This window comes from Podarcis bocagei (assembly GCF_964188305.1).
Source record: "Podarcis bocagei genome assembly, chromosome: 9".
Lineage (NCBI taxonomy): Eukaryota > Metazoa > Chordata > Lepidosauria > Squamata > Lacertidae > Podarcis > Podarcis bocagei.
In genome coordinates this window covers 15,891,847-15,963,935 of record NC_138134.1, presented here as the reverse complement: position 1 = coordinate 15,963,935, position 72,089 = coordinate 15,891,847, and positions in this window count along the sequence as shown.

The window sequence follows — 72,089 nt, the reverse complement described above, 5'->3', positions numbered from 1 at the left end:
GCTGAACTAAAATCATCCTGTGTAAATATAATTACGTAGTAAATTTAATAAATACTGCTGGGGTTCTCAAATCAGCACTTGTTGATTTGCAAATTATATGATGCAAACGCTGCATACATACCAAGCGGCAGATTTCAACACATGCAGAGCTGGGACAATTAATGGCTAAGTTAATGCTCATAACTCCCTTCCCCCTCAAATGTGGCACACCATTTCATGCCTTAATTGGGTGTTTGCTGTATACGATTTTCCTGTGGTTGAGCTTTGGCCAAAGGAGAATATTCCGATTCTTCAGTCATCCTTGAGAGACAAACACTTAGAATGCTCTCATGAGTTACAAGCAAGGGATTTGACTAGGGGAATTAGTATATATTTTGTTACACTTCAGTTGTAGTGCTCAAAATAAGTGTTTAATTATCAAATAAAACAATTATTGCTACTTGAGCTGTAATAATTGCCAATAATTGCTTTATAGAATTAAACAGTTGCCATAAACAGAAGGCAGCAATGAAAATCAAATTAAACAATGTTTCTAAACTTTTAATCATTTCTCCTGAAATTATTTGCAGCCCACCACATTGCTTTCATGCTGCGATTTTCCAGCTAGGGATAGACTGAGCTGTTAATTGCAGTCCATTGCAGCCTTGCTAGCAGGGCCAGATTTAAGGCACGCTGAGGCTCAAAGATGTGTTTAAGAACCCACATTGCAGTACCAAAAGGAGTAAAAATAATAATAATGTGCATTGCTCTAACAGACAGGATGATGAAAACAGAAATAATAAACTTTTGTAATTGCATATCTACAGTTACATAAGCGAGGATGCAACTAAAAGCTTGGCATGTAACTGTAATATATGCATTGCAATAAGGCTTTAAAGGAAAATACTTTAGGATTGCCTACTTAACATTTATTTATTTATTCATTTCATAAAATATCTATACCTATAAAAACAACACTTCAGAGTGGTTTGTCAAAACAATAAAACTACTGTTAAAAAATGTTAAAAACAACTGAATATGAAAATGTTTAATGACTGTTCTAGTGTCTATTTTTCTAGTTTCCTTAATTTTTAATCAGTGGTATAAATCATGAATTTTAGTCTTTTTTGTTATTACATTGGGAGCCCTTAAACTTTAGTTTACTTAGCTTGTGTGAAGACTTGGCTCAACCCACTAGAACTTATCTATTCCATTCTGTTTTATGAAAGAGTCCACACCCTCCCCCACACAAAATACGTCTATGTTTAAAATTTAGTAAACACTTTTTTATGTCAGATAACTTGTAACATGTAAAAAAAAACTACTTTTCAGTGGATTCATCTGTAAATTTTTGAACATTTTTTTGCAATGCTTATGCACTGAAACTACGTAGCAAAATCCACAGACGTGCACAATCTGAGTTTAGTTTTGATCCATGAAAAGGTTTAGGAGTGTTGGCTTGGGCTGGTCCACTGTAAAAAGTGGACCAAATGAATTCCCTCCTCCTACCTCCAAAATCTTCAGAATGTCATCCATTATTGGCTTCACAGTAATCAATGTGGGGTAGGTCAATGGGAGAAATAAGTTATTATCCCAAGGCCATTTGGTGAACTTCATGGCTCTGGAAATTTTAAGCTTGGTCTACCTAATTTATTCCTTCCATGCTATCTGCTATATTCTAGTACATCTGCTACATTTTCATGAAGTCAAATTGTTCCAAGTTTCCATATTTGCATTGGAAACCTCCATGCTGATGGAGTTTGTATTGTTAAAAATTTATCCCCCCCCCCAAGGTTTCTGCAGTACTTAGGAGGTGTGAAATTCCTCAGCTAAACCAGGTTCACAGGATGCACAACATTAATGAGATATCACAGAATGGATACTGAGGAACTGATTAAAGTGGAAGTATTTATGCTTTAAGAGTGTATAATACCTTAATTAAGAGTGTCAGCTTGAATCAGCTTGACCTTTGCAATGAAAAGTTGGTAGCCTTATTCAAAGAGTTTTTGCCTTTCCTAAACTGTTGCTTCAAATTCCAGTTTAGGGATTCTTCTTTTGGCGAACTTTGCACTTAATCCAACACCAAAAACTTGACATATTAGAAATTCAACACAAAATAGATCTCAAAAGCCTGAGGTCTTTCCTCCAGGCACCTCCATAGTGTCTCTCAGCTGAGGCAGACTTTGCCCTAGATTTCCAAATGCTTCTAGTTAAACAGTGTAGGGTAAGCAATGATCCTGGGTGCCCTCTGGAAGTGCTTCAACCCAAATGGTGGTTTCTTCCCATGTTCCTTTGCTGTAGTTCCTCTACTGTGATTGGTCCACTTCTGTCCCCACCCTTGATTGTCACCTAGCAGTTGGGCATTGCGCATAAAATATATACAATTACAAAAGGCAGAGGAAATGCAGTTGGCTGCTTGGTTAGGGCTTTATCGTCAAACTCAAAACATCACACACACACAACTTTATTACACACTCACAATTATATACCTAGTATATCTTTTTGAATGTAATCTCAGCTTCTCTGCTCTCTGGCTGACCCTGAAGCTCAGAAGCCTCTTAATGTCCTAAATGGGCCTGGATTGGAACTGAGAAAGAGGGGTCTGCAACTAGTAATGGCATATCTACAAGGTGCCTTGAGAGGGTTCAGGGGAAGCCATGCCCCATTCTACCTCCCCCTTCCAGCCACTAGCACCTATGGCAGTGAGGGAGAACCTCTGACCTTCAGACCAAATCAAGCCTGGCAAGGGTCTTAATTTTACCCATGTGGTCACTTCTCCCAAATAAAGGCATGGCTGCAAAGAAACAATTGGTGGCTGCTGCAAACCTTGCTTCCTTTGTGTGTATTATTTGAAACAAACCACATGGGCAATGGGACATGTTGTGTCATATTGATGTAAGGTGATTGGCAGGTGTCATGCTTCACTCATGTTTCAAAGTGGCCTGCTGGGGACTGCGGAGGTCTTGAGCCACTCTGCTGGCTGGATCCAGTACTCCAGCCCTCTCTGACGTCAACCAGTCATCTACTTGGCCAACTGTTTCCTTATGACAACTGATAATTAGCTAATCTTGCTACAACCATTTACTTCTCAAAGAAACTGCTTTGGCCACTTTAGCTGTCCCTTTTGTTTTTGCACACATTGCATTATGCATACATTACCAAATCTAAACAATATAATCCCATGCATTGTCCCAATGGAAATGTGCATGTATGCTATGGAACAGCTGTGATTCACCTGTGGTTTAGGGTGTATTATGTATGTATTTTTTTGCATGTATAATTCCTGGCCTTTGTTTGTTTGTTTAAAGAAATGAGCATGGATGTGTGGCTCAAATGGAAGCAGATGCTCAATACAAGACTTGACCCAATGTAAGACAAAATTCAAGCTCATTGTTTACTTCAAAATCTCCATTGCAGTTTCATTTAAACCAGATTCCTAGTCCACCCCTCTTTGGCCACTGATCTTTCAAATTCTCTGCATTAGACTCCAAATCAGTCTCAGGCAAACTCTCATGCCATTCCTAGGTATCATACACCCCTAGCTCTGAGTAGTCAATTATTAAGTCATGAATTAAGTGGAACGTATGAATCGGCCCTACCTTTGTCAGAACAGCACAGAGTTTGCATGGCAATGGCTTGACAAGATAAGCCACGGCAGAATTTTGTATTCTGCATTCGTATAATATTCACCCCTTTCAAAGTGTTTTCTTTCTTTTGCAGTTCTTTGCAAGGAGCATTCAAGTGCTCATTGGAAAATTAGCTCTGGGAGTTTTTAAAGCGCAATACATAATGACTTCCCATAAGACATGTCCAGCAGTGAAAGAGGTCACTTTTTAATATTATCCCAGTACAGTTTTTAAAATATGCCTTTAGTGCTATGCTGACTTGTTTATTAGCTTGCGCTGTTAATTAGACAAAAGTAGAAGTCTCCAAGCAACCAAAGCATGGTCACTTCTAAGTTTGCTCATTAGTGGTTGTAAAACATTTCTTCCTTCAGTCCACGAGGCTTTATCAGGGCTAATGTACCATTCTTTCTTTTCAGTCTATTGCACTAATTAACTTCTTCAGCTTGCAGTTTCTGCAGGTAATTCTGCGAGTCCGTTACCACTGTAGTTACGTTTACTGTGATGCTCTGCTATTATGAAACACAATCCCACCTGCAAAGTACTTGGATCTAAGGGCAGGATCGCGCTAACATGGGTCACACAGACAATCAGCAGGCAATTGACAGACAAGCAGGCAGCAGTCAGGCTGAAAACAGATGGGAAACCTTGTCATCTCTCTCAGGGACATATTATCCAGGCTGAGGGAATAGAAATAGATCTGGGATTCTTTATTTGAGAATAGCATGGCAGTGGAAGACAGGAGTGCCAGGCGTGCTCTGGTCCATGGGATCAAGAAGAGTCGGACATGACTAAACAACCAAGTCCTTGCATGTGCCTTGAATTCCCTGGAAATTTGCATGTCCCAGATTGAACTTCCTGCATTTTCTTCCTGATGGACCCCTGCACTGAGCATGGCTACTACTACTTCCATCACCAAACCACATCAACTTCAGTGAGAAAGACTAAAGTACTTGTTTACCTTTCTCCACTGCAAGCAATATGATTTACACAAGCTGTCCTGCTTTCTGATTTGATCCCAGAATGTCCTACTTTTCCTTAGAAATGTTGGAGGTTATGGTAGGACATCTCTATTTTCATCAGAGAAATGTTGGAGGTTATGGAGTTATGTGACCCCCCTGAGCCATAGCTGTCAACTCTTCCCTTTTCTTGCGAGGAATCCTATTCAGAATAAGGGAATTTCCCTTTTAAAAAGGGAAACATTGACAGCTATGCCCTGAGCCAAGGAGATAAGTAACCTTATTTCCTGAAGGCAGCACTGGATAGGGAAGTTTTTTTAATGTTGGGTGTTTTATTATGTTTTTATATATGTTGGAAGTTGGCCAGAGTAGCTGGAGCAATCCAGTCAGATGGGCAGGGCATAAATAATAGAGTTGTTGTTGTTGTTAATAGTAGTAGTCACAGTAATCATAGTAGTAGTAGTCAGTGCTTTTATTTTTAATGTTTTGGGGTACTCTGATTTTGACTCAAGAAAATCACCATTTTATTGCTCAAATTGGGAAAAATAAATACAGTAAATGGGCAAAAGTACAAAGATTCACAAAATGTTTAGGGGTATGCGTACCCCTGTGTCCACCCAGGAATAAAGCACTGGTAGTAGTAGTAGTAGTAAATAGGTTCCAGTTCCAGTTATACACACACTTTTGTACACATTTTACTTTGGTTGGAGAAGCGCATCACAAAAAGTATGAATTCCAAAGGATAACTGAGTTTCAGTTCTTGTATTGTTCTGCGGGGTATGAATGGCATAGTGTTTCATTATAATGGATATAAAAGTGAGTTTCTACCCCCTCCCTGTTCCTGATTCAAGCCTGGACTACCTATGAAGCAAAGTGAAGCAATCGCCTCAGGCGGCAGGACCCACAGGGGCAGATCCAGTATCCAAGCATTGCCTGCTGCTGCTACCACAATGACAGCTGTGGCGTGTTCTTTGAATTTTCAACCTCGTCAGAAGCAGCCCCATGCCACCTTTATACCGACTTCTTGGCAAATAGCAGGTGCTGCTCATCTCCTTACACCCTTGTTCCCCATGTAGATCTTCACTCACCACTTCTTTCTTGGCCCAGGGGTTGGGGAGCTATTTTGTGGTTCTCCCGATGTTCCAAAATGTATTGGGCCAGCCCTGAGTACAGTGGTACCTCAGGTTACAGATGCTTCAGGTTACGCATTTTCGGGTTATGCACTGCGCCAAACCTGGAAGTATCGGAATGGATTGCTCCATTTCGGCACTCGCACAGAAGTGTTAAATCGCACTTTATGCATGCGCAGAAGTGCCACATCGCAACCCATGCATGTGCAGACGGGTTGAGAATGCTGCAGATCACGTTCGCAACCCGAGGTTCCACTGTATATTATTGCAGCCCCAGTCTCTTACATTACAATCTTATATACATGTCTACTCAGAAGCAATCCCCACTGAATTCAGTGAAACTTACTTATGGGTGTCTCTCTTTTGCTATTTGGAGATATTTGGAGGGTGGTTTTTCATAATTCTTCTGGTGTGTGTTGCCACCCTGCAGCTTTCATGTCCCCCTCCCTACAAGCAATTTGTGTTATCCTTTCCAGTTACCAAAAAATAGGAGCAGTAGAGAGTCAATCAAGACAATACTGGGGTTGTGAAGAGGCTACTCAGTCTTCCTCCCCCCCATTAAATAAAATCACTGACAAACTTCAATTAGTAAGTTATCTTAGCACTTTGTAAACATACTATATCAAAAGATTAGAGAAATGTAGGTGCAACAGCAGTGCAATGCATCACTGTCGCGATGAAGCTCAGGAAACATCACCCGGCAGATGTTATTGTTCCACAAACTGCTGTTGACAAATGTGCTACTAATAGCAATGGCAAATTATTTGTCATTTCCAGAGGTTCTTGGATACCATTTGGAGACCTATGCCATATTTCATATTGATTAAAGGCTGTCACGAACAACATTTATAAAGTTCACATGTATCAAAATTGTTCCTGTCCAGTTCTGATGTTCTTCAGCTTATCGCACCCCCGTTCTTCCCAAAGGCAATTTCCTAGCACATTTCAGTTTGTTAGGCAATCCATACCACAAAGGAATGCAAACTAAGTGAATTAATCTTGCGGATGCTGTTATTTAGATTTGGATGCAGAGGCCACTCTGGTTTTTATTTTATCTTTCTTTCCTCAGAATTTACATTATGGTTTTAGAGACATTGTTGCTGTTCAGCTCTCATTAGCAGAGAACAATAGTACACACTCAGCAATCTTCATACTCATGCTTCTGTTCAAAGTGCATAGTGGGGATGAAGTAGGAAATCACAGGGGGAAATCATAGGCAAGAAAACGTTTCTCTGAAGTTTTTGGGGCGCAGCTTAGCTTAGCTAACCTTTTGAGGTGGCCAAAGTTTTTTCAGGTTTTCCTTGTGAAAAGGGAATTCAGTAAACCTGTTTCCCTGCCTATAGGAGGCTTACTGGGAAACCTGTACAGTGGTACCTCGGGTTACATACGTTTCAGGTTACATACGCTTCAGGTTACAGACTCCGCTAACCCAGAAACACTACCTCGGGTTAAGAACTTTGCTTCAGGATGAGAACAGAAATCGTGCTACGGCGGTGCAGCGGCAGCGGGATGCCCCATTAGCTAAAGTGTTGCTTCAGGTTAAGAACAGTTTCAGGTTAAGAACGGACCTCCAGAACAAATTAAGTACTTAACCCGAGGTACCACTGTATAAGAACCTAAAAGGTTACTGTGGCATTTGCCCGTTCTTTTGGAAAATGTCTGTACAGGGGGAGAGAAAGAGTTAAAAGGTTGACCAATAGAAAAGCCAGAGGTGGAGCCTACCTGTTTATAAAAGGGCCTAGCCCAAGGTTTAGACAGTTAGTTGTTAGTTGGTTGGTTGGGAAGAAGCAGTTGGGAAAGCAATTGGCAGACAGATGGAAATAGAAAGACAGTGCAGTTGGTTCTTGTGTGAGGGGAGGTAGAAGGTAGAAGAGTTAGAGAAAGGATAAAATAAGACTAAGAGGGTAAAGTGTAACAGTGTTTCGAATGCATGTAAAGTTTATTTGTGTTTGCAATAAACTACACTCTTCATTGTTAACTTGAGAACCTGACTGAGACTAAGTGATATACCAGGCAGAACCTGGTTGGTGGCAGCGGATTAGTAGTGTACGGGTCAATAGTCCGTGAGATGACCGGGGGCTCTGTACAAACGTCACAGTTACCTTTCAGTCGGAGGAAGGAAACAGAGATCAACCATTGTCAAGTTGGAGCAAAGTAGCTATTAAGCCTGATCTTTATTAACTGTTGCAACAGGGTGCTCACAATGACACGCAGGAGGCAGGAGGGACCCAGAACAATGGTGTGCAAGCCCTTATATAGACTTTTGGAACTGACCACCCTCTTAGCCCAAGACCGGCCCCCCAAACATGACATACATCACAGACGGAGGCGGGCTATAACAGAAATCCTGTCTGGCAGGATACTGATAATGGTCACTTGATTGCCTCACCTGACCAGCCTGGCCATTCCTTTTGAGATGTGAAATACTTTAATTCCTGAATCCAGGTCACAGGCTCACCCTATTTATACACAAAGATGCCCTAAAGACAGGTAAGCAAAAGACAATGGAGAGTCTTTCCCATTTCCTTCCTCCTTGTAGAGAAACATTTGAGGTCAATTTGGGAGAGTCAAAATGGTTTCAGGATTGCTCTCCTGTACTATTTCAGACACGTGGTTTATATACAGTGTTACCTCGGGTTACAGACACTTCAGGTTACAGACTCTGCTAACCCAGAAATAGTACCTTGGTTTAAGAGCTTTGCTTCAGGATGAATACAGAAATGGCGCGGCGATGGTGTGGAGGCAACAGGAGGCCCCATTAGCTAAAGTGGTACCTCAGGTTAAGAACAGTTTCACCTTAAGAACGGACCTCCAGAATGAATTAAGTTCTTAACCCGAGCTACCACTGTACATGTATATGTGTGTGTGTGTGTGTGTGTGTGTGTGTGTGTGTGTATGACCTTTAGAATTCCTATAACACATGCATGTATCACTTTTTGGAAAAGCGCCACACTGATCACAGTGGTACAAGACTCTCTGTAGTGTACTATCAATCTCACTTTTTATAATGCCTTGGAAGAGCTGCCACATTGTATCACTCCCAAGGCATTCTGGAAAACGGGGCCCACTGGTACAAGAGTTCCTCTGAATCTTCCCACAAGTCAACATTTCCCAGTGAAACCCAGCTACCCCTTCCGGAAAAATTCAGATACATTTATTTCCTTCCTGCCCAATCCTGGGCATTTGTCCCTGTTCTGATAATGTTTTAAGGAGACTCAACGGGTGTGTATGTATGGAGAATTTGAGTCAACCTTAAATTTAACCAAAGCTACACCATAAAAACAAGAAAGCTCTCCACAAGCTTGCCTGAAAATGGATATTTTAATAAGCTGCCTATATGACACGATTCGTTAACAGGCCTCTAGGGACAAATATCAGGCTGATACAGTGGTGCCCCGCAAGACGAATGCCTCGCAAGACGGAAAACCCGCTACACGAAAGGGTTTTCCGTTTTTGAGCTGCTTCACAAGACGATTTTCCCTATGGGCTTGCTTTGCAAGATGAAAACGTCTTGCAAATGTTCCGATTTTTTTTTCGCTTTCTCCCCCCTTTTTCTAAGCCGCTAAGCCGCTAATAGCCTTTTAGCCGCTAAGCCGCTAAGCCTTTAATAGCCGCTAAGCCTTTAATAGGCGCTAAGCCGTTAATAGCCGCTAAGCCGCTAATAGTGCTAATCCGCTAAGCTGCTAATAGAGTTGCTTCGCAAGACGAAAAAACCGCTAGATGAAGAGGCTCGCGGAACGGATTAATTTCGTCTTGCGAGGCACCACTGTATTTGCTACTACTATAGAGGTGCTATTTTGATCACCTATCAAACTGACCTCTGATGGAACAGGTACAAGGCTGCCTGCAAAAAACTTTGAGTGGTGAGGTTCACGTGAGAGAAGGTGCTCCTTAAGATTTACTTGGACCTAGATTGTTTCAGACCTTGTCACTGAACTAGAGGCACAGTTAAAAGGAAGAAAAATGTCGTATGTGAGAAATGCAATATAATGAATTAAATATAAAGACATTGGATTCTTATCTCATTATACATGACTAAGCCATTTCTCACCTTCTCACCCCTTGCATTTTCCTGTAAGACCTATTACAGTCGTTAAGAGTCGTCAACCGGCTCATCTCAGCTATCTGCCAATCTCCCATTCCCACCACCCTTCTGAGTAATACCCCTCCCCACCTTCTCACTATATAGAAGGATATGGCAACTTCTGTTTCAGTGTATCTGAAGAAGTGTGCATGCACATGAAAGCTCATACCAAGAGCTAACTTAGTTGGTCTTTAAGGTGCTACTGGAAGGATTTTTTTTTTATTTTAAATATAATATAATATTTCATTTCAGCAATGTGTGCACTTTGAGATAAATATTATATGTATTATGTCCAGAGATGAGTCTGAGGGAGTAGTAGACACGACCCTAGAATTCCCCACCATCCCATTTACTGCCCCAGCTTTCTGTCCCAGTGTATTAAGGTCCTGTGCAGAAGCAATTAAATCCTTGCTGCTCTAATATTGGCCTTTCTGTCCCCAAACTATTTCTAGTTCTTTTCCTTGAAACCACATGAGTTGGACTACATCGTATGCTTTTTCCATTGCTGCTCCAAGCAGAGCACTGTTTGTAGTTCCTCTAGCTGCACAAGCCATTCAAAGCCACTCCACAGTCCACAAATGTAATGTTTCATATCTGTGCTGAGAAACTTCATTACAGCATGAGAAATGGTAACCTCATACAGTATATTGTTTCACTACCCACATAATACTGGCCTATTAATGGATGTGAAACCTCAAGAGAGCCCCTTTCCTTTGCAATAACTAATAGGCTTTCTGGGTCATTAAATGCATTGTTCTAATCCATTTCCCTTACAAGCAAAAACCTCCAAGAATTATTAGAGTTGGCATTCAGCTCTCTTCAAGCACAGATGCAAGCTACCATGCTAAAGGAGGAAGAGCAGTGATTCTTATTAAGGTGTGTTGACTATATTTTAACCTATTAGGGCTAAATAAGGACGGGAGGTGGGTAGACTTCCTTGCATTCTCCTGGAACTAACCCAGAAATGCACTGGTTTGTTTTTGAGGTCCAATTCCTCACCCCACTAAAGGTTTGGAGTATTGAAGACCCCAAAGTATCCTCTCTACCCCTTCCTTTGCTCACCTGCAAGGGAGCCTTAGGAATGGTAGCAGCTGTAGCTGTGGAGAACAGGAAGACATCCGTTCGCCTTCATTCTTTCTCTCTTCATCATCCTGACACATCAAGACTGAAGGAGCAATAGCCTTCGGGATATGGAATCTTTCCAAGCATAACTACAGTTGCAGTAGACTTTGCAGAGAATCACATGGCCTCCGCCATGCACGGAAAGAATATGTGAAAGGGCCACCAATGCATGTAAGGTTAGCCTCACTGCAACTGATAGCATGCCTTTCAGCCATGGTCCTGTCACCCATAAATTTGGCAGTCATGCCCCTACTGACAGCACATTTGGAGTGCATTAGAAGGGACGCCATGTTCTCCACTGAAGAACTTGGTCATGGTGCCCTGCACCAGCTGCATCTTCTGGACCACTCCCACGTGAAGCTCTACAGAGTGCATTGCAGTTGTCCATTTGTGAATCACAGTTGCATTGCACACCATTTTAGGTCCCCAATTAGGATCAAGGGAAGCATTTAAAAATCACATAAATAAGGATTGGGAAAGTGCACATTCATATATTTAAATATGTTTTAGGAAATATTTCAAAACCCAGCCACCTCACAAAATCACTATTTTCAGCTTGAACCCCCCCCCCAAAAAAAAACCCTGTTCATTAGTTGTGGTGCAGCTTTAATTTAAGCATCTGCAAGGTCTACTATGCACCATCACGCTTTGCCCTGAGATAGTCTGGAATTTCTCAAAAGGCCTTCTCTTGTTTTTCCCCCCTTTGGAAGCTGAACTTGCCTATCAGATGAATTATAATGAAAGTCTGAAGGCCTTCCTCCCCCATCAGAGTTGAACGTAATTGCCTTAAAACTTCATTGTCATGCAAGTTGTTTGTGGTGCTGGGGGCCTAATTTATAAATAATCACCATTGTACCCATTTTACCCAGAACTATTAGCTCTTCTATTTCCCTTCCTTCTCTTCGTTTAATTACAGGTAAGGGCTGTCGGTGTGTGCGATGCTAGCAATAGCTATTCTTATCACAACACGCAGACACATCGCTTTTTGTCAGCAAGAATGAGGAAAATAAATAGCCCATATAATTTATGTAGCATGCTTGATAATTTCAGAATTCATTTAGCAGTATTCAGTGAATTTAGTGAAACCAAACATGCTTTTGCTCATGGGATAGGAAATTAGGGATGTGTAGTCTCTCTGGTCCAGAGAAATACCGCTAGTCTTATTGGAACTCTCTGGACGTTCCTCAGACTACTTCAGATGTTTTCTCTCAGAAGCCTCCAAATACATTTTTTTTTTAAGAATATTTTGGCTTTATGGGGCAAACTCCTTAACTTTGGGATTCTGGAACCCACCACATACATACAGTTTTACAAAGTTGAGAAAGGTCGCTGGCTCAATGGTAGAGCATCTGATCTGCATGCAGGTGGTCCCAGGTGGGGCTGGAACAGATCCCTTCCTAAAACACCAGAGAACTGCCGCCAGAAAATGTAGACAATATTGAGATAAAAAGGTAAAGGTAAAGGGACCCCTGATCATTAGGTCCAGTCGTGACTGACTCTGGGGTTGCGGCGCACATTTCACTTTATTGGTCAAGGGAGCCGGTGTACAGCTTCCGGGTCATGTGGCCAGCATGACTAAGCCGCTTCTGGTGAACCAGAGCAGCACACGGAAACACCGTTTACCTTCCCACCAGAGAGGTACCTATTTATCTACTTGCACTTTGATGTGCTTTTGAACTGCTAGGTTGGCAGGAGTAGGGACCGAGCAATCGGAGCTCATTCCGTCATGGGGATTCGAACCACTGACCTTCTGATCAGCAAGTCCTAGGCTCTGTGGTTTAACCCACAGCGCCACCCGCGTCCCTTTTTCATATTGCGATAGATGGACCAATATACTCAGTATAAGGCTGTTTCCTACATTCCTGGACTTAACAGAAATTATTCTGCTTTGTACATGTTTTATGAATGCAGTTATATTGTTGATTCTATAGGGTTCACAATCACAATACTTTTTTTTTTTACTTAATGAGGGCCATATTGATTTTTCCCAAATAAAATTTAAAAATAAATAAAGATTTTTTAAAAATAAATGTTGCAACTCTGGGAAAGGTTTATGCATACAGAGAGTTCATTAGTGTTGAATTACACCTCAGTTTTACTTTTTGAATTATTATTAATATTACTGCTATTATTTTCAAAGTTTATTGGAAAAAAAATTTGTTTATTCATTCATGCTGTCCTTAGACTGTTAGTTCAGTATATGCTTCCAAATATCCTAAATTTTCAACATTGGCCAGAAACTGAAATCAAGCAGGTAACACACACACATTATTTCTTCTGCCCTATTTTATATTGCTTCATGTATTCTTTCACAGAAATGTTGAAGATGTTTCAGGGTATGTTTTTAATACTAGGTTCTCTTTCCTCCCATAAGTAACAATAAACAGGATTGTGTTGCCATTACTGATGAAATATGCACCTGCTTCAGTTTCACTGTGCATTTGTTGTGCTTTTCAGACTGTATTTTGATGCATAGGCCCTCTTTCATTCCAGAATCTTTTTTTTCTTTTTCTTTTTCTTTTTCTTTTTTGTTACTGGAAGAATGTTAACTGATTGCTGTTTTTTTCGCCTCGTGTGCCTAAGAAGTTTTCTCCTGTTGCTTCTATTCCTTGAGAGCTGGGCTCTCAACTCCTTTGATCGGCGTTTATATATTTTCTTTCTCTCTCTTGCTCCAGAATTTACATTTTGGATAACTTCCTTCTCTGAGACCTATAAATGATTGGGTCAAGACAACCTCGAGGTAGGGATTAGTTTAAAAAGAAAATATATGGAAAGCATTTGGTGAATGAATCACTAACTTCTGACACGTCCCCCCCCTGCCAGTGTGGTGTAGTGGTTAAGAGCGGTAGTCTCGTAATCTGGGGAACCAGGTTCGTGTCTCCGCTCCTCCACATGCAGCTGCTGGGTGACCTTGGGCCAGTCACACTTCTTTGAAGTCTCTCAGCCCCACTCACCTCACAGAGTGTTTGTTGTGGGGGAGGAAGGGAAAGGAGATTGTTAGCTGCTTTGAGACTCCTTAAAGGGAGTGAAAGGCGGGGTATCAAATCCAAACTCTTCTTCTTCTTATTATTATTGTTTAAGTCAATGGTAAAAACAGCATTGTGGGGAATTGTAGTACTTCAAGATGTGGAACAATCGCATCTGACACACACACAATCAGATAGTTTTTGACAATAAAAAGGTCAGGTACATCTCTGTATTTGTGCTCAATAAATTTCTCACAGTTGTCATAGCATACATATCTGATTTTCTACTGAGAATACAGGGTGGTGGGTGAAATGGCCTTTTGATCTAATCCAACAGGTTTCTTCTTATATTGTGTTCCCCTGTTTCCTAATTTTAATTTAGATGTGCACTAAGTTTGCCCATTTGTTTTCAAAAGCTACAGGATTCAGTGCTTCAGCATTACCTTTCTGGAGGTTAACCCTCATCTAGTCCAATCCTATGGAATGCAGGAATCTCAACTAGTGCATCCACGGCAGATAGCCATCCAACCTCTCCTTAAAAACCTCCAAGGAGGTCACTTCCGCTCTTACTTTCAGAAAGTTCTTCCTGATGTTTAGTCAGATTCTCCTTTCTCCTGAATTGAAGCCATTGGGTTGGGTCCTACTATCTGGAGCAACATAAAACAAGCTTGCTCCATCTTCCATGTGACAACCCTTTAGCTGGCCATTATAGCTTCTCTCAGTCTCCTCTTATCCAAACCAAACATAGCCAACTCCCTCAACTGTCCTTCATAAGTCTTGGTCTCCAAACCCTGCATCATCTTGGTCACCCTCCTCTTTTTATATAATACTCCAGCATTTCCTGAGTCCATATTTCCCTTACCTTTCCCACCCCGACCTGGCCACAGTGATCCATGCGATGGTCATCTCCAGGCTTGACTACTGTAATTCGCTCTACACCCTTGAAGCTGTCCCAGAAACTCCAGCGGGTGCAGAATGCTGCAGCGAGGCTCCTCACGGGGTCTCTGCCATGGGAGCATATTCACCCAGTGCTTTTCAAGCTGCACTGGCTCCCAGTGGAGTACAGGATCAGATTTAAGGTGCTGGTTTTGACCATTAAAGCCCTTCACGGCCTAGGACTCTCGTACCTACGGGACCGCCTCTCCCAGTATGCCCCACAGAGGACCTTAACGTCCATAAATAGCAACACCCTAGAGGTCCCGGGCCCTAAGGAAGTTAGATTGGCTTCAACCAGAGCCAGGGCCTTTTCAACTCTGGCTCCAGCCTGGTGGAACGCTCTGTCTCATGAGACCAGGGCCCTGCAGGATCTGATTTCTTTCCGCAGGGCCTGTAAGACAGAGTTGTTCCACCTGGCCTTTGGCTTGGAGCCAATTTGATTCCCTCCCTCTCTTTCTTTTTTCTTTTCCTTCTCCTTCTGCGATGAGGCTACATTTTAATATTTTAATGTTTCAATATTTTAATGTTGTATTTTTTTTAAAAAAATTAAGTTGTAATCATTTAACTTGTTTTTGTTATTGCTTGTAAGCTGCTCTGAGCCCGGCCTTGGCTGGGGAGGGCGGGGTATAAATAAAAATTATTATTATTATTATTATTATTATTATTATTATTATTATTATTATTATTTCACTGACGCCCTTCCTGCCACCTGAGCACTAGTTTCAAAATAAATATATAAATATAAATTCACACATATGTCACCTCAGGATTCCTAGATGAAGTGAGGCCAGCAGGAGAGCTGAATGGCTTGAGTCCATCCATGCAATGTACTGATTTTACAAAATATGTAAAGAAAAGGCGCATGGGTATTTCTGAAATCAGTTGATGCAGCAGAATAACCAGTAACACAAAGAAACTTATTGGATCTGACTTTGTCATTGAACAAACATACCTTGTAACATGAGGCAATGCCACATTTCAAAAGGAAGCAAAGTGAATCAAGTGAGTTGTGAACATTAGGACACACATGTTTGTCCTAATACGTTCTGGGGAATCTTATATTTGATGTTGGTTGAATTTTTATTTAAGTTTTTATTAGCGGTACTAATTTATATGAGGCTGAGGCTGTAGACCTAAGGCAGACCCTCCAAGTGACCCTATTTTCCAGGGGCAGTCCCAGATTTAAAGGAGCCATCCCAGTTTCTGATTTGAACCTGGAATGTCCTGCTTTTCCTTAGGACGTCCCTAACTTCATCAGAGAAATGCTGGAGGGGATGGAATAGGACAACCCTAGGGCTTTTTTTCCAGCCAGAACTCATTGGAACTCAATTCCAGCACCTCTCAGATGGACGCCATTGCCATTATAAGAGAACAAGGGAGGCATTCATAATGAGTTCCCTTGACATACCCAACCACCCCAAGGACATAAAACCATGTTAGGCCAGAAGCTAGTGTAATGGTTTCCCCTTCTATTGTTGATCATGGGAGGGAAAATAGTTTTAAAAAGCAAAACTGGGAAAGGGGAAAGTGTCTCCCCTCTAGTAGCTTTCTCCTTTCCTTTGCCACGGGATCTCTACCACCTAAGGTCTGCTTGGTAAGGCTGCAATTCTTTACCCACCTACCTGGGAATAATGGGCCTTAGCTCTGAGCCAACAAGTATTGGATGGGACCCAGAAGTTCGCCTCATTGTTTTTGGTGGAACTACTCCCAAGTAAGTATGTATAGGATTGCAGTCCCAGTTAACCATAAATTGGTTGCAAGACAATAAGAAGCAAAGCCACAGAAAGAGGGAGAGAATCTAATTTCTGGGAACAGCAAAAGTTTAGCACTAAGCCTAATTATACATCTGAAGGCATTAAATCAGAGAGAGCTACAGACAGATGTCTCTGAATCAGTCATTAAAATTGGCCACTCATTACAGCTTAGTGTTGTTTTTTCAGCAAGTGTACATTTGCATTTAGAATACTGAATGATGGTACCAATTTAAAGCCTCCCATTTGATGGATAATGAAAAGGGCCTTTCAGGAATCTGAATGTAAGCTATTGATGAATGTGCGTGAAGTCATTATATGCCTGGTCGCAGCTCACTTCTGATTCCAACTAAATTTTATTTTCTCCTTTGCAGTGAGCCTGCCCAACCAACTCTACAATAGAATAATTATAGAGACCGGGCTATGTTTATCCATATTCCTCTGTTACAAGCACTTGGTCTTTTTTACCAACTGAGTCCTGAGGTGGACATTTCCACTTAAACCTGCGTGGTTGTTGTTTTTAAAAAAATATTCTAATTGAAAATTACAGAAGGGTTATAGTTCAGTGGTTTAGCATTTTCCTGTCTCCTGTTAATTGAGGAGGTACATACATAACTATACTACTGAAATCAAGAGAGCTTACAAGTGCTGAGGTTCATACCCATTGTAGAGAACCCTTTGCATAAAGGATCCCACTTCACTGAATGCACTATAAGGAACAAGTTATGCATGCCAAGTCTTATCTTTGGTCATGTATACATGCATGGGCTGCTGTTTGAACAAGGTGTTGTCACAAGAACTACTAGAAGACCAATGTGAGGAACAGAAAAGCATAGGCCATTGAAGGGGAGGAGAATTAAAGAGAGAGAGGGAGTTCTGACACACCCACATAGATTCCATCCACCCCACTGCAATATGCCTTGATAACAACACATAGCTGTCATGACTTACAGATTTGAAAATAAGGGACCAGCAGCCTCAAAAATAAGGGATCAGCAGCCAAAATAAGGGATTTTCCGAACACAGGTATGTTCAACTTCTGAGCCCCTCTGAGCCAAAGGCAGAAAGCCCAGCCAGCAGCCAAACAAAGCCTCAAGCGGTGGTTCCCACAGTGCAGCAACCCGGCAAAAAGGGGATGCAGCAAGGAAAACCACCGTCACCTCTCCGCTGGGAAGCGCTGAGCAAAGGCGAGTCCCCAGGCAACGCAGCCGATTTGATCGGCACAAGGCATGCAAGCTCCACCCCCCAGTCGTTCTTAGACTCCTTATTAGGTGAGCAACTCAGCCAAGGAACACAGTTGGAGCCTCCCTCCTCCCTGGCCGGCAGGCAGGGAGGGTGAGGAGCTGCTTCCTTTGAAACCTGGGAAATTTAAGGGACATCATGAATAAGGGACAGCAGTGGGACACAGCGCTGGGATAAGGGACTTTCCTGCCAAATAAGGGACAGTTGACAGCTATGACAACAGTTTGAAGTAGAATTATTTTCCCATTTCAGATTATCCCAGAACAGGGGAAATCCAAACTTGGTGCTGAAAAGGAACAAGATGAAGGTTGGTTGAGTGGGGTTGTCATGGGGACAATAGCTCAAAATTTCAAGGACAAGGAGCTTCACAAAAAGCTGGTGTGGTCAAGACCTTAAATTTAGGATTGGGACTTTTGATCCATGGGTCTTTTATACATACCACTGTATCTTTGTATGTGTAGGAGAGAACGGGAAAAGCATGTTCAATGTTATGTGAGTAGTAGAGCTGAAGTGACTTCCTCCATTCACTGCCAGGAAGTCAATGGGAAGTCATGGTGGCGCCAAGGTTGGAGCAGTGTGGATACACTAGATGAAGCATTGGCGGAATGGCTCCACCAGTGCACACACACATTCAAACCTTGCCAGCACCACCCAGCACCAGCACCCCTGGTGCCATCCCTAGGGAGCCCTGATTGCCTGGACACCCATGAACTTTCTACTGCGGGTGCCCGTCCATCATGTCGCACGTGCGCTGTTCACCCTCTGCCTGCCCCCGTCTGAAGCCTTACCTCAGCTGACACTCTGACACCATGGGAGTGGCGGGCAGAGGCTGAGTAGCACACATGTCATGATGCACATGTATGTTACTGGGCCCCCACAGTCTGGGCCTGTGGCGTTTGCCTCCTAGATGGGTCATAAGGAAAGGGTTAAATGAGTGTGATGTGATTGGCCACAGAGAAACTGAAAGGAGGAGTTAGAGTGAGAGTGGGTGTTGTGTGGAAGTCAGTTGAGAGTTGGGAGTTGAAGAAGGAGGAGGGAGGTTAAGTTTGTGGGTTGGTCGAGTTGTGTTGTGAGTGAGAGGAATTGTTTGGTGGAGTCAAATAGTTGGAATAATCAGTTTGAGGTTGTTAGGAACGCATAGGACAGTTAAGGAACTAAGATTAAGAAACTGCCAAGGAAAACTAACTGAAACCATAAGCTTGTACATGCCTATAAAATAAACTTGATTACAGTGGTGCCTCGCAAGACGAAATTAATTCGTTCCGCAAGTTTTTTCTTCTTGCGAGTTTTTCGTCTTGCGAAGCACGGTTTCCCATAGGAATGCATTGAAAATCAATTAATGCGTCCCTAGGGAAACCGCTTGCCAGGCTGGCGGTGCGGAGAAGGGCTTTTCTCCCCACCGCAAGCCTTCAGGACAGGTACGGGAGCAGAGGGGAAGGCGCGCAGCGCTTTCCCTCTGTTCCCGGGGCTTGCGTGGGAGGAGGGTTTTTCCTCCCCACCGCCAACATTCAGAACAGCATTCTGAATGTTGGCGGTGGGAAGGAAAACCCTCCTCCCACCCCAAGTCTTCAGGAAAGCCATCCGAAGCTGGGCGGCGGGAGAAGGTGTCCCCGCCCCCCCCCGCCCGGCATCGGAGCTTCGTTCCGATGCCAGGCGGCGGGAGGAGGCGTCCCCCCCCGCCCGGCATCGGAGCTTCGTTGGGATGCCGGGCAGCGGGAAGAGGCGTTCCCCCCCCGCCCGGCATCGGAGCTTCGTTGCGATGCCGGGCGGCGGGAGGAGGCGTTCCCCCCCCCCCGCCCGGCATCGGAGCTTCGTTGCGATGCCGGGCGGCGGGAGGAGGCGTTCCCCCCCCCGCCCGGCATCGGAGCTTCGTTGCGATGCCGGGCGGCGGGAGGAGGCGTTCCCCCCCCGCCTGGCATCGGAGCTTCGTTGCGATGCCGGGCGGCGGGAGGAGGTGTCCCCCCCCCGCCCGGCATCGGAGCTTCGTTGCGATGCCGGGCGGCGGGAGGAGGCGTTCCCCCCCCCCGCCTGGCATCGGAGCTTCGTTGCGATGCCGGGCGGCGGGAGGAGGCGTTCCCCCCCCGCCCGGCATTGGAGCTTCGTTGCGATGCCAGGCGGCGGGAGGAGGTCGTGCTTCCCCGCTGTCCCGGAGATTTCCCTATGGGCTGTCTTCTTGCGAAGCAAGCCCATAGGGAAATTCGTTTTGCGAAGCGCCTCCAAAACGGAAAACCCTTTCGTCTAGCGGGTTTTCCGTCTTGCGAGGCGTTCGTCTTGCGAGGTACCACTGTATTTGTTATTGTTAACAACTGTCTGGACTCCGTGTATACCCGTGCGAAATGGGTTGGTGGGAGCGAAGAAAGCAATCACAGTGGTGGCACAGGGTCAATAGACCGTTAAACGTCCGGGGACCCTGTGTGATCGCCACAGGGCCCAAGTCGGCGCCTGTGCCCATTACCATCAAGGTAAATTTCAGCAATGGCAGTGCCAGGAAGCAAAGTGTGCAGCATTGCACACTTTATGAAGCTCATGCTAGTGCCTCATATATGGTTGGTGGCTGGAGCCTGGTGGAATGGGGTGGACCCTTTGGGAAAACAATGCCATGTGAATAAGGGACAGAGGCTGTCTCTGCTTGGCAAATGTTCTTGACCAGGCTTCCTCAACCTCGGCCCTCCAGATGTTTTTGGCCTACAACTCCCATGATCCCTAGCTAGCAGGACCAGTGGTGAGGGATGATGGGAATTGTAGTCTCAAAACATCTGGAGGGTCGAGGTTGAGAAAGCCTGTTCTTGACAGATGTTCTTAAGCAATGTAGACATTGGCCTCTTAGTTGTTCCAACTCACCCAGAAGTTTTAATCCTTCCCTGGTAGAGTATGAGGCTAAGACTTCATGGAATTTTTATTCCTAATCATAGGGAAACATATTACTCTGTTTCTTAATCCTGCTGGATAAAGATCTGAATCTACAATAGTAATCTCAGGAGAATCTTCTGTCTGGCAGGTCTTTGGCTTGCCAAAAGCATAACCTTTTATTGCTCACTCAAGTTTGCTCCACTTTGTCAATTGATTTATATTACCGTCTGCTTCTTTGTTACTGTTTTTCTCATTTGATATTTTTAGTGTTCTGTTATTCATTTATTGCTTTACCTTTGATTTTTAGTTTTGAGGTTTAATATTTGTTTGTAAGCTGATTTGAGCAGCTTTTAGCTGGAAAAAGGAGTAAAAACACACGCAACCAGCAGAAGTAAATAACCCATCCATCTTAAATATTTCAAATATGAGATTAGAATGTTTACAAGGTTTGTCAGCTAACAACTCAATCCCTGTCCAGAAGTGTGTGCAAGTTTAGACAAGAAACTGAGAAGGACCATGGAAATAAACATCATTACTATTATATAATAATAAAAAATTACAGTTCATATATGTTTCCAAGCAAGAATAAAGTAAAAATGGGCTCTAAAACATTTTTTAAATAAAAAAACTAAACTAATGTCTTAACCAAAACAAATGAAAACCCAAGGCAAAGACCCTTTCCTCCTCAAACTGTTCAACTAAAATGCATGCAGAAGCTGTAAAGTGTCAAGAAACTTTTGATTCTGCCTGCCCAAAATAGCTTTAGGCTTTGGCCTAGCTAATATTGCAATATATCAAATACTAATAAACTAAAGGAGCTACAACTTGCTGTGCTATGCGAGTCCATTAAATTACAATACTACATAACCGTGGCATTGTAATACAATATAGAGTGGCAAAATACCATTATAAAGTACAATATTAAGTTGCAAACTTCATTATGAAACCATGTTGACAAAATAAAAATAAAATCAATATGTCTATTTTGAAGCAACTCTGGGAAAGCTATACCAAGAAACCGGGGAGGGTTTCTTCAACCGCCCAACGACAACCCAACCCCAAATAAAATCCAAACAATTTTGCTGCAGCCTTTTAAAATCTGGGAAGCAGAGCATGCTTTGTGGATTTAAACATCATTAAGAACATACTAAAAGCTCTGCTTAAGCTAATCAAAAGTCTGCAGGCAGAGTAGTAATGGGTGAGCCTCCCCCGTGTCAATTCAGAATGTACCTACATCAAACATGTTCATTTGGGTTTTGTCGAATGGGCCAAATTTACCCCCGTGTTGTGTTAAGATGCGATTGCACTGCCAGTGTTATCATCAGGAGCATAACAATGGCTTCCTGACACAACATTGGTCCCCAGCGGCCCACTGAGGAAGAGTAGGGAGCAAACGGTAACTCTCATGGTTTTTATTACCAATGCTTCACAGCAACTGATTGAGGCAGAATTATTAAGGAGTGATGAGTAATCCTGAACCCGCTGCCAATTCCATCTCAATTCACCAGGGACAGTTGAGAAACGGAAGATGTCAGTGGATCAATGACACTGAATTTTTAGGGTGTCTCCACACTGTCAATTGAATACAGTGGTACCTTGGTTCTCAAACGCCTTGGTACTCAAATTACTTGGAACCCAAACACTGCAAACCCGGAAGTAAGTGTTCCGGTTTTTGAACGTTTTTTGGAAGCCGAACGTGCTCCCTTTTGAGTGTTACGCTTCCGATTTGAGTGCCACACTTCCGTTTTGAGTGTTACGCTGAGGTCTGTCTGTTTTTGCTATTCATTTTGCGTTTTTCTTTTTGAGGCTTTTTTTTTTTTGTGACTGTGTGGAACCCAGTTCAGCTACTGATTGATTGATTGATTGATTGTGTGACTGCAGTACATTGTTTATTGCTTTCATTTTATGGATCAATGGTCTCATTAGATAGTAAAATTCATGTTAAATTGCTGTTTTAGGCATTGTTTTTAAGAGTCTGGAATGGATCGATCCATTTTGTCTTACTTTCTATGGGAAAGCATGCCTTGGTTTTGGAACCCTTTGGTTTTGGAATGGACTTCCGGAACGGATTAAGTTTGAGAACCAAGGTACCACTGTACTGGGAATTTAGGTTCATCCAATTCAAGTGTCTTCAAGTGCTCTGCCACCCTAGCACAACAAACCTACTTTTTCCAAATAAATAAATAAAAAGTAGCTTTTGTAATTTGAAAAGTGACAGATGAAAATTGTGGGATGAATGAATGATTAATGGGAAGATGTGTAAACACTTTGCAAGCAAATCTGGATGAGTGCTCATTATCAATGTCAGCTATCCATCACCACATACCTCAAGGTAGTTTTGTCATCTCTATGGATCACAATGGACAGGAAAGGTCAGTGGCCTGAGGATGCACACCTTGGTTGCACTTTTTAGGGACAAGCTGATAGGCGAGAGGTTAACTGAAAAGGCAGTGTCTTATCTCAAATAATCCTAGTTTATCTGCCTGGGGAGAAGCGTGAGGGGAAGTAACTTACAATTTTGTTCCACATCGCTGTGGGGAGGGATTAGCTTTGTCAGTAGTATATGGTTATAATTAAAATTAATATCTAGCTTCAAGGACACCGGTCTTGAAGAAGGCCCCTTTATTGACTGTTACCTCTGAGATAGATGAGAGGAAGTAATTTTGATGTATTAACTGTGGAGTAGGCCTGACTTTTCCTGTGATTATGGAGTGGCCAATAAAGGCTGGGGAGTGCCTGAACATGTCCGGAAAAGGGTTGCTGTGCCATCTCATGCTGAATGCAATTTACTTGTTTGGGAGGAGGTAATGAGTTCAAGGTTGGACCACATAACGCATTAAGACAGAGGAGTTGATGGAAGCACAAACTCCTCGGACTGGAGTCTGCAACACATATTAAAATTTCCAGTAGGACTTCCAATTGTTATGCTGTAAGTCAAAGAAAACACTCACGTCGTTGACATCATCTACGCTGCTGGAGAAAATATGGAATTTCAAAATGAAGCTGCGTGCGCTTGGCAGGTAATAGCATGTAGCAGAAATTCCTGGCTGGTCATAAATTGCTAAAGCACAGGACTGCAAAATTTGTAGCGAGGCAACGCAAGATGGGCTGGAGGGCTCTTTGTAGCTTGGAGGGTCACAAGTTGCCTTTTGCTTACCATGTTACAGAACAAAACTGCTCTCATTTAAAGATGACTCAAGATCTCCACTTGCCAAATTGATTTATTATTATTATTATTATTATTATTATTATTATTATTATTATTATTATTATTACCCCACCTATCTGGCTGAGTTTCCCCAGCCATTCTGGGCAGCTTGCAGCAGAATAGTAAAAACACAATAAAACATCAAACACTGATGAAAAATTAACATGTTACAATTTTTCATTATCTATGAACAAAGGTATTGGGACACGGGTGACACTACGGTCTAAACCACTGAGCCTCTTGGGCTTGCCGATCAGAAGGTTGGCGGTTCAAATCCCCGTGATGCGGTGAGCTCCCATTGCTCGGTCCCAGCTCCTGCCAACAAGGTAAATGTTAGATTTCAGGGACTATTGCTAATTCAGGAGATGAGTAGATAGCTAGATTAATAGCTAGCTGGATTGGTAGGTGATAGATTATAGATAGTTAGAGAGATGAAAAACAAGAGAATGACAAGATGCAAATTAGATTTACACAACAAATAATTGATAAAATATTACAGGCTGCCATGTGAAACATAACCAGACACAGAAAAGACCTTTTCTGGTATAACAGCAAACAACTGGTATAAAACTATCTGGGAAATAGCCCTTTTAGTGTGACTAACAAATAAGTGAAGGTTGTCACGTGGACAAATCAATGAGGATGGCTTTGAGCCAGCGTGGTTTGATTTTATTACATATTCCAGAGAGTGTATGATCTTCCCCACCAGCCTTTAGTGCAATTTGGTTGGTCTGAAAAATGCTTCAACATTTACCCCTGCCTTCACATTCATATTCATTAGCGCCTCATTTTGTATTACCCATAACATGAAAAGAAAATGAACACTTCTGCAAAATAATCATATGGGCATTTGATACTTAGCTGCAGTATCTGAGATATTTTATTAGAATCCAATCAAAAAATTTGAGAGTATTTGGCTGTACAATATTGTCAGTTAACAGTTAATTTCACCTTCGTTACTTTGGTTTTATTAAGAATATGTATGCTTACCAATGATATGAAATCATATGTCTGAAACACTATTATAAACACAGTACAAAAGTTTTGCCATGCAGGAAAGATATATAACTTTTATGATACTTATATAAAGTAGGTTTTTTTCTGGGGGGACACAGGGGGATGCATACCCCTAAACATTTTGTGAATCTTTGTACTTTTGTCCATTTACTGTATTCCCCCCCCCCAATTTGAATGATAAAATGGTGATTTTCTTGAGTCAAAATGAGAGTACCCCTAAACATTTTTTTAGGGCAAAAGCACTGCTTATATGCACTATTTGTTATACCTTTATTTCTTTTGTAAAACCCAGTAAAAATGTTATAATCAGTGTGTTTTGTTTTGTTTTGTTTCTTTTGTTTTGAAGAAGAAAAGGTGCCGGAACTCACCTGACGTTGTTATAGTAAGGGCCACATTTTAAACATTGGGGGGGGGGGTGCCCAGACAGATACTAGGGAGCTAGGTGTGGTCAGCGGCAGAACAAGCCGATTGGGCGTCTGGGGCGGCGTGCATGCCCTGCGTTCAGAGGTGGGGCCAGCCACCCATGGGGTGGGGCCAGCCGGGGCAGGACGCTCCATGGGGTCTCTATGGAGTCTGCCTACCTCCTCCCGCTCAGCCACCCTACAGCTGAGGGAGAGGCGGTGGGCACACCGTTTGGGGCAGTTCGGAGCCTGCGTGCGCCCAAGCCACCGTGTCACTCTCAGGAGATACATGTGGCTCGGGCGTGCTGCAAGCCCCATGGTGAGTGCCGCCTGGCATTTTGTCGCCCCCTCAGTGGTGACACCACCACCACACACCCCTTCCTCCGCCCCTGGATGTGGTGACAAGGTGCCAAAGAAAACCCTGTTCTGTTCTACGCTGCCCTGCAACCCTCGGAAAGATGCTTTTCCAGTGACAAAATAAGCTCCATTTGCTAATCCGATTATGTGAAATCAGGGTGCCATCTGCCTCAAGCCAACCCTGCAATCCACATGGGCTAGAGGCTCAGGCCTTCTGCTGACACTCTCACCATCGTAATCTTTTAACAGCCATTTTGCTAGTACGGCACTGAATTATAACAAGATAAGATATCTCAGATACCAATGGGAAGGGGAACGCACACATCGTGTAGGTCTCAGTTTGCATTGCTGCAGGATGCTGTGGTTCAAATTCTCCATTGACTGTAGCCATTACAGCATAGCTCAGCATTAGACATCATAGCAGGCATGACAGTTTGATGGATTGCACTAATATATCAACCAATGTAGCTTTTCGAAGATGCGCAGCACAAAGCTTTTCTCAAAGTGTCATATCTGTGATGAAGGTGTTTTGATTGTGGCAATGCCCTGCCATTAGAGCTACTGTGCTACTCAGTCCTCTGCATTTTAACTCAAAAGTAAGTTAGATATGCCAGTGTTACAGAAAATGAGCAATACCTCCCTGCCCATCAGCATTTGGCTCAATCTGGTTGATCTCAATTTAAATTTAAGCACAAATGGTGCTTAAATTGGTGACTCACAGCTGTCCATGGAGGCGCAAGTCAATTCTGTGTCCAGGGCAGTTGTTTACCAGCTCCATCTGGTACACAGGCTGAGACCCTATCTGCCTGCGGACTGTCTCACCAGAGTGGTGCATGCTCTCCCGCTTGGACTACTGCAATGCCCTCTACCTGGGGCTACCTTTGAAGGTGACCCGAAAACTACAAATAATCCAGAATGCGGCAGCTAGACTGCTGACTGGGAGCACCCGCCAAGACCACATAACACTGGTCTTGAAAGACCTACATTGGCTCCCAGTACATTTCCGAGCACAATTCAAAGGGTTGGTGCTGAACTTTAAAGTCCTAAATGACCTCGGCCCAGTATAACTGAAGGAGCGTTTCCACCCCTATTGTTCAACCTGGACATTGAGGTCCAGCTCCAAGGGCCTTCTGTCAGTTCCCTCATTGTGAGAAGCAAAGTTACAGGGAACCAGGCAGGTGGCCTTCTCTATAGTGAAGCCCATCCTGTGGAATGCCCTCCCACCAGATGTCGAAGAAATAAACAACTATCTGACTTTTAGAAGACATCTGAAGGCAGCTCTGTTTAGGGAAGCTTTTAATATCTGACGAATTATTGTATTTTAATATTTTGTTGTAAGCTGCCAAGAGTGGCTGGTAAAAAACCAGCCAGATGAGCGGGGTATAAATAAAATATTATTATCATTATTATTATTCACTTTGCACCACACTCTCACGTTCATCAACATGCCAATACTTTATATTGTTTCACTGGTAACCTAACAGGGAAAAGGACTATTTATTGCTCATGCTTAATCTAAGCACAACCACAAGAGCTCCTTATTGAGCTTTTAGCTTTGCCATATTGAATGTTCATTCTGATCTATCGTGTTTTCCTTTTGTTTTTCCTTTTAAACCAATTCACAAACCAAGAACCTATACATTGACAATTACTAATGCACCCTACATTGCAGATATTACTCTATTTTTGTGATATGCAAATGACTTGAGAAGATTTGGTTTATTTATTTTGTGTTGCTTTGTATTCATATGATCTTTGTTTATAAAACCCAATTTAAAGTTATTTTTAAACAGATTAAGTTTATTGAACATAGCAGAAGTACTCCAGGTAAGTGTACATCCTTTGAAAAGTAGCAGTAAACTTTTGTTACCATCTTCTTGCTTTCCTACTGCTCCCCCTGAAGGGAGATGTGATACCCCAGTCCATCCCTGGGGGACACTGGACTTACTCCCCATGGATTTGTAATGGCCCCAGACCTCTGGTGGAGTGGGGAGGCTAAATGGGGGTGGGGATTGTTGGTTTGATGGCAATAGTTCTTGGACTGGGGGTTGGTTGAGGCTTTGTTTATTTGCCAATTAGTAAATCAGAGTACAGTGGTACCTCGAGTTACAAATGCCTCAGGTTACAAACTCTGCTAACCAGGAAGAGTTACCTTGAGTTGAGAACTTTGCCCCAGGATGAGAACGGAAATTGTGTGCCGGCAGTGCGGCGGCAGCAAGAGGCACGCCTCTAGTTAAGAACAGTTTCAGGTTAAGAACGGACCTCCAGAACGAATTAAGTTCGTAACTAGAGGTACGACTGTATTGCTTTTAGCATTTTTGTATTGTTAATGTTGTTCGCTACTAATTTATGGGCTGGTATGAGATTTCTTCTTTAGTTTTTCCATGGATGTTATGTGTTATTGTGTATTGCATATTTTTCCTTGCTGTAAGTTGCTTGGAGACCTTTGGGTAACAAGCGAATAATAATAATAATAATAATAATAATAATAATAATAATAATAATTGTGCTGGAGGGGGTTTGATAAACTAAACTCCCAGCCAGCACTACATTGTGTAAGGGAGGAGAGCACCCCCATTTTTTCTTCATAAAGTGCTAGGGCTGGCTAGGGGTGTGTCACAAGGGAGCTGACAGGCAGCACACTTGGCTAACAGCCGAGTGAAACCAGGCACACAGTCGGCTTCTTCATCAGTTCGTTAATTGATATCAAACAGAAATACATGGAGACCATGGAAGATGCTCCCTCAAGGCTTGAACTGTTGCCCAGAGTTCCTCCCCCCCCCCCAGCAGCTCGCTTCCTACGTATCAGACCACTCCTTCTACCTGTGTTTGGTTTTCTGTTCTGTGACGTGGATGGAATGCCTGGTTTTAGAGGAAGGGGGATCTATTCGGCTCTCAAGGGACATAGTGTCAACTTCTTATTGTACTGTCTCTAACGTATCTGTCTCCTGTCTCTGTTCAGGGCTGCTGCATCTGCTAGCTCACTCCTGCTCCTCACCCTCCATTATTTCCCAGCTCTTTTCTTCTTCTGGGGTGTGCAGTGCCAGATTTATGTATAAACTAAACAAGCTATAGCTTAGGGCCCTACTCTCTTGGGGGCACCAAAAAAAATTAAAGGGGGAAAAAACTAGATGCACATTTCCAAAATATAAGATAAAAAAACAAATAAAATAAAACCGACATACAGCAACAGTGTTTTGTGTTGTGTAGGCTCCTATGATGTAAGTCAGACTTCCTCAACCTCAGCCCTCCAGATGTTTTAAGACTACAATTCCCATTATCCCTTACCACCGGTCCTGGTAGCTAGGGATCATGGGAGCTGTAGGCCAAAAAACATCTGGAGGGCCAAGTTTGAGGAAGCCTGGTGTAAGTGATGGGCCTCGCCTGCTAGCCTGCTGCCTAAAATATCACTATTAATATACTTCTTCTTAATTGTATTTCATTATTAATACACTTCTAAATTGTATTTCAGTTCAACAATTACTTTGATAAAATACATATTTTGTTATGTGCAAATGGCTTAAGATACCTTTTAGGTCCATAAATTACCATATAGCATATACCGTATTTTTCGTTCTATAAGATGCACTTTTTCCCTCCTAAAAAGTAAGGGGAAATGTGTGTGCGTCTTATGGAGTGAATGCAGGCTGCACAGCTATCCCGGAAGCCAGAACAGCAAGAGGGAACACTGTGCAGCGCTCCCTCTTGCTGTTCTTCTGGGATTCAGAATATTCTCTTTCTTGTTTCCCTCCTCCAAAAACTAGGTGCGTTTTATGGTCTGGTGCGTCTTATAGAGTGAAAAATACGGTATTCAACACAAAAAACAGCGGCAATTGGTTGTTGACAAACGACAGCTGGACACAAAAAAGGCCCCATTACCTTCAGTAGCTTAGGGCCTCATCAAACTTATATCCGGCCCTGGGGGTGTGTCCTGTTTCCCACCACCACAAACTTGGGTCCATGCTATCTTCATTTGCCCCCTCCCTGGAAGCCTACTGGGGTGGCAGTCTCCCCCACACCTCCTCATCTGACCAGTCCCTGACATTGTGCTACACTCAGCACAATGCAATAATGTGATTGTTGCATAAATAGCAACTTTGATGTTCCCATGTTGGCGTGAGCATACACACCCCAGAACTCCCAATGTCTCTTCCTGATGTGGAAAGTTAAGAGTGGGGTGGCCAGAATTTCTGCCTGTCAGATCACCTTACTGGTAGGCATTGCTTTTGTCTCCTGTGGAAGAAGCCATGCTTATGAAGCCTTGTTTCTTATCTTTCCTAAAAAGAAAGAAGCAGAGAGAGATGTTTGGAAAGGGGGGGGGGGAGACCTGGCAAAGTCATCACTCCTGCACTGCTACATAGAAAGCAACATCTTACCCTTGTTTCCAAATAACCTCTCAAAAAATAATCTTCCTAAACATCAAATTAGCAACCTAATTTGATTTTGCAATTGCTGTTAATATTAGAGCATGTCTTAATTTGCTGTTAAAGATACATACAGAGATTTAGCAGCCTTCCCCCCACCCAAGAGTAACAGTTCAATGGCATTTGATAGGGAACTGTATGCTATGAATAATCTTCAGGCTTGATTGCTTGTACTCTGATGAATGACAAACATAATTTTTCCTTGGCTCCTAGAATATATTTAAATGGTTTCATTTTGTATTTCTGAATTGACAATTTGATAGTGTTCAGTGCAGTGTGCTTCAAATGTTACACATTTCATATGTATGCTCGTAGATTATAATCAACCCAGGTTTGTCTGGGCTGCTGGGAATTATTTGTTTTTTGTTTGGTATAATGTAACAGTTTAATGACATTTGTTTCGGCATGCTTCAAATATTAAACAATTAGATGTATACCAACGGTTGAAGGATTTCGCCTAATTTTTGTAGGGCTGGTGGGATTTATTCTAGTGGAGGGTTTTGCTTTGTTTGCTTGTTTGTTAGCATATAATTATTAAAAGGACTGTTGACACACAGCTACTAAAATAAATAGAGACAGGTGGAATTTGCGTCAGCACCTGAAATTCATAAAATGCAAAATGTTTGGGAAGAGGATAAACCCACTTTGAATAATGCAGTATATGGATCATATAGGATCTCTCTGGAAGGCTGAGTCACCTGCACCAGCCTCCTATAATACTGTCTGTGGTTTTGTAAATGTAATGAAATAAAACGAGCATAATTGATTTATTATGGCTGTCCCCACAAATCTTTGCATGTCTGTGGCACGAGGGTAGAAAGGGGAGCCCAGTTTCTGCCATGCAAACCAGAGCCAGTCGGAATGTTCTGGATGTCGCTGTGCATCATGGCAAGTGTAACTCCCATATTCAAATACACCTCCAGGTCCTAAACAAAGTTTAATCCAGACAACATTAAAGCAATAAATTATTTCTCATGAGTATTGTTGAAAAGGGCAGCTTCTGTTTCTGCTTGCATCTTGCTTATGGTGAGAGCCAGTGTGGTGTAGTGGTTAAGAGCGGTAGACTCGTAATCTGGTGAACCGGGTTCACTTCCCCGCTCCTCCACATGCAGCTGCTGGGTCACCTTGGGCTAGTCATACTTCTCTGAAGTCTCTCAGCCTCACTCACCTCACAGAGTGTTTGTTGTGGGGGAGGAAGGGAAAGGAGAATGTTAGCCGCTTTGAGACTCCTTTGGGTAGTGATAAAGCGGGATATCAAATCCAAACTCTTCTTCTTATGGTGTAAACTGTTTCAGATCTTCAGCAGGTTCCCCAATTGGGTCTTCTCCATGCAGGATAATATGAAAAACCACTTTTTTTTTGGTTTGGTTTTTTTGTTCTTAGCCTATAGCAAGACCTGTAGAAGGAATCTTCCATGGCTTGGGTTACAATGCCTCTGTCTGCTTAAAGGAGTAATTACAGCTCATTTTTTAAAAAATAACATTCCACTCCAGTCCTGGTTCTTGGAACCACTGAGTCATGAGGAATGATAAAGAATATTTTTAGATAGGCTTAGTGCAGTAGCCATGATCATAGAATTGTAGAGTTGGAAGGGACCCTGGGGGCAATGCAGGAATGTAGTGCAACCCCCCTGCAATACAGGAATAAACAATGTATAAAAAACAAAACTTGGCAGAGCTCCCCCTAGAGTTTTTCTGTATAGCTTTGGCTAAAGAACTGCCTGTTTCCATGTGAACCTTCCCAGACACTGAGATCATCTTCTGAGGCCCTCCTTCATTTGCCTCCTCCTTGAGAGATGGTGGCAACACAAGAACAGGGCCTTCTCTGCAGTGGCTCCCCATCTGTGGAATGCTCTCCCCAGAGAACTTCCCTTGGTACCTTCATTATACACCTTTAGGCGTCAAGCAAAAATGTTCCTTTTTAACCAGGCCTTTGGTTGACCTGATCGACATCCTATACCCTTTTAAAATGCAGCTCTTTTGGTGCCTGTGTGTTATTGTTTTCATTTTGATTTTATATATTGTGATCTTTTCTGTGAACCGCCCTGGGACCTCTGGGTATAGGGCGGTACATAAATTAATTAAATAAATAAAATAATGGCAGGGACAGCTAATATGGTATCGTCCAGATATTGTGAACTACATTTCCCATGATATCTGGTCATTGGCCCTCCTGGCTGGGGCTGATGGAATTTGTAGTCAAAAACATCTGAAGGGCCCATTGATTGCTCCCGCTGCTATATGGAATACAGTGGTGCCTCGCAAGACGAAATTAATCCGTTCCGCGAGTATCTTCGTCTAGCGTTTTTTTTGTCTTGCCCATAGGGAGATTCGTCCTGCGAAGCACATTGAAAAACGGAAAACCCTTTCGTCTAGCGGGTTTTCCATCTTGCGAGGCATTTGTCTTGCGGGGCACCATCTATGAATAGGGACATTCTATTCCACATCAGTAGAATGCCCCGTTTTCTGAGTACTTGTCATTTACCCATTTTAAATATCATGAATGCTGTTGTTACACATTCTCCATTTCCATTCGACTTCCAAAACATTCAGAAACCAAAGCACGGCTTCTGATTGGCTTCAGGAAGCTCCTGCAGCCAATCAGAAGCCACTGAAGCTCCATCAGACATTCAGCTTCCAAAAATAGTTCACAAACCAGAACAGTCATTTCCAGGGTTGCGGCGTTCTGGAGCCAAAACGTTTGACTTGCAGGCCATTCAGGATCCAAGGTACGACTGTACTGTGTTTTGACTCAGAGGGAGAAAACCCCTGATTCGCTTTGATTTTCTTCATTATACACAGTGATTTTTTTTGGGGGGGGGGTGTACACAGGGGTACACATATCCCTAAACATTTTGTGAATATAAGTTTGGCTTCATTGAGGGGCAATATTTCAATATGAGTAGGAAAATGAGAATACCCCTAAACATTTTTTTAGAAAAAAGGCACTGATTTTACAGCCTCTGTAGAGAGATAATACTCACTTCTCATATTCTGGGTCACATAACTCTAGCCACACAAACTCTGCTGGTTCCAGTCCCTGCCCCACTCTCTTTCTATATTTCTCTCTCTCTCTCTCTCTCTCTCTCTCTCTCTCTCTCTCTCACACACACACACACACACACACACACACAGACAGACAGACTGCTTGTTTCAGATGCCACTCCTGAAGGTGAATTATCTACTCAGAAAGAAATATCAGCTATCACTTTAGACAAAACCTTAGTGATAGACTCATCCAGAGTAATCAAGATCGGGCAAATTCATATCACCATGACAATGCACTGTTCACCCCCCACCTCAAGTGAAATATCTTAATAGCAACTTCAACAGCCATAGGTGGACATATCCACTGATACCCGTCTGTTTCATTAGCGCCCTGTCCTGCTTATATAAATGACTCACAGCGGAAAGTGGGGAAATAAATAAATAAAGGGCATTAATCAAAGACTCCATTACATTCAAATGTATGCTACCACAGTGTGCTGCAATTTCTTATTTGTGGAAAATCAATTCCCCCTATTTCCCCCCCCCCTAAAAAGAATCCACTAAATGGCATTATGGTTCAGCAACCACCACCTTCATTAATTTTTGCTTGATATTAGAAGCAAACAAACTGGCAAAGGTTCGATTCACTTCAAAGGTTTGGTTAAAAAATCTCTGCCTTTGCCATCTAGCCATTCCGTTCGTGCATATAAGACTTTTTCTCAGTCTATTAAAGATCTAATCACAGAAGTCCCCACAAAAGAGAACTCTCATATTAATGTACAGCTGTGCTGCTGCTACACTAACTTACCCTGCTTGCTTTTTTTAAAAATGGAAAAAGTAGATTGGCCCTATGGGACTACACAGCCATATGGTGCATGAGGAAATTGCTCTATGAGTTTGTACTTGATATACTTCAGTGCCAAATGAAAGAAATGGCAAGCCATTCACACAATCCATCTCACTTATTCAGTCCCATATGCATATTTCAAATAATCAGGATGGAAAGGGACCAATGGCTCGCTCATAATGGCTCACAAGTATATGCACCCAAAGATGAGCAAGCTTTAGGTGATTCTGAATGAGTGATGCATCCTGCTGTAGATTTCCTTTCTCATAAGGCTGTCTGTGTCTTCATTTGAGGAGGCCTGGACAGCAGTAAGATCTAGAATCCTATAACAGGTTCACTTCAGTAACATTTCGTAATATGGCACAATAATATTTCGTAATATGTGGACAAAATTGCCAACCACAAATGGATCTTCTCAGTTATGGATCTTCTCAATTTTGCACCCCCTCAGATCAGTGCCCTGTGTGGGGGAACTACCCACACCACCCTAAAACTGGTGCTGCTTATAATGAATTGACCACTGAGTTGACTGAGCTGATACACACAGAGACAGACCTTTGGACCAGTTTCCAAAAAGCAGGGGGCAAGGTGATTGTTTTCTTATTTCATTAAAAAAACCAACCCAAAGCAATATGTCATAGATAGCTTTAGCAGTGGGTGTTACACCCAGAATTCCAAAATCTATTGGGGTCTGCCACAGCCCTGGCAAAAACTCCTGGTATTCACCCCAATCCAGCCAAAATGCTGGACTTTTACCCCACTGATTTCATTTGGGCATACTTGAGGCTTCATCCAAGCTATGCTGGATTTTACTTCATACTCTAGCCAGACAACAGGTTTTCTGAGATCCAAGCGGCCAACATATATGTTGAAGCAACCTATCTCTAGAACTCCTCCATGAGAGAAACCTGCTCAACAGTTTCTCTCACATGCTACAGAATACTTACTTTCAAAAGCCTTATAGAAAGGATGTTAATTTTTGTTCACTTTGCTGGTGCTTCATTGTGATTAGCAGTTTTAATACATGTTAAAGTTTGGGGGGTTTTTTGTATTGCAGTTCATGATTTGCAAGTCATTTTCATGTGGTATAGATGCTTCAAAATGTTTGCATGCATGTACACATAAAACCCTAGTCATGCTTACTTGGAAAGGTTTTCCGAAGATTTCAATAGAATTTTTGGGACAATATTGTGGACAGTAGCACTGCACACCGGGCTTCCTGATGCCAAGTGTTATTGACACTTTGCCATGATGAGGAAGATGGGCAAGGCAGCGTTCAACACACTGAAGAGCCAATCCAACACTCCATGACAGATTGTCTATGTTTGAAAAATATCTAAGCCAGCAGACCTCAATAAATGCATTTGATAGGTTATTCCATTGCAGCTCTGCTGGTTCTTTCTATTTACATTCCTGAGCAAACAGTTCTCAATAACTTCACTTGATTGATAATGCCATTGCTATACTAGTTTTCTTTCTAATTATGAATCTGCATTGTGTCCTAGTCCCAATGTCTAGGGTAAATGTTTCCAGAAGTTTCTGTAACTTCTCCTCTCCCCATGGTGAGTGGTGATCCAGATTTTCCTTAGGGGTAGGAGAATGAGGCTACTTGTTCCAGGTTTTACACACAGAGAGGGCCACATCCATTGACAAGCAGTAAATGTCAACTATGTGGACCAAGAACTCCCAGAAGTGCAAGCTGGATTTAGAAGAGGCAGAGGAACCAGATACCAAATTGCAAACATGCGATGGATTATGGAGAAAGCTAGAGAGTTCCAGAAAGACATCTACTTCTGCTTCATTGACTATGCAAAAGCTTTTGACTGTGTCGACCACAGCAAACTATGGCAAGTTCTTAAAGAAATGGGAGTGCCGGATCACCTCATCTGTCTCCTGAGAAATCTCTATGTGGGACAAGAAGCTACAGTTAGAACTGGATATGGAACAACTGATTGGTTCAAAATTGGGAAAGGAGTACGACAAGGCTGTATATTGTCTCCCTGCTTATTTAACTTATATGCAAAATTCATCATGCGAAAGGCTGGGCTGGATGAATCCCTAGACGGAATTAAGATTGCCGGAAGAAATATCAACAACCTCAGATATGCAGATGACACAACCTTGATGGCAGAGAGGAGGAATTAAAGAACCTTTTAATGAGGGTAAAAGAGGAGAGCACAAGATATGGTCTGAAGCTCAACATCAAAAAAACGAAGATCATGGCAACTGGTCCCATCACCTCCTGGAAAATAGAAGGGGAAGAAATGGAGGCAGTGAGAGATTTTACGTTCTTGGGCTCCATGATCACTGCAGAGGGTGATAGCAGCCACGAAATTAAAAGACACCTGCTTCTTGGGAGAAAAGCAATGACAAACCTAGACAGCATTTTAAAAAGTAGAGACATCACCTTGCCAACAAAGGTCCGTATAGTAAAAGCTATGGTTTTCCCAGTAGTGATGTATGGAAGTGAAAGCTGGACTATAAAGAAGGCTGATTGCCGAAGAATTGATGCTTTTGAATTATGGTGCTGGAGGAGACTCTTGAGAGTCCCATGGACTGCAAGAAGATCAGACCTCTCCATTCTTAAGGAAATCAGCCCTGAGTGCTCACTGGAAGGACAGATCGTGAAGCCGAGGCTCCAAGACTTTGGCCACCTCATGAGAAGAGAAGACTCCCTGCAAAAGACCCTGATGTTGGGAAAGATGGAGGGCACAAGGAGAAGGGGACGACAGAGGACGAGATGGTTGGACAGTGTTCTTGAAGCTACCAGCATGAGTCTGACCAAACTGCGGGAGGCAGTGGAAGACAGGAGTGCCTGGCGTGCTCTGGTCCATGGGGTCACGAATAGTCGGATACGACTAAACGACTAAACAACAACAAAATGTCAACTAAGAAATGAAAAATGGCATTGTCACAAGGTGCAGTGAAAATAAAGAGTATGTATGGCTCAAGTGAATATTCAGCCTCTTAAAACAGGACTGGTGAACAGTTTCCTAAAATATAGAAAATTCACAATAGGAAAACAATAGGAAAATGGAAGACTTCTCTATCAGCATAATTGTCTCAGCGATTGTGCTCAGTAGAGCTTATTCTCTAGAAGGGATAGAGGACAAATTGAAGTCAGTTCAGATTTAAAGCTGAATCTATCAGTTTCTCACTTTCCAAAACAATATACGAACTGAAACACGTCTTCCGAAATTTGTGATGCAGTTCTCCGAGCAGTGTTAAGAAAAAAAACCCCTATGTATTGGGGAATCATAGAATCATAGAGTCATAGAGTTGGAAGAGACCACAAGGGCCATCGAGTCCAACCCCCTGCCAAGCAGGAAACACCATCAGAGCACTCCTGACATATGGTTGTCAAGCCTCTGCTTAAAGACCTCCAAAGAAGGAGACTCTACCACACTCCTTGGCAGCAAATCCCACTGTCGAACAGCTCTTACTGTCAGGAAGTTCTTCCTAATGTTTAGGTGGAATCTTCTTTCTTGTAGTTTGGATCCATTGCTCCGTGTCCACTTCTCTGGAGCAGCAGAAAACAACCTTTCTCCCTCCTCTATATGACATCCTTTTATATATTTGAACATGGCTATCATATCACCCCTTAACCTCCTCTTCTCCAGGCTAAACATGCCCAGCTCCCTTAGCCGTTCGATGCATTAAAATGAATATTTTTACTGGTAATAACATAGGAAAATATAGAGAGAGGCAATTGCTTGCAAAATATGCACATTATAAAATATGCTTATTAGAAGAAATTTGCACTAAAATGCTGGTGAATTTTCATGATGGTTTTTTTTCTCGCAAATTGCAGCAAAATGTGGAGAACTGAATCTAAGAATGGAAAACAAAAAATACAAGAGAAGCAAAAACAACAGATCTCTCCATCCCTACTTCCTAGTAAGTGTGTTTTAGATAGTCATCTAAAAGTTAGTTCACAACACTTGATTTGTCTAGGACTAGGGTATAAGGGTGTGTGTGTGTGTGTGTGTGTGTGTGTGTGTGTGTGTGTGTAAACTCTACTGCACTTGCTCACTCTATACATGAACTGATCCATGGCAGAGATAAATGTGATCACAGCACTGTTACAAAAATTCTGTCTAGGGTTTTAGATCTGTGATAGACCACTTATGTGTACTGGTCATCTGAGAATGTTGCAATATGCAAGCCATAAGCATGCCTGTGTAAATGAAACACAAAACCAATTTTCAAGCTGAAGTTTTATATTCTCAATTAAACAGCCAGGACTTTCTGCTATGTAGTAATTTCATTTTTAAAATAAAAAAGCCAATTAATAGATATTATACCAGATGCAGACCTACTTTCAGGTTGCTCTTGTCAGAATTCAAGGTCATAAGGCTTCCTCTTTTTCAAATGTAAGGAAAGCTTACTTCGTCTTGGACAGACTGTGATGTATGTTTTGTTTGTATGTCATGTATAATTTTTGCTGAAAAAATGCAGGAAATGTTATTTCTCTTCACAGGAATGAGATTACCACATCCTAATTTTATCACGAGTGTCAGGATATATCCCTTACTCTGTTTTTTATAAGCTTCATTGTCTGAAACTGTATGGATCTCTAAGCTATCATTTTTTCTTTCATGATGGAGAGAGAGAGAGAAAAAATGTTGGACACCCAGTCTTATAATGTGAAGAATAAAATGAAACTGATGTAGGGGGATGTAGAAATGACCCCTCCTTCATTCACCATAAATCCATTTGTTTTTATTACTAATTTTCAAATTGTTGTGGAACTCTAATGGCTATTTTAAATATTTTTTTTAGTGGCAGGGAGTAAAAAGCTCAATATATTCTCTGAACCACTGAAAAGCAAACTGGAATGAACTCACACATATTTGTGGAGTATGTATATGATTTAGATAGCAAGATATTTCCAGATCCTGTAAATAAATGAGCACACAGTTTAATTAGCTGGCTGGGGGGCACAAAACAAAGAGTTTAAGTAAGACTTACTAATTTTTAGTGTGGGTGGGAAAGTCATCCAGCACTCCTAACCTTTAACTGATGGATCTGAGTAATCTTGTTGATAAAATTCAACCAGTATGTTTTTAAAACCATACTTCTTTTCTGAATTGCAGTGGTTCAGATTCCTCCACACCTTATCAGCGCCTGTCTTTTCAATAATTTATAAAATGACCTTTAAATAAAACAATTTAATGAGACCAAACTGTGATTAATCCTTCTTTAATTCCAGACCAAGTTCATATTTAGTTCTTTGAATGAGCCATTATATGTTTTCTGTGATCAAAATGACGAGTTTTAATCTTAAATTCCTTATTTTCTTCTCATACAAAATTGGCTTCTTCTTCTTTTTTTAATCCCAGTGGGGTGTTTTATCTCTGGCTTGCATAAATATTGCAAATGAGATGCCAGAAGCTTCCAGTTCTATCATTTACCTGATTAAATATACTTTGGAAAGGGTCTACAACTGAAGACCCTACTGTGTGAAATCTGAAACAGAATAAAAATTTCTGAAAAATCTGCGAGGAGTGTTGAAGACTCACTTCAACTCCTAAGTAGTATCTTGAGCCTTTTCTTAGAAAAGCAAGAAATATAATAGTATCACTTGTGAATGTTTTTTTATTTAAAAAAATATAAATGATAACATATGACTTAGGAGTTCAAATTAAGTTCTTGAGTACAATTGGCAGCTATTAATCATAAGGAATACTACGAGGGCTGGTCCACCCATGAGGCAAGGTGAGGCAACCACCTCAGGTGGCATGATCCTCGGGGATGGCATATCTGGATTCCAAGGAATGTATTGCTGCTGGCGCCACTACTTTCTGCTCCTTGGAGCTGCTGTTTCCTTGGCAACCCATGCTGCCTCCACAGTGACCCCTCAGCAAATAGTAGGCACTTCTGGTCTTCCCTACCCCTAGGGAGGAAATGGCAGGGGCTAGCCTCTGGGGTTTCCTGGACTCTGCCCCCACCAGCTGTGATTCAAACCACTGCCCACCGCCCATGACGGCCTTTGATTCCCACTTCAGTCATCAGGTATGGTTGATTTGGTTCCTCCCTTGTACCCGATGTATATCTACACTCACCCCATCTTCCCATTTCGCTTTAGATGCCCAAAGGTATTGGGTTGGCCCTGAATACTACCACAGCCCCATTGTCCAACCACATATCTTTTAGGGAAATCCACAATGCCCTACAGTGAAGGTCCACACTGGAAGCATGTATCCCATGGACTGATTGTGAAACAGCTTGTTCTCTATCTTCCTGCCGGGCAAGCATGATCAAAGTTCAAGTACACAGTCCAACAAAAACTCAAGTAAGACTCATGAGGAGGGTGTGTGGAATGGGGAGAGTCCTGAGGACCAGCTAGAGAGACCTAGAGCAATCCATTTCACAACCAGTTCATAGGACACCTTCCAACATGCTTCCAACATGGACCTTCACTCTAGGAATTAGACTTTATACTTCTGGTGAAGTATGCTCTGGAATGCAAACCCCACTCCCTCCCCCCAAAATCCCAAACCTTATGCCAGAGGAGGCCTGTGATCTAATGGATTCTGGGAAAGGATCCCAGAAACTGTAGAATATTTCAGATAGCCCACTGCTTAATGAAAGTGGAACAATCTCTTCTTCACTAGGAGGTTATTTGATCTCATGAGGCTCCTCCCTGGTTTGGAAACCTCCCTGGTCCTTGCCTTATGGATGTTGAGCTCCAAAGTTGATATACACAAATTGGGGGCATGCTAGGGGCAGCTTGAGACATGCTGGGGTAATAAGGGGGAGGCATCAATCCAAAGTATCATCAACTTCCTATTCCTGTGTTATGCCCTTGAAATGGGGGACACATATGCTAGCATTGGAGCTATATATGTATTCATGGGCTATATTTTTCTTTCTTTTTCTTTTTTAATCAATCCCCCAGAAATAAAGATACAACAAGGAAAAACACCACTTTGTCGGCCTTTGCTTCTTCCTCTTGCCCCCTCGCCATCTTTTTAGATAGCTCTGCAAATATGCTAGTCTTTAAGAAAATGTAATTAAGCGTGGCAATCTTGAGCTCTGCAATAAAGAGGTGATAATTCTGGGTTGCTGAGTTCACATTATTCACACTACTTTTGCATCATGCCCACACTGGATTATACATATGTGAAATCCAGATTCATTCTCTCTCTCTCTCTCTCTCTCTCTCTCTCTCTCTCTCTCTCTCATGAAAGGAAACACACATTTGGCTAGAATGACAGTATGCTAGAGGTCTTAGCATTTTTCTTTCAATTCAACGCAATCCTGCCCTAGTTTCCATTGCACCTGGAGTGGATTAGTTTTGCATATTAGGATGCTCCATTCGCTTTATTGTGCCAATTAAGTTTTTGCACATAGCCAGAGCCTGGACTTCGGTGCTGATGGATAGCATCTTTGTTTGAAATTTGCAGAAGCGAGCAAAGTAGTAAGGGGAAATGAAGAAAGGGTGATTGTACAGAGCAGAGCAACAGTGGGGAGAGCAACAGATGTACATTTTACCTTTGCACACTGGGCTTGTTTCTCTGCAAACTCACCCATTCCTTCAGCCAGGCAAGTATCATCCGAGTTCAAGGATGCAGTCCAGCAAGACAAAAACACTCAAGTAAGACTCAAGAGGAATGTGGCTGAGGAGAGTGTGTGGCCTAGGGAGAATCCCAAGCATCAGCAAGAGAGGCCTAGAAGGTGTTCTCTCACCAAAGAGTACTTGATACAAAGCTGGATTTTGGCATCCAGGGAATTATCATTTCTTTACCCATCCCCTCCCCTTTGTCCATCAACATGGGCTTGGGGCCCAGGAAGGAATAATTTCATTGAGATTTCAGCAGGGAATATTTTTGCACAGAGCTTTTGAAATGAATTTTTAAAGCCTGATTTTAAAAGCAGAGAAATATTTTTATTCTGTCTCCCAAGCCATGAGGTTTTAACCAAAGCCTTTCTGTTCTATTGTTCTTTCATTCTTCTGAGTTATCCCACCTCCTTTCCTGACCCCTTCCCAAACATCAAGGCCAAAATGGGTCTTTTCCCCCCAGATGGAGATTTTTGAGGACAATCTTTTATTTTTTGGCAATTTTACTGCCACAATTTAAATTCTTTTTTTGTTCCCGTCCCCTTTCTTTTAACAATGGATATCCAAAATCCCATTGCTGCTTATAGCCCCCTAATGTTTAGACTTACAGAGAATAACTTTACCCAATGGAAGAGAAGATTGGAAGTGACTTTGGGAATGAAAAGGGTTATCTCTTCCATTTCACAAGAAAAACCTACAGATGATGCAGCATTAATAAGCAGATGGGAACATAAGAATGATGTAACAGTGCATGTCATTATAGATAGTCTTTCAGGCTCCCATCTACTTCACAGCAACTATTGTGACACATCTGTTCAGATGATTGACAGTTTACAGAAAGCCTTTGGCTTTACAAGCAAGCTTCTCATGGAGCTTGGATGAAGGAATTATTTGAATGAAAGAATGTAACCGTCATGTGACACAGTTCCTTGCTATTATTGAGAAAGTTTTCTACTTTTGGGAGTAACTTGAAACTAAGTTTGAGACATTTGCCACTCATGGATGACAAGCCAAATTCAACTCTGTAATATAGTGTATTTTAAAATAGGGTTTTAGAGTTTTTAGGGGTTTTTGAAAGTTTTAAGTAGTTTTTTTAATGTAGTTTTATGTAGTTTTTATGTAGTTTTGTGGTAGTTTTATGTAGTTTTATGTAGTTTTTCAATTCCATTGTTCCGCAAGGGACAATGACAATAAAGATATCGTATCGTATCGTAAAAACTCTACCTGATGTAACTGGTCATTTAAGAGAGGAATGCGCTGAAAGGAAAGCAGTTCCTCTAACCAGGACTGATGAGCTCAAAGCTTCAAGCTATATGTTCCACCCCAAGAGCAAAGCCAAAACTCCTTCCAAAAGTGTTACTTGTTTCAGATGTAACAAAGAGGGACATATATCCACATTTTGTGAATCCTCTAAACCAGCAAAGTCTCCTTCATCTAAATAACCACATCCCAGGGGACAATGGAACCCAAATAAGGGGAATGGGACAAAGAAAGCAATTTCATTTTGCAATAGAAGAGTGTAGGTGTAAACAGCTGTGAAACAAAATCAAGCAAATTGTTAATAAACTCAGGATGTACATAGCATATGAGTTACGATAAAGGTTTCTTTGGAAGTATTGAAAATATGAACCAATCAGTGGGTGGCAGGATTCAAATTCAAATGGTGGTATCATTTGTGGTATAGACTCAGGAACATTAACATGCAAACTAAGCATGTGGAATGATCATCATGTCTACCTTGGGCAGAAAAGGTTTCTTTGTACAATTCGGAAATGGTAGATGCAAAGTAACCAAAGAGGACAAATTGTAAGCTGAAGCATGTTAGGTTAATGGTGTCTGTGAGACTCATATTTCAGCAGAGAATGCAAATGCGGCAAAGATGCACCAAAAGACTGAAGCAGACTCAGAACTCTGGTGCAGAAGGTCTGGTCACAGAGACATCAGAACCATTATGGAGCTGAAATGCAACAAGGATAAAGGTAAACCAAAGTGCACAGACAAAATCAAGTGTGTAAATTGGATTACTGAGAAAAGTATAAAACCTTATGCACTGAAAAGAGGAGCACCAGGGTGCTGGATCTAATCTACAGTGATGTAGATTATATTTCTACTACATTCTTCCTTGTCACTGACAAAAGGCTGGGACAAAAATGAAAGAAAAAATAGTGGCAATTCTTCATCAGAATTTTAAGTTTCCAGACAACAGCTTTCTACAAATCGCTATGCAGATGGAACTTTAAAAAAGTTTTGTATATTAGCTCTTGAATCTGTAAGGTTCTTTTTCAGACATTTCACAGCAGTGGACCTGTTTTACCCTGCAAAGAACTACAGACAATCTTGACTCTCCGCACCTCTACAATATATTCTATCAAAAATATGCTTTTCAGATTGGCAGTAGACCTTTAGGTGGGCACCTGAAAAAGCGCAATGTGTGAAGAAGCTCATGGAAAATTTTTTTGCTTGTGTCATTTTTGTCTAATGAGACCAAAAATAACTTGAGGACTATGAAGGAGAATGAGGGCAGAAGTATCCGGAATTCCAGAACTCGCCTTTAGTTCCCCCAGTGAAAGCTTCTCTCTATAGTGTACAAAATTAGGTATTATACTGAAACAGGAACATTTCAGACTGTATCACATCAGACTGTGGTGTAGGGATGTCATATTTTACTGTTCCTCTACAAACAAGAAGGAATATAAGCAGATAACATTTTCTACTCTGCTCCATATCCATCATAGGTAGCTGTTTCCATTCCCCTGCAGTTCAGTTTCTGACAAAAACAATGCTATTCAAATTGCTGTCCTCTATGGTGAAATTTTATGCAATTAATTATGAAGTCCACACCATTCATTTCAATGCAATGAAAACTGGAGGGGTGGCATAATAAATTGCCCATCCTTTGAAGAGTGGAAATAAGAACAATGAACATCAATTGTATTCTCTGGATTGATTTCCATTCCAAACATTAGATGAATAAGTGAACACTGGCAATCTCTGCCCCATGTCTAGTTTCATCAGAATTCTCTGACATCCCTACATACATGTTTCCTGCATATGGTAAGTGAGCACATTGGAGAAAGAGCTATCCTAAATTGACCAGAAACCTAAGGATATGCACATGAGCAATGAAGATCAGGCTCCTGCCCTGTTCTACTGCAAAACTAAAATTCACATGGTTTTAGATGCCGGTTTATTAAAAACAAGTTACCTCTCTTGTGTCTCTCTCCATCTGCCCTCACCCCTCAGAATGCAGTAGAAGTTTTTTTTAAGGCATTTAAATGACAACAGAGGAAGCAGGAAAAGTTAAGTCATCAAATGTACACGCTGGAAAAAAAGTGCTGAGGACGAGATCCAAAAGAAGTTTCTGCTCCTCTCAGAGGGTCTTAGTGACAATATAATAATAAGCTCCATGGCAACCAATTGTGCTATCACAGAAAGAGGATTAGGAGGACTTCAAGTAGGGGGAATAAGCAGCAGGAGAAATCCTGCTCACAGCAAGCAATGCTCTTGCATTCATGCAAATGTGCTAGCTGCTGTAATAAAATTAGGGGAAGGGTGATGTCAAATTATGTGAAAGGAGTTTTTGCCTTTTTCTGCTTCCTGTATCATTGATCAGAGTTTTGTGCTTCAGCAATCTCTACATCAACCTTTCCAAAACTGCAAAATTATGCAGTCACAAATACCCCCTTTCTTGGGGAAGGTGGTGGAGAGAGTTCTTGGGTGAAATGGGTTATTTAGATACATTCCAATCTGGATTCAGGAGTGGCCACAATACTGTGTTGCCCTGGATCATCATGTTGTATCCAGTGGTGTAGCGTGGGTTGCCAATATCCGGGGCTGTGCAGAGGGGTATGTGTGTGGGAGAGGGAAATGGACAGCGTACACATGCACATTCAACTGCCTAATGGCATCTGCATCAAACAGGAGATCGCAGCCACAGAGATTAGAAAAAAAGAGAGCCATACTGTTATCTGCAGAAGTCATTTCCTGGTTCACATGGAAAAGCCGTTATCAACTGAGCCCAGCAACAGAAGCATGCAGCTGTATTGAGGTAGCACTGGGTGTTGAAATTTTGTGCCCCAAACAATTTTGCACCCAGGGCAACCGCCCCTTTGCCTCCCCATGCTATGCAGCTGGTTGTATGACCCTTAAAGAGAGTGGTACAAGTGTAATGTGACCCTGCCCCTGCTTCACAATCTCTCTGTGGCTTTCGGTACCATTGATCATGGTATATTCCCTGGGCTATCCCTGTGGATTGGAAACTGAATGTATGGTACTACAGTGGTTCTGGTCTTTCCTATGGAACTGAGTCTAAAGTGTAAGACTGGGAGAGTGCTTTTCAGTCACTTGGCATGGTGGAATTTCGTCCCCAAAGCTATTTGATATCTATATGAAGCCACTAGGAGCAGTTATTGGAAGTTATTAGAAGATGCCATCAACACATTGCTGACACTTGGCTCTGTTTCTTCATAACATCTGAACATCAGCAGAGGACATGCAGGCCTTGAATCAATGCTTGGACACAGTGGTAGGAGGAATGAGAGAAAATAAGGTGAGCTGGCAAGATGGAGGCACTGTGGGTACATTGGCCAGTTGCCTTCCATGGACAGGGTTGCACTCCCCCTGAAGGATCAGGTACAGTTTGAGGGTGCTTCTGGAACCAGCTGTGTCACTGGAGGGCAAGGTAACCTCTGTGGCTAGAAGTGCCTTTCACCAACTGCAACTGGCACAAGAGCTATGGCTGTTCGTAGATTGGTAGAACTTGACCACAATAGTTGAGGCATTGAATATCCTCCAAATATCTCTTTTTTCCAGGGACAGTCACAGATTTACAGAAGCTGTCTTGGTTTTGGATTTGATCCCAGAATGCCCTGCTTTTCCTTATTATGTCCCTATTTTCATGGGGAAAACATTGGCGGGTATGGCAGGACGTGCCTATTTTCATTGGGGCATATGAAATAAGACATCCCAAGGGCTTTTTTTCAGCTGGAACATGCTGGGGCTCAACTCTCAGGTGGGCACCATTGCCATTATAAGAGAACAAGGGTGGTGTTCATGGTGAATTCCAGCACCTCTTTTTCTAGAAAAATAGCACTGGGTGTGCCTATTTTCAATGGAAAAATGCTGGAAGGGATGGAATAGAATGTCCCTATTTTCATTGGAGGAGGAGGAGGAGAGGAGGAGGAGGAGGAGGAGGAGGAGTTTGGACTTGATATCCCATCTTTCATTACCCTTAAGGAGTCTCGAAGGGGCTAATAATCTCCTTTCTCTTCTTCCCCCCACAACAAACACTCTGTGAGGCGAGTGAGGCTGAGAGACTTCAGAGAAGTGTGACTAGCCCAAAGTCACCCAGCAGCTGCATGTGGAGGAGCGGAGACGCGAACCCGCTTCACCAGATTATGAGTACACCGCTCTTAACCACTACACCACACTGGCTGTAGGGGATGGCATTAATGACTTCAAGATTAGATCACAACAATGCACTCTATGTGGGGTTTCCCCTGTGCTTGATTTCGCATTTCATTGAGTACTGCACTGGTCACCCATTTGCTAATGGGCCAAGTCTTTGAAGTTGTTATAAAGCGCTTAAGATCATGTAGGATCTCCTCACCCTATATATGCCCACTATACTGCTTCAATCTGCAGAACTGGCACTGCTTGAGGTGCCACATAATAGTTGTTATACACTAGTAAGAAATCAATCTTTCCGTGTACTCTTTGGAAAGCCCTGCTTAATTTGTTTATTTATTGCATTCATGTCCCTATCCCCCCCCCCCCAGGAGCTCAAGGTGGTATACATGTTTCTCTCCATCATCATTTAAACCACACAACAACCCTGTGAGGTAAATTAGGAGGAGAGACAGTAACTTTCCCAAGATCACCCAGTGAACTTCATGGCTGAGGAGCGATTTGTACCTTCGTATTCCAGATCCTAGTCCAGCACTCTAACCACTACTCTAACCCTCTTCGAAGGGAAATAGATTGAAAGGGAGGTGTGCAGCTTACTTCTCTCCATCTCACTCTTATCCAGTCACCTTGCCGTTCAGGCCCTTAATGCTCACCCTCATATCGAAGGCAATTATAAGTGCAATTTGAAGCTATTGCTGCTTAATGCAGTCATTTGTGAAGAAGATTAATGACCATTTTCCTCCCTCAACAAATAACAAAGGTTAAACATCTAGCTACTGTGAGGGGGTGGGGATAAAAATCCTTAGGGGATATGCAAAGGGTGTGTGTGTGTGTGTGTGTGTGTGTGTGTGTGTGTGTGTGATTGCGTTGCATGCAAGAATTTTGTCAGTGGCCTTTGGCAAGAGGAAACACTACACAATCGCTGGAATAATTCTCATAAATAGCAATACAATTCATTCTGATTCCTAGAATGGCCTTTCTCAACTAAGATTCCTTTAGGTACAGCCCAAATACTTAGAATTAGAAGATACATTTTGGAGCAAGGATTAGAAAATTGAATTATTATTATTATTATTATTATTATTATTATTATTATTATTAGAACCACCCTGAGACCTGCGGGTATAGGGTGGTATAAAATGTAAATAAATAAATAAATATAAATAACAACGACCATCAAATTTGTATATTGCCCTATAACTGCAAGTCTCAGAGCAGTTCACAAGATAAAATCACAAAATAAAATGACAAAATGCATAATAGAAATAAAAACAAGAACAAGCCAACACCCCCCACTCCACCCCACATATTTTAAAAGGTGATTCACTGGATATCCATCAGCACAAAACCCAGTGTGGAATTATAGGCAAAAGAGGCAAGAATTAATTCATGACAAAGAAGACAAGTTCAACAATGGATTTTATCAAATTATAAGATCCAGCAGAGGTATTGCATATGGTGGTTAAACAAGAGCCCTTATCAGGTGTTCTCCCCCAGTGCAAGTATATAAGCTTCTATCCAATGCAGCAATAATAGTAGCCTCACGGTCAGAGGATTGTCACTTGAACAATGGTTCGCCCCTCTCCTCACCCCAATGTGTCACCTAAATCTGTTCTGGGTTCCCCTCCAATCCCCCAGAGCAGATCTGGGGAGAGTGAGTTCTGGCTGAAAAAATCCCTGATAATCATCATCACCAGCATCATCATGGTTTTTTTGTGACTCACAACAATAAAAAGTAGTATAAGATAGGGGGGAGATGCATAAACTAGAACATAAAAAACTTATGTCCCCAAAAATCAACACGCATACCCACCCCCCAACTATGTCTCTGTAGCCACCATTAAAAGAACAAACTGGTGTGTGATTGGCAGGGAGATCCTTGTAAGATTTATGCCCCTGCATGATTCTTAATCACATGCAAATCATGTTTATCTTTCTCCAAAATCATGATCCCCTTGTCAGGCTCCCAACCCCCCACAACACCAGAATGCTGGAGCTGACAGAGAAGTGATGGGACCAGGCTTCAGCTGTGCTCTCGCAGACTACGTGTTCCTCAATCCAAAGCTTTTCTTGCACTCAGAAAACTATAAATGAAGAAAGCTTTTGTGCAGCCTTCTATGTAGCATGCTAGTTGCACATCAAGGCCACAGTCCACCCCCCGGGTAATAAAGACACAATGACACATGAATTAAGTTTAAATGTTAATGGGCAAATTTTGGCCACAACTTTATTGAGTACAGATTGTGAGCAGTATTGGCTTAGGCATTGGAATCCAAAACTATAACTGACTCCTGCCCTCCTTGCAGGGAGTCTGTTAAAGGTAACCACCTGAAGAGGGAGCTCAGTTGATGGCAATCGACTCGAGCTCCACCTCAGGGCTCCCGGTGGGTCATGGCATGGCTCTCACCCCTCAGCGGGCTTCAGACAAAATTCAGACCCCCAGATTCCTTTAACGGAATACCCTTGATTGTGGAGGGGCAGGTGATGACCACACCTCCCCTCCCCACATATCACTAATCCAATGCCTAACCACCAAACCTTACAAAGTTGTGACGATTGCTACGAGGTAGGCGAAAACCAAGAGGCCAGTGCCAATCTGTCAAATGGGGAAAAAATCCTACCAGGCCCCCGAGCCAAAATGGGCGACCAACCAAAGTCTATAGCAAGGCCAAAGACACATCTAAAATATAGGGTGGGTGGCGGGTGTCCGTGGATTGAGGCCAAGAAGGCTCCCAGCGTCGGGCCACGGTTTCAATACCCGAGCATGGCATGGAGCACCGCTCCGCACTAAAGAGGGGGTGTCCTGCTCCCAGGGCGCAAGCCAGCCTCTCAATTAAGAGGATCCAATTTTTCTAGGAGCAGGGATTTATGAATAGGGGGAGCGCTCAATCATGCTTCTACCTGGAGTCTGTAGTGGTATAGCCAGAATTCAGGTTTATCGCTTTAGTGAAAACTAAGCCTAAGTATGCACTTAAGGACTATTTACTTGACTTTCGCAAGGAATTAATGAACAGAGGTGGATTTCTTACCTAATGTTATAAAGAATTTGGCTTCATTTGAGGCATTTAAGTCTTGAAATGTTCCGAACTGCCAGCCCCAATTTTGGTAACTGGTTCAGGAAGGCAACGTAACATGACAGTTAGTGTAACAAGGTGTGACATGTCATCCCCATAACACATCAGGTTTAATAAAAGAGCTCTTTTTTATCCTAAACCTCCCCAACTTTTTCTTTATTATTTCATAAGTTTTCATCCTACTTAATGTATCTATAAGCAATAATAAAGTGTGAGCATTATACTGCATAATGGCATGCCTCAGGCAAATATCGGAAGCAGAGGACCAAAAATCAAGTAGCTTCAATCCACTGAGCAAAGTGGGCTTCTAATATGCTGTCAGGTCTGGTGTACGCAAATGTTTTAACGGTGTGCTTTTTGCATATTTATACCTGAACTATATTTATATACATTTGCAGACCAAGGATGGCCAGATCTGGGTGCCGTTGGAAGGGAAAGTCCAAGTGCATAGAATAAGACACAAAGAGCAGGATTCTATCCTGTTTACCTAGAAGTAAGCCCCACTGTTCCAATGGGGCATATTGCCTCCAAACAATTTACCATTAGCCACCTTTTAATGGCGATTCCAAGTCACCATCTTGAAGTAGGCATTTTGAGAGGGTGAGGGCAACTGCCATTTGTTATCACCTACTTGGAGTGGCGCTGTGGTCTAAACCACAGAGCCTAGGGCTTGCCAATCAGAAGGTCGGTGGTTTGAATCCCCACAACGGGGTGAGCTCCCATTGCTCTGCCCCAGCTCCTGCCAACCTAGCAGTTCGAAAGCACGTCAAAGTGCAAGTAGATAAATAGGTACCGCTCCGGTGGGAAGGTAAATGGCGTTTCCGTGCGCTGCTCTGGTTTCGCCAGAAGAGGCTTAGTCATGCTGGCCACATGACCTCGAAGCTGTCTGCGGAGAAATGCCAGCTACCTCGGCCTGTAAAGTGAGATGAGTGCCGCAACCCCAGAGTCATCCATGACTGGACATACGGTCAGGGGTACCTTTACCTTTACTTGGGGCAGAATGCAGCGACATCCATTTACCCTGAGATTGGCATTGGGGGGGGAAATGTAAAAGAAAGTTAGCTCTTTCTGTTGGCTCCTGGAGACTGACTATTTTCTTTTTCTAGCCACCCTGGATCTTTTGACAAATAATAATAATAATAATAATAATAATAATAATAATAATAATAATAATAATAATAATAATAATAATAATAATATTGTTAAAACTCTATCTCAATCTCCATCAATGTCAATTTCAAACCTTTTTTTGGTATATAGAGAACATTCCGAAATGTTCGATACAATAAAATCTTCAGCAAAACCTGCATCTAGCAATTAAAACACTGTTGTATAACATTCATGAATCCTCATTGTGTGTTGCGGAAACCTGGCTACTTACCTGGCAGGGTATACATTTTTAACATTCTTCACCATACATTGCAAACTATAACTGTTTTCATATATATATATACCGGTACACACACACACACACACACACACACACACACACACACACACCTTATTCCTAACCATGTGACTTCCCTCCACCACATTACAGCTTCTTCTGCTTACATTTCTTTTTCTATTGTGTTTTGGGTATTGTTTTTATTTTTCCCATATAACCTTTATCCATATTTTAGTTTTACGAAGTTTTAATCAATGCATATCAATGATTTTGCTTTAGAGCAATGTTTTGACATATATTCTTTCACACATTCCCATTCTTTCCTAAGTATCTGATTTGATTGGTATCTAATAGCTGCTGTCATTCTAGCCAGTTCTATGAATTCACATAGCTTCCTTTGCCAATCCGCTTTTGACGGGACTTTGTCCCCTTTTTGTTTTTAGCTATTAGTATTCTGGCAGCAGCTGTAGCATATAAAAACACACTTTCCTTATCTTTAGGGACATCTATTGCCACGATACCTAATAGGAACGCCTCTGGTTTTTTCTCAAATGGTGTTTTGAACATCTTTTTCAGTTCTTCATGTATACTACTCCAGAATTTCTAAATATTTACACATCCCCACCATACATGGTACATCGTTCCTTCTACCATATTGCATCTCCAGCAAGTGCTAGATTTTAATTTATAGAGTTTAGCTAGTTTCCAAACCTGACCTCATCTAGGAGCCCCATTTTGTTGTTGTTGTTGTTTAGTCGTTTAGTCGTGTCCGACTCTTCGTGACCCCATAGACCAGAGCATGCCAGGCACTTCTGTCTTCCACTGCCTCCTGCAGCTTGGTCAAACTCATGCTGGTAGCTTCGAGAACACTGTCCAACCATCTCGTCCTCTGTGGTCCCCTTCTCCTTGTGCCCTCCATCTTTCCCAACATCAGGGTCTTTTCCAGGGAGTCTTCTCTTCTCTTGAGGTGGCCAAAGTATTGGAGCCTCAGCTTCATAATCTGTCCTTCCAGTGAGAACTCAGGGCTGATTTCCTTCAGAATGGAGAGGTTTGATCTTCTTGCAGCACCATAATTCAAAAGCATCAATTCTTCGGTGATCAGCCTTCTTTATGGTCCAGCTCTCACTTTCACCCCACTGCAAACTGATATAACCTCTTACACTGTTCTCATGCAACTTGTCATTCCAGGGTGGATCTTAGATATTCTTTCCAAGCCTCACCTTGAAGCCCTTCTGTGGCTCAGCCCTGCTTTTTCCATGCATAAACTACTTTTGACAAGAAAGGTGGGTGTTGGGCTAGTAAAGAGTGAGTTGCTGAATAACTGAATGTGAAGTATGAAATGGCACAGGAAGTAAATGCTCTGCTCATTGTGCAGCATAGTCAATGGAACCATGGCATGCTGAGTGCCTGGGAGAATTGAAAAGATAAGGTATACAATGGTACCTTGGTTCTCAAACTTAATCTGTTCTGGAAGTCCGTTCCAAAACCAAAGCGTTCCAAAACCAAGGCACGCCATAGAAAGTAATGCAAAGTGGATTAATCCATTCCAGACTTTTAAAAACAACTCCTAAAACAGCAATTTAACATGAATTTTAACTGTCAGGGGTCCTTTACCTTTACCTTTTTTAATATCTAACAAGACCATTAATCCATATAATGAAAGCAATAATCAATGTACTGTACTGTAAAATAAATAAGACAGCTTTGTTGATGATAAAAATTAAAATTATTATTTTTTTCTTACCTGCACTGATGATAGTCATTGTTTGAATGGGGCGGAGGTCTCTTATTCATTTCCACAGTCACACAATCAATCAGTCAATCAATCCATCAGTAGCTGAACTGGGTTCCACACAGTCACAAAAACAAATTAACCGAAAAAGCCTCAGAAACAAAAACGCAAAATAAATAGGAAAAACAAAGGCACCAAACTGAATCCATTCCAGAAATCCGTTTTGACCCTAAATGTTCAAAAACCAAGATGCAGCTTCTAATTAGTGCAGGCGCCCCAGAAACAATAGCAGACAACCACATCGGGTGTTTAATAATAATAATAATAATAATAATAATAATAATAATAATAATTTATTATTTAGAACCCGCCCATCTGGCTGGGCTTCCCCAGCCACTCTGTGCGGCTTCCAAAAAACATTAAAATACTGTAATACATCCAACATTAAAAGCTTCCATAAACTTCCCTAAACTTCTGAAACACATTCAAAAACTGGAACATTTACTTCTGGGTTTTTCGGGATTTGGGAACCAAGGCGTTTGAGTACCAAGGTACCACTGTACTATGTTGGTCTCCTATGTGGCCACCCAATCCCTTGTTTTCCTTGTGCATGGATATCACAATGGTTTTGCTTTTCAAATGATGGCTGGTTCATTATATTATATTATATATCAGCATTCATTCAATTAAATAATGAAATCTTTACACTGAAAGTATTTTCGACCTTATGTACTGATTCAGTGATGGGGGAGGGGGGATTCCCATAACAAACCCCTCAGAAGTGCTGACCAGTTTTCAACCACATATTTCCACTGTGCAGATTTTATTTTTCTCTCTAGATATATTCCGTTTGTTCAAATGTCAGTGTTTAAAGATAAGCCAGGTTTAGATGGTGCTATTAATATGCAACCTTTCCACCAGAAACATTTGATGCATGGCATATGTAGCATATGGACCTTGGAATTGAATTTTTGAAGTTTGTCACGCTTTTTTGGGATTACATGTGGATCAGCAACCAGGACTCAGCAACCAAGTTTGTGCTGCACAGAAAATTAATAAACATATTAATTATGGAGAAGACATCACAAAAGAAAGGGTCACCAGTTTTTAAACAATTTTCCCCTTGAGTTGTGGAAGTAGAAACACCATTAATAATATCTAGTCTCTGGAATGTTATTTATTTTAACTCTCAAAGGGAAATTGGGCTAAGGAGTGAGAGGCGAGGAAGGAATCAAATATGAAGCAGAAACTGAATTCCACTGGCTTCAATATTAAATGTTCGGGTTCCAATTCAAAACCAAAAGATATGATAGTTTGATAAGAGATATTACTTACCATTTAGTGAGATGAGACTTGAAATTGAGGGTGGATTGGTCAAATGGCGATGGTCTTCCTAGAGATTGACAAGCAGAGAACCATTGAGGAGATTGTTATTACTATTACATTTATTCATACAGAACATTTATTCATACAGAAAGAAGTCTCAACGAAACTTAAAAGTCAGTTATGGAGAGGTGCCATGAAGTAAAAAAATAATCATCTGGTGGTACCAACCCAGGGAGATGGAGATGAAGTGGTGTGTTTGTGGTGCTACCTATGTCCTGGGTCTTTAACGTGTGATACATCTCCCCCCTTAACTGTATCTGTTCTGAACAATTTGTATAATACCCTTCTGACTTCCTTGTGCTTCTGAAGGAGAATGGGGTAGAGTAAAATAGTCAAACAAATATTAAAGCGCATTCTTCTAATGCTCATTTCAAAGGTTACATTTGTGCTTCAGATCCCTGTCACTTGTTGTTGTTTAGTCGTGTCCAACTCTTCGTGACCCCATGGACCAGAGCACGCCAGGCACTCCTGTCTTCCACTGCCTCCCGCAGTTTGGTCAAACTCATGCTGGTAGCTTCGAGAACACTGTCCAACCGTCTTGTCCTCTGTCGTCCCCTTCTCCTTGTGCCCTCCATCTTTCCCAACATCAGGGTCTTTTCCAGGGAGTCTTCTCTTCTCATGAGGTGGCCAAAGTATTGGAGTCTCAGCTTCAGGATCTGACAAATCAACTTTACCATAAGATACTCAGCTGTTCTGATGGATGAGTTGCTTAAGTTATCGCCAAAGTATTTCTGACTTCCAAAATGAATGTGGTGGTTTCTACTTGAGGAGAACATCCAAGCTATTTCAAGGAAAGCATATGCGCGCACACACACACACACACACACACACACAAACAGAAACCCACAAATGACTTGTGATTGGGTTTCTCTTTTTTGCAATCTTAAATTCAGTCCGCCATGTTTCCTCAATGATCTGTGATAATTATTTTTTAGAAAAGAAAAATCCTCATGACAATTTGTTGTACTTTTAATGTGAATTTCACCTAATAAACACATTTTTGTATGCAGCTTTGATCAGCGTACACATTTTTACAAGCAATTTCCCATAATAAAATGCATTTTATGTATTATTTTCACTAATATATTCATTTTATGCACACTTTATCCAAATATGTGCATGTTTATTTCAAAGTACATGTAAACATGGTTATGCAAACCACCTTAAGGTCACAATAAATGAATACAAACACAGTGAATAAACAAACCCCATTGTGTTCTGCAAGGTTTCCCATAGAAGTTACCGTATTTTTCGCCCCATAGGATGCACTTTTTCCCCTCCAAAAATGAAGGGGAAATGTGTGTGTGTCCTGTGGGGCGAATGCAGGCTTTCACTGAAGCCTGGAGAGCGAGAGGCATCGGTGGGCACCGACCGCTCTCACTCTCCAGGCTTCAGGAAGCTATCTGTAAGCCTTGCTAGCCCGGCGGGAGTTCCCGCGGGCTCACAAGGCTTGCGGGCAGCAGCCTGCAGCCCCGGCGTGTGTCCGCAAGCCTTGCGCGCCCGGCAGGAGGTCCCGCCGAGCGCGCGAGGCTTGGGGCAGCAGCCTGTCGCCCGAAGCACGGGGAGCCCTCCAGAGGGCTCCCCATGCTTCGGGCGAGTGTCCGCAAGCCTTGCACGCCCGGCAGGAGGTCCCGATGGGCGCGCGAGGCTTGGGGCGGCAGCCTGCAGCCCGAAGCACGCGGAGCCCTCCGGAGGGTGCCCCATGCTTCGTGCAGGTGTGCGCAAGGCTTGGGGCGGCAGACACGGTGGAGGGGGGAATAATTTTTTTTATTCATTCCCCCCCCCAAAAAAACGAGGTGTGTCCAATGGGCCAGTGCGCCCTATACAACGAAAAATATGGTACATTTAGTGTGTCCTCCCTAAAAGACGGCACGTGTTGCGGTGAGACCTGGAGACTGACCTTGTTGTGGGTGGGTTTATTGGACACCCACAACACCCAGCTGGTAGGTCCCTCCTTGCTGGGTTTAATCTGGCCAATGGGGAGCTGTCTAAACGGGCAGAGGGACCTATAAATACCTATGCTCATGGCCCAGAGCTTCCTCTTTTGGTGCGTGCATCGGAATACCTGCCCACCTCTCCCTATATTTAGGGCATTTTGCGTTGACCTTGCTATGCCATTGTATGTTGTCTGTTGTTGGGACAGGGGCATAGCAGGAATTTTTCCTACTTGGCTGATTGGCTGTTGCCATTTGGGTTTCGCCTGCCGCGTAGCAAATCGTCACAACTTGTAAGGTTGTGAATAGGCACTGGTTCAGGTATAGGAATGGGAGAATGGTCTCGCCATCCCTGTGTGAAGGGTATTCCATTAAAGGAATCCAGGGACTCAACTTGGTTTGGTCAACCCCCAAGAGGGGGTTGTGCCCCTGCCTGAGTCCAGGGGAGCATCTGGGGAGTGGACATAGCCTGTACCCTGGCTTTCTACCTTCCTCAGGTGTTCACCCTTGATTGACCTATGACAGAGCTCTGGGTCAGCGCTATCTGCAAGGGTGCAGGGACCTAGTTGAACCAGAGCCTATGCAACCACTCACTTTCTGTAATCAATAAAGTTGTGGCCAAAATTCTGCCAAAAACCAAACTAAAATTTGAGGCAAATCTGTTTTTATTTAGGGGGGAAGTCTCTGGGTCTGAACATACAATACACATTGCACTTTATACAGTTAAGTAATGGCGTGGGAGTTAACCCTTGTACACAGTGTTTCTCATGAATTTTAAGAAACCAACAAATCAGTGTTTTGAAATATGCAGTTAAAATCAGTGCCATTGCAAAGGGTCCACTACACCGTCTTGATTCAAAGGGGTCCAATTCTATCCAAACAAAGATGAAAACCTACTTCTCAATCTCAGGAACCATCATGCAAAATTTGATAATATACAGTGCACAGGGAGCAAATGAAACAACTTTTCATAATATTATATATTTTATTGATTGTAGTGCTGCAATGTTTCCTTTTTCATTTAGTTTACTGCCTCGAGCCTTTTTTTGAGGGGGGGGATAGGATAAACATATTGTGAATATGTACGTCTGTGTGGTTGGGTCTTGTTAGTACTCCTGTCAAAATACGGAGGAAGGTGGGAAGGGAGAGAAAAATGTCTCACCATTCTTGTCTTTACAGCATGCTTATTTTTCCTTACCACAAAGCTCTTGACGTGAACAAGAGAGATAGAGACAAACAGAACAGAGCTCCCTTTCCTGAGACAAATGCACAGAGTGGACTGCAGGGCACAAAAATGGCCTTCCCCCTGTAGCTTAACTCAAGGACAGGTATTCATGCACAGCAATATCTTTCATAGCTCAATCTTCTAGGGAACAACCAGAGGCTGTGTATTGCCAGAAGGAATCGTAGGAATCCTGAGGAGAGAGAATAAAGCAGGCTTTACTGTTTCAGATGGCAGGTCATAATTTTAAATGCTTTCCTGAATTAAAAAACAGAGGAGAAAAAAAATCAAGACTTTTCTGTAAGCAGAAAAGTAGCTCAGCTGGGAGAAAACTGGACTAGCAGAACCTTTGTCCTTGATGTGGTAGTTTTCTTCTCACAAGGAGATTTCTTTCAACCTTTCCCACAGGGGAGTATTCACAAATAATGTAATCCATCTGATATCTGAAATGCTATAGCCCTCTCTGCCATCTCAGGTCTCTTCCACTGATTTTCCTGGCTGCGTAGACCAGGACCTAGGGTTTTGTTTTTGAAACAACCATTAAAACAGCGTTCGAAAATGTGAAATAGTTCTTCATATGCAACTCCCTCTGCCCCCATGTATTGGAATGTTCCACCTTCTGACTTGGTAGCAAGAGAAATTACAATTTGAATATATTTTAACAATTCGTACATTCCACATGTACTGATAGCTCTTTTATCCTAACCTTGTTATTTTTTTTTCTTCCCTTGTAGTGTGCCTTCCAGTAACTGGTGGGAATTATCTTTCTCTTTCTCCGCCTCTGTCTAATTTAGATTCCACACACACACTCTAATTCTGAAAGGGAAAGGATTTCAAAACACACTACCAGGAGACTGAGGTGAATCATACACTTGAAGGACTAAATTAAGCACTAGTACGACTCAAGTAATTTCACATACTTAATCCAGAGTTCTCTGTGGTCCTAAGGAACTCGGGAAGAGAAAGAGACATACTTGGATATATCTCTGTACCACTTCATTTTGTAGGGTTTCTAATTTTTAACCCTATGGACAGTCCAACTATTTACCACATTAAGTGGGGTAAAATGAATATGGGTTTTGTTGTGAATCAGCATAGTCATAGGTATCTGGTAAGATTATTTAATTTCCATCAAATATAGAGGCCCAAGGTTGGGAAATCTTTTTTCAACATGAAATCCACATTCCTTTTCAGGGGGCACGGGCCAGTGGTGGTTGTGGCCAGTAGGAAAAGTGGATGTGCGTAAACATATATGCAGTTGATTTTCTCTGCTCCTGAAGTCCATCTGTTCTTCAAATTCACATTCCTGAAACTGAAGGTGGCACTGAGTTAAATTTGTTCAGGCGTTTCGCAGGAAGCTTCTTATCTACAAGGAAGGTTCTTATCTACAATGAAATTTCTATGCATGAAAGGAAGATTTCCCAGTGACAATGATGGGGCATTGGAAATGGTCCTGTTCAGATGTCATGGGAAATTACGTTTTCCCACTACGTTGGTGGTATGGAACCTGCCTCGGCTGGTAGGCCACATCTACTTGCAGCTAAACTCTGTGGGTTAACTTTGATAATGCAATGGGTTTCCACACTTTCAGTCACTTGACATTGTATGGTCTTGGGTGCATTCAACTGTGGCAGTCCTAATTCGGCCTGTGGGTCAGAGGTTCCCCAGCCATGCACGAAATCAGGTGTGAGGAACCATTGGCCCTCCAGATGTTGGCTGAGCTACAACTCCCATCACCCCTGGCCATTGGCCATGCTTGCTAGGGCTCATGGGAAAGATGATTGCCCCACTATAGCTATAGCCTTACAGAAAAACTGTAATATAAGTCATACTCAGGGATAGCAAACTGCCCGTAGTCTCCCAGAAAGGCATATTACAACTTGTCTGAGTAATGCTGACATTTCAAAACATCATGAGAAACAGTTTTTAGTACTCCTCCCTCAAAAAACAGTCTTGTTATATTAATATATATATAATTCACTTTAAACTCTATGCAGTTAGGCAAAATTTGCTGTCTTATTTTTATTTGCTCGATTTTTATGCTGTAGTTTTCTTTCTTCCTCTCCTTCCCCTTCTCTCTAAAGATTTTTTTAATCACTACCTAATAATAGGTTAGCCATTTTCCTGCTTGACTGGTTTAATACCCAGGTGATCTGGAATTTAGGTCTTTGAGCATTCTGATGAACATTCATGTGCACTTCACGACCATTCAGCAAAATTCATCAGCAGTTCATCAAAGGAGCTTATGAGCAAAGCTCATTAACATTTCACTGGGAGTTTAGTGTGCATGAACTCTTGAGAGCTAATGATGAACTGTATCCACCCGAGTGCCTTATGCCCCAAGTCACTGCAGTAGCTGAAAATGCTGCATAATAAGGTGAGCTGTTTACATTATATGCAAGTTGACTGGCTCTCTAGATGTAGCAGAAAAAAATCACTTTAAAGGATATGCTATTTTCCCCCCATGACATGCATGAACTTGTATTTCAAGATACCACATTCTGAAAAAAAGAAGATTAAATGTCGACCTAAACAATTTAAAACCTCCAAGAATGTATGCACTTTTTAGTCACTTTCTATTTACCATTTCTAAAAAAATTGACAACTTTGGATGAATAATAAATAAAGGTTTCTTTATTGTTTCAACCTTTATTGTTTATTCCAGTGGCAAATCTAGTTTTTTTATTTGGCATTCCTCCAAATCTCCTTACAGATGAAGTACCACCAAGTCTATCTTACTACTTTTTAAAAGAAAAATGTGGTGCAATCAGCATAGAATAATCTTTCTATTGCCCCTCCTCCTCCTCCTGCCCTCCAGATATTGTTGGACTACAACTCCTATCATTCCTGACAACTGGCTACACCTGCTGGGGCTGATGGGAGTTGTAGACAAGCTCAGAGATCATACAACTGCCTCGCTGCTGAGGTTTGGGAGTTCCCATAAACAATGTTCTGTGAACCACTAGCTTAGGCTTTGGGTGTTTGAAGAAAGGACAAAAAAGCCTGGATGTATCTTCTCACCCACCAGGAATGGAGTGGAGCTGAACATATTTTCCCCTACTAGGTGGTAGGGGACATTTAGTGAGCTTGGCATTTGGCAAACCAAATCAACATTTGGAACTGAAATATTGGGTTGCTTGCCATCTGTTTAAAGCAGGGACAATAAACTGGTGGCCCTCCCGATGTTGAAAGATACTTATCATCTTGAAAAACTGTCCATAATGAATGGGGCTGATGGGAGTGTGTGTCCAAAAATACCTGGAGCACCCATCTTTGGTTAGAAGGGATGTTAGCTGATCAGGTTATACTAGGCTTTCTAAAACAACAACAACAACAACAACAACAACAACAACAACAACAACAACAACAACAACAACAACAACAACACTTAACATCTTTTTATTGTTGACAGTTCTCACCAGATGAAGATTTTTTAAAACAACAACAACACTTAACTGGTTTTCTTTTTATTGACAACAGCTCTCACCAGATTGAAATGTGTGAAAACCTCTTACTGAACATCAGATGCTTGGTATCAAAAGTAAAAAATGTGAATTATTAGATTCTTGTGGCATTTTTTCTATCAGTGTGTTTGTGTATGTAAGAAAGAAAACTGTTTAAGAAAAGGAAAACGGCACAGCGGGGTGTGTGTGCATGCATGGTGTGTGTGTGTGTGTGTGTGTATATATATATTAGCACCTACATCTTAATTTTATATTCTACAGCAGCCTACTCCATCTCCCTGAAATTAGTTTGATCTTAGAAATAGTATTTGCTTGGCCAAACTCCTATTTATTTAGGGACTCGTTGAACTGAGCAATCCAACAGTTCTGCAGCCTTCCTTTTTTTCCCTGCAGTTGTGTTACAAAAGACCAGCTTCATATTTATGTTTCTCCTCCTCCCTTTATTTTTGATACACTCACACATTCATTACTGTTGTTTTTAGAAGGGCTTTTGATGGCATTATGCTGTTCTAACAAAGACAAAATTAGTGTGTTTAAACTTCACAGTCTACTACCCAGCCTAGCATTTATATATTCAATTTCCACTTTGAGATGCTGCATATATTAGACATCAGAAAGTGGTGAAAGCTGAGGATGCTCCAGTATCCTCTAATATGTTCCAGTTGTGGCCTTGGCCATAATGTTGTTTCAAGTTTCCCTAGGGGGATGGCCTTGATTTCCCACTTAATTACTCTTGATCTCCATTACATTCCTAACACCAATAACTCAGTTCTACAAAGTCACTAATCAGCCAATGTGAATTTAATTAAATGGTCCCCCCCCGCCTCACAATCCTTCCCCCCCCCCTTGAGCAGGCAAGATGCTCTTTAAGTTTTCCAAACTGAGCCGCAGTGTTGTTTAAAAATTATTTATATGGATAAGTGTTTGTGCTCATAAAGGTCTATTAAATAATTGTATCGTCCCCTTCAACTGTAAGTATTGGGTTCATTACATATACTGCTTGATGATGCTCCCTGAACAGGTGTGTGACGGAAGAGTTTGGCTGGAAATGGACCAGTTTTGGTGATACTGGCTTTAAGTAATCTTCATGGCCATTAAATAGGAACTTCCTGTTTTTATAGAGGCTGCTATATGATGTACAAGAGTACATATGTAGTTTTTTTGTGCAAGAAGCGAACTTACAGGGAATCAGGCAGAGGGCCTTCTTGGTAGTGGCGCTTGCCCTGTAGAATGCCTCCCATCAGATGTCAAAGAAATAAACAACTATCTGACATTTAGAAGACATCTGAAGGCAGCCCTGTTTAGGGACGTTTTTAATGACTGATGTTTTAATGTATTTTTAATCTTTTTTTGGAAGCCGACCAGAGTCACTGGGGAACCCCAGCCAGATGGGCGGGGTATAAATAAATAAATAAATTGTTGTTGTTGTTGTTGTTGTTGTTGTTGTTGTTGTTGTTGTTGTTGTTACTTCTCTGGTCAGCACATCAGTTTAATCTTAGAATTACTATACATTTTCTTCTTTAAAGGGAACCTGCCTTAATTATAACTCTATGAGCTATAATTTTTGTACATATACCAGCACTGTTGTGTCCTTTTTTGGCAAATGGGGCATGCAAGCAGGGTTCAAATCCCCACTCTAACTGGGTGACCACTGGCCATTTGACCTCTTTCTCAGCCTAACCTACCTCACAGGGTTGTTGTGAGGATAAAATGAGGAAGGTGAGAACAAGCGTGTGTTTTTTCCTGTGAGGATGCAAACATTTTGTGAATCTAAGTTTGGCTTAATTGAGGGGCAGTATTTCTATATGAGTGGGAAAATGAGAGTACCCCTAAACATTTTTTTAAAAAGAAAAAATGCACTGGAGAGAACCATGGATACCATCTTGAGCTCCTTGGAGGAAATGTGGGATATCAATGTAAAAATAAAGTATAGTAAAGTTGGCACCATCTGGCAGTAAGAGATACAGAGCAGATGTGCAATGGTCCTGGTGAAATGTTACAGATAACTCAGCCAGTACATAGTTAAGCTAGTACAGCAACTTATTCATTCATTCATTCATTTCATTCATGTATGTCATTTTTACCCAGTTCTTTGGTTGAAAGGGCTCCCAGAGCAGTTTACAGATCAATAAAAAACAAAACAGTCTTTGCCCTCAGGCTAAAAACAATTTTCTTTTGAATGAAGCAGTGGGTAAATTTACCACCACACTAAGCTAAATATCTGGTAGAACTTTCTTGGGGTGGGGGAAATTTATCATGGGCTAGACTTCTGGATTAGCGCCTCCGGTAATGGCTGAATTCCTCTGATCGGGAGGAATTCGCTTCGTGGAAATTAGGGTCTGGCCGCCACGGCGAAGGCGGGGACCCACAAAAAATCACAGGCGGGAGAAGCCTGTGAACATGGGATTTGGCTGGCACCTTTTGCACCTCCCCTACTCGCGGGGAAACCCGGTTTCGGGGATCCGGAGTGACGTGGGGTGAGTGGCGCGGTGCTTTGAATTGAGTGCTTCTTTCACGGAGTGAAGCCGCATTGCTGTTGCCGGAGAGCGCTGACTTTTTCCTGTGGACAATTTGATTTTAAAACAACTACTCGTGAGTAGAATGGAAAATTGGATTTTTAAACGTCTTAATTTGGTACCGAAACGGGGAGGTTTCAAACAGGAAGTCCGCCTTCCCCTTTTGTAAATAGACTGAAGCAAAAAAGGCTGCAAGCTAAAGTCTTGGAAAGCTTTTCATAAAGGATTAAACTTCCATCGACTAAAATCATCAAACCCCCCTTGGAAGCAGGAGGAGAGGGGGGAATTTTTAGACCTCGTAAGCCTGCAGGAGAGAGTGAAGAAAGTCAAATTACCACCGCTCTGAACCTGGAAACGGGCTGCTAGAAAGACTGAAGTTTTGGATATGCTCATTGACTGTGAATAGATCATTTGTTGACAGTAAGTTAAAGAAGAGAAATACATTGTTTCCATTGTCTCCTTCTGCGTTTAAAAAGGAGTAAATGTAATTGAAAATTGAAACTAGCTTTATTGTTGGAACTGTGCTTAAAAGGATTGATACAAATAGAAATTGTTTCCCCCTAGAGGAAGCCTTTGAAATTGTTACATGAGCGGAGCTGGGGGAATTTCCAGCTGTAAGACAAGACCGTGAGAATCTGGGATTGACCTTGGACCGCTAAGAATGTTGACAGAAGAAGCCTTAGTGGTTGCATTATGTAAGATTAATGACTCACTGGAACAGCTCCATAGGAAGACGGATGTGATGATTATAAAAATTGATAACTTGGAACAAAAAGTGACCAACTTGGGACAAAAAGTGAATATTAATACAGAAACTACTCAGGAATCGATACAGGGATCTACTTTGACATGGCAAACTGAGGAGAAGGCGGGGGAGAAAGTTGTTAGAGCCCCAGCCTCGCGTATGCAATTTGATGACTATAAGTGGATGCCTGTTACAACTGAATTTAGAGAAAGCCAGACTGTGAGGATTGGAGCCCCGCTTGGACTGGAGAAGGAAAGTTGGATAGATCCCTTCATGCAGGGATTTATTGACCTTTGGGACCTGGACTTGGGTCAGGAGGAGACTGGAGTTGTGGGGACTGCCAGACTTGGAGGAACTTTGAAATACAACTGGAAATATCTTGTGAATTTTACTTTTAACTATGGAGATTTGGCTGATTTCTTGAGAAGGAATAAAAACATTGTCAGGTGGGAATTTCCCCGGGATTTACCTTTCAGCATCAAAGGAAGGAAAATAAGAACAAGATCAGGAGAAGACAAAGTAAAGTGCATGTATAAACATGAAGAAGACTCGCAGAAGGGACTTGGAAAAGAGTTAAGAGCCTCGGACAGAAGATCACCAGGTTGATGGACTATATGGAATTGACGGAAAGGACTGGCAGAATCCGAGACCAGGGAGAAGAGACGGTGGAAGAATATTGGAAAAAGTTTAAAATTTATATATGGAAATAATGTAAAATTAATGAGTGTTAGAAAAATGTTGGAAGGAAATTATATGGCTTTAGTAGAAATGTTTTAAGGAATTAAGCATAAATAAGTATTATAGTTTTAATGGAAAATAAGGTTAAAATATGTTAAGATAACCATATGACAGAAAATAGAGAAAGATGGAAAGGATTTGCTGAAATAATTAATAGAAATGGAATGCAAAAAGGGAGGTGAGAGGAGGTTGATGAAACAAGGGAATGAAAGAGAGGATATTGAGATGGTATGATGTATGTTTTTTGAATTGTTTTTGCTTTTGTTTTGTTTAATGTGTTAATGTTGTGTTGTGTATTGTTTATATATTGTACTGTATGTTTTTTCTTCTTTCTTCTTTTTTCTTCTTTTTTCTTTTTTCTTCTTTTTTCTTTTCTTTTTGTAAGGTTTAAAAGTAATAAATATTATTTAAAAAAGAAAAAGAAATTTATCATGGGCTAGACCCAGCTCAGGGGTTATTTACTATCAGTTCCTGCACCATCTTGTTGGCTGTGGTTGAGTAAACTAATGTAGTCCTATGTCTGGGTTTGATTAAATTAGGTAAATATGGATAGGTTTTCCAGCCAGCTTTTTTCCTTCTACTTTCAGAAGTCTCTGATCTAGTGTTGGGACTTGGGGCATTATGAGTCAAAATAAGGTGCCTATAAACAGCTCTTCTGTCACAAGCAGCTGGCGGTGATTTGCTAACATATTGCATTTATTAAAAGTTAAAGTGTATAAAATGTCACTGATAGGAACTCCTAAAGGGGGAAAAAATATCCTCAGATGTTTTGCCCATGCATATTGGCCAAGAAAAACTAAGCTACCAATCAAGAAATCCTGAGTTCATAACTTACCTCTACCATGAACTCAATAGGAAATTCCACCATTAAATTCCATTAATGCGGAGCTAAATGTTGGAGAAAACATACAGAATCCTATCAAGAGGACTTATAACCAAGATTTGGGCTGCTGAAAGCATATTTTGTATCATAGTAAACAACATATATTTGCCTCCCTCTTCTGAGCACCCACAGCAGGTTTATCTATCCCACTCAATCTAGACTGAATTTTTGATCTAAAAGGTTGGGAGTACACCAGTATTTCAAACACCTTCATGTTAAAGCTTGAGCACCATGACATTTTTAAAAAATCCGGTGCTGGGTCATGTAATGAGAAGATCAAGCTCTGAATAATTACAAATATTTACTCGGCTAGAGAAGAGTATGATGGAAATGTTCCTGCATCTTGGACATTTGAATACAAATCCCCACAGTAAGATTAGTGGTGTGTGGCTAATCCTTTAATCACCGAAGCAAATTATCTACCGAAAGTTAAGAAACAGCCTCCTCAACAACATTTTTTCAACAGAAAGATTAAGCTCTTGACAGGAAATATTGCATTATTATCATTTTAGAAGAATGTACATCTTTATTCTACTGGTGACATATTTGCTAGGTGGGCAGCCTGCAGGACACCTTTGTGAAGTAAGCTGAGGAAACACACATAAGACATTGATAAATATATTGCCCTATCATACCTAACATCTTCAACAGCATGTTCCACATGTCTGTGAACTGACTAATTATATTCCTCTCCTTAACAAGTTTGCTGGCATGATGTAGAAGAAATAAGAAGGGAAACCTGTGAAGGGAATTGAAGGAACTTACAATGCTTTGCAATAAGTCACAGCGAGCTACTACTGGTTCTACCACCTCCTTTGGGCCAGACTGTAAAAGGCCCCGTACGACTCGGAAGAGCTCTGCTGGACGACAAAGTGAGGATGTAATGGAGGCTGGTTGCATTCAGCCAGATCTTTCCTTCACTTGTGTTCGAGCCGTATCCCAGCTTGTTTCCTCACCCTAAGCTCTGGAATACACCAGGGAGCTGAGCAGGCTGAGCATTCAGATGTTCCAGAGGTCAGCCAGGACTTTGACAGGAGCATCAGTCATATCAGCCAGAAAATCTGGAAAGCCATTGGATCCATCAGCCTCTGAAGGTGGACCATCCTAATAGATCCCCTGCCTCGACAGAGGGGAACAGGTGCTCAAAGCCTAAATCTGAACAGGAAGAGATCTGACCATGAAAAGGGACTGGTGTCAATACCCCTAGGGCTGAAAGGCAGAGCTTTGTCCTGTATCTTGGGCAAGTCAATTGAAAATTTGTGGTTTTTTGGCATTTTTGTAAAAAAAAGATTGACAACTTTCTGGGTCTTCCTAAAAAATAGCTCAGAGTATCACTTGCCTCATGTGTTGAGCCAGTGACATGCTGAGACAGGCCCATGGTCATCATAGCAGTCATGAAGTCCTGAGCTACCCCAAAGTCAGTTGCCTCAGCATGGAAGTTGAAGTCCCCCAGAACTAGCAGTCTGGGAGTCCTCAACACTGCTTCCAAATCCAGCTCTATCAGCTCAGGCATGGAGACTTCTGGGCAGTGAGGTGGGCAGTAACCAGCGCAATCCCTAATCTGTCCCAATTGTCCAATGCCAGGAACACACACTCTAGGTCCCTGGACAGAGAGCCTGGAAAGAGAAATGGAATCTCTATAGACCACAGCAACCCCCCCCCCAACCCCCAACCCTCAAGTCTTCCCTGATGTTGCCCTGAGGTAGGCACAGTTGGGTGAAGCTAACACCATTCTGCTCACCCACCCAGGTCTCAGTGATACAGACCAGATTGACCTCCTCAACGATAATCAGATCTCTTGTCCCACAGAGGACAAGAGTGTCCTGACTTCTGCAAACAGACAATAGGGTTGCACCACAAATACATGCAGAGGAGACATTGATTCAAACCTGTAGATCTATACATAGTCTGTTGATACATAAACACGCACCACATCTTAGCTGCTGCTCTGAAACAAACACTCAACCATCAAATGCTTTCCCCTGCTTTAAATATATCAGTCGTGTTTCAAACACCAATATCACATTGCCAGAAACCTGTTTGCTAAAACTTGTCATGCTGCCAAAATTATAGATAATCCACTGCCAACACACATTTCCCCCTGTAATTTTGAAATTCTGGACCCAACAGCATCAATCAAGATAAAATGTAGCCATCTTAATTCAAATGCAAAAATAATTAATTTGATGGAGGGAATTATATTCAATAGCATCTAAATTCTAAAACTTTTTTGTTGTTTCTCCATTTGAAGATGTGAAACATCACTTCAGCAGAGTGATGATTGGTCTCATAAATTAATATTCAGCCAACATTGTCCCTCGGATAACCTTTTTCACAACATGAATATGTTGATTAATTTGCGAAACCTAGATCTTGAGCTAGCCTTCTAAACATCCAAGAGCTTTCATTGCAGGCCAACTCATAACAACTCATTCCAACGAGAATAGCTTTGACTTTCAGATTTCCATGTGGTCTTTTAGCTCCTATTCACGCTTACGCTGCATTTTGCTTAGCCCATCTGTCTCCAATTACTTTGATTGTTTTCTTTGGGGGGTTGGTTTGTGCTTGGTTTTTGTTTGCTTTTTATCAGATTGGGGTAGCTGCTCTTTAAATTCAGTAGGATTGACTTATTGCATGAAAGCAATAGATTCTGAGACAGAAAGAAACAGACAGTAGGCTACTGCTTAAGCAAATCATAGTATCTCTGTTCCAAGCATGCCTTTTCATGCCAGTGGTCAAGCTGGGATAGCTCAGTCAGTAGAGCATCAGACTCTTAATCTCAGGGCCGTGGGTCTGAGGCCCACACTGGGCAAAATATCATTCAGGATCGGCAGAAATATGACGTACATAGTGTAGAATATGTATCATGTTCTGGTTCTCTGTAGTTCAGGCACTAAAGTTTTTCACTCAATATATATATTTGTGAACATAATACTTTTAACTAGCCTTGTATTTGTTCCCCTTTACATACTGGGGTACAGTATAGTGCAATGTACAGAGCATTGGGTTTCACACAGGAAAATCGATATACGGTGTCATTCCCACCTCCTTGGCTTGTGTATCTTTTAAATTTTAATTTTCCCCATCACAGGTAAGCACTGCTGCACCTGTTGAATTTCTGATTCCTGCATAGTTACGGTACTAAAGCACAGAAAACCTGCCAGGAAAAACACTGACAGCCTTAGGCCCTCAGCAAGAATCCTTTCTCAGGCATGCAACTCCATGGGTAGTATTCAGAAAGTCATTCTCAGCACAACCAATCTGTCAGTGTTGTTGCAAAAATGAAACACAGAGTGGGTTGGAGAGGGGAGGACACAAAGCACACACTGCAAACCAAAACATGCTATAGAAATGATTAATAAATTATATCAGAAGGGATTTTAAAAAGGAGAAAGGAATGCCACTTAAGTTTATTGTCTACCGTGGCTAGTAATTTTGCTGTTGCTCGTATTTCCATGACAGCTAAAGGAACGAGGTGCTTGCTTGAAGTATATTTATAAAGAGCAGGACTTCCTCATGACAAGGTTTAGTTGGCTTCTGGGGAAAAAAAATATGTCTAAGTAGGCCACAAATCCAGAAAGCTGCCTCTTTAATAATGTAATTTTGTTGCACTGGGGCCCCATGTTGTCTGTTTACTCAGGCAGGTGGCTTGACTAGAGAGGAAAAGTGCCGATGATGCAATATGCTGACCCATATATTCTGTCCCGGAAGACTGCGCCAGCTGCCTTAGCATGTGCTTATTGTTTAAATAAGAGCACACATTTCCCTACCACCAATACCACCTCTCTATCACATTCCTCCAAGGAAATACCAATATAAATAATGTCATGTTATGTTATAGACGCTCCTCATGTCAGCAGCTACTGAAATTCTCCCATTCTTTTTTCATTCAGTGGATGTGTTCCCCTGCATCATTCCTTGCGCATTTTAATTTTGCCCCCTAGGTCAGCCAGCCCTCACCTAGGGTCCTGAAGATGTTTTGGAATATGGCTTTGCCGGCCAGGGCTGATGGGAGTTGTCATTCATAGCACCTGAAAGGCACCAGGTTGTCTTAGAGTCTGGACAAGGCGCCACTAGAAGAGCTTATATAATGCTCCTCATCTGGACTGTTGGATTCCAAATGACCTGGCTTTGTTTGTGTAGCAGCACCATGGAGCAGATCTTCTTCTGCTTGCAATTTCTAGACATTGCTTTTACTGGTGCTGCACGTTTTAAACTTTTTTTCAGTCCCCCCTGAAGCTACAGATTAACTTGAGCACTAACGTTCAGAACACAGAAAGGAATGTTGCAGGAATCAATCCCACTCTGAAATGTTTTAAGGAATATGCATCACATGAGTACATGCATTAAAAAGAAGAGAATAGACTGACAACTACATGTCAATTCAAAAATTCATTTCAGAAGTTATCCCCGTAAAAAGTATTGCAAGTAAGAAGAGCATCAGGAATATAATGGAAATATAATGGAGCAATTTACTTTGGGAAATAACTAGGGCAATTGGATGGTCAATTGGAACTCAAGCTGTAGCTAAGCTATTTATTTTTTCCAAAGGTAAGCTTTCTGGAGCTATGCAGGCTAATGAAGTAAACTGGTCTAAGGAACTAACAACCTTGAATGCTGAAAATGGCAAAAAACATATTCAGAGCAACAGTGCATATGTTTACAATCTGCATTCCAAGCAAGTTTTTTTAAATGTGCACACGCACAAACCCAACGAGACAAAATGATCAGATTTAACTGGATGAATAATCATTTTTCACTCCAACCATAAAACACATTTGTTTCATTGCAAACTCCACATGTTTAGGAGCAGAGTCATATATAGGATATGGGAAGGGGAAAATGCAAGGGGGCGGGAGTTCCTCATATTCTAAAGCAGGAGTGGAAAACCTCTGGCCCTGCAGATGTGCTGAACTACAACTCCCTTCAGCCCTAGCAAGGATGCCAATGGCAGAGAAGGTCAGTGGTTCGATTCTGAGCAATGGGGTGAGCTCCCGTTGCACTGCCCCAGCTTCTGCCGACTTAGCAGTTTGAAAGCACACAAGTGCAAGTAAATAAATAGGTACCATTGCAGTGGGAAGGTAAACAGTGTTTCCGTGCGCTCTGGTTTCCATCACCATGTTCCGTTGCGCCAGAAGTGGTTTAGTCCTGCTGGCCACATGACCCGGAAAGCTGTCTGTGGACAAACACTGGCTCCCTCGGCCTGAGAGTGAGATGAGTACTGCAACCCCATGGTTGCCTTTGACTGGACTTAACTGTCCAGGGATCCTTTACCTTTACCTCTGAAGGGCCAAAGGTTTCATACATGTTCTAAATAAAGGCTACATACAGGGTTTAAGACAATGCTGTTTGTGATGTGGTATGGTAGCCTTTTTAAAAAAATTGCACAAAAAATGTGCATGTACCATTAGACTAAACTAAAGCAGCTCTTTGGCTGTCAGCCCCAAAAAATCATACACTAAGGATGGAAACAATATTAAGACAGCTTGGGTATGGCACAGATGCTTAGTGAATACTTTGCTTCTGTATTTTTTTGTAAAGTTTATAGTACTAAATAGTGCCATGCTGAAAATATGGCTGATCTAGATGACAACCAGTTCTTACTCACAGGAAGCAAGTTGAGAGCTCTTTCCCTTTGACTAGTAATTTGTGCATGAATGAATCACGTAGGCAGAGCCAATGATGGGGTTCTTCTTCCCACACAAATACAACTAACTCTTCAGGTCAAATGATGGTTTTGTAGGCATGAATCACATCTCTTTGTGTGGAAAGAATTACACTGCCAGGAAATGTGAATCAGCCTGGCATGTGGAGAAATGGAAGTCACTGATTGTGAAGCTGAGGCACTTAGTGCTATGCTCACACATCTAAACCAATGAGCAGGGGTGCATCATAATAATAATGATGATGATGATGATGATGATGATGATGATGATGATGATGATGTTGTTTAGTCGTTTAGTCGTGTTCAACTCTTCGTGACCCCATGGACCAGAGCACGCCAGGCACTCCCGTCTTCCACTGCCTCCCGCAGTTTGGTCAAACTCATGCTGGTAGCTTCGATAACACTATCCAACCATCTCATCCTCTGTCGTCCCCTTCTCCTTGTGCCCTCCATCTTTCCCAACATCAGGGTCTTTTCCAGGGAGTCTTTT